Genomic DNA, 72,089 nt, shown 5'->3' with positions numbered 1-72,089 from the left:
AAGCAAAGAAACATAATGCTCATTACTAAACTGCAGCTCGCAACCGATTTCTCACTATTAATTATTCATATCAGCGTCAGCGATCCAATACTCAGGTGAGAGCGGCTGCTGGTGATAGAACATGTAATTTTGAGGCCTAATGGCAGCGCGGCGGCCTGAGCGAGGGATTAGAAAGGAAGGATAAATCACTAATGGATGCTGAGGACGCGCGGCGGCTCAAATCCGTCTTGCTTTGTGTTTATTTCACCACAGCGCTCGGAGGGAAACGCTACTGCGTGACCTTTCATCGTCGGCATCCTCAGATAGAAAAATCACACTTTACAGGCCAAATAATTCCCTGATTTGTCTAAAAACACACACACACACACCCGCGCGCGCGTCTGATTCGTACAAATAGTGTTTTTCCAGCATTGCAGCACCATCACTTACTTCTGATCCGATTAGCTCCATTTGCTTTTCCTCCTCATTTTCTGTGAAATTCATCTTCAGGCTCTCGCACTTCGCTCTAACACAAATTTATGAACTCACACGATTTTTAAATCTTTTGTATAAACACATTTTTGTCAGATAACTGTAGCCCCGAGGCTTTATTTTAATGCTTCCACACAATGATCTAAACACACAAACACAGGATGGAGCGACTAATGCACTTTTCTGATTCCATTTACTGCTTCCTAATCAGGAATCTTGGAGGATTCAATGGTTTTCATTGGTGGTATCTGTTCTTTGAAATCTTATATATTCATATTGTTTTTAGGTCTAGACCTTCTCTTTTGTTCTTGCGTGACATTTATGCACTTTAGTGGTTCCCAAAATTAGAATGTAATGAGGCTTTAACAACTTAACTAAATTGTTCTGTCATTTTTCTATTTAATTCATGAATGTGTTTTTTTTTCATTTATTTAAAATAAATGGTTTTAATCATTTTAATTCATATTTTATTAGTTAAGTTAGTGCATTTAATAAAATGTGTTATTTTATTTTATTTTTATAGATCTAATGTATTCCAATCCAATTTATTTATACAGCACATATTTTAAATAGGAGTTAACCGAAGTGCTGCACGTGAAATTCTGAAACTATTGATAAATAAATTTTCTAATAATTTTTTTTTTAAAAAAAAAAAGTTTTTTAAGAAGAATTGGTTAGAATTGGTTAAACTTCAGGTTTCAGGTTTTGTTTAAGTTGATAAACCGTTCACGTGAACACAATGATTATTTAATAGAATGCTAACCTGACGCTAAAAAAACTAATTACACGGTTTAAAATAGATTGTAGTAAAAAGAAAAATGAAAATGCAAAATGTTTCTCAGTTGTTGGTCGTTTTTGACATAAGGTGCCGGACCTCGCATAAAGAAAACCAATTAGGTCATAGAATATGCACACATCTTGCATGCTCTGTGGTCTCCCGCAATTTGGGCTACCAAAGTAAAGGTCAGCCACGTTAGTCAGATTGCACTCCACAAATTTTAAAAAGGCTCGCTGGTCACGCTGAACGTACCCGCTGCAACATAATTAGCCTTCAATTCCCTGTCGTTCTCAGAAGCCCCGCCTTCCCCCTCCCCGGAAAAAAAACGCCTTTCACCTCTGTTCCTTCTGCTGCGGCGGCGCCCCCTTCTTTCCCCTCTCATTGTTGCTGCCCTAAACTCAGCGCAGATACATAAATTAGTCATCAACATTAGCATTAGCCGGCGCGTGGCACCCGGTGCCAACTGCTCTCGGAACGGCCATGAAAGGTCATGTTTTGATGACTGAATGCCACACAGGCACCTTGGCTCCCCGGAGGAGGGCTCCCCAGGTGCACGTGAAAGGTTAAAAACTACCTACACCGCCTGTCTGCGGACGAGGAAATAATTAGGGGGGGTTTTTAGGGAGCGGCAGATGACAGAGTGTTACCTAATGGTGGTATCTGGGGAAGAGTCAGCCGGCCTGTCATTCTCCTGACAGGACAAATGAGCATAATGGTGGCGCCTCCTGTTTTCCTCCTGGTGGGGGTGAAGTGGCAGCGCCTGAGCAGAATAACATGAGGACGTTAACCTTTTACAGAAATCTGTTAACACGTGTACGAGGCCTGTTAAAGTCACACTTGACGCCTCGCTGCTGAGAGGTGGGACGGGGTCGCGTCATCTGAGCTCAAAGAGTAACTAAACCCCAAATCCTCTTATTTGGGTATTAAGTAGTGCTGTTGATTGATCTTAGTCCAACTTTTTAATATTTTAGTACAAAATATCAGAGTTACTGGACTCGAAGGGTTGAACGCCGGCTATTACATTTTAATTTTGCTGTTGGCTGAAACAGATTATTTGGATTATCATGCTTCAGCAACTTTCACTGTTGGCCCCGCCCCTCCTATAAAAGGTGGGAGGAGGGAAGAGGGTTTCCTCCAATCACAGCCCTCAATGAGCGTTGATTGACGGCCTCAATGAGGAACTCCAATGCTCCGTGCGTTCTGTTGGTGGTGTTTTTGACTCAGATTCTGCTCTAATCAGAGGGTTCATCAAGCTATGTGTCTACCAGAGGTGAAAGTAATGGTACGTATATTCCTAAATGAGTCATTTTAATTGGACTGAAGTACATTTTAAAAGAAGTAAAGTCATTAATTACATTTCTGCACCCAACTGTTACTGAATACTTTATTATTTGTTGTTTTTAAATGATCAACTGACATTGTGAAATTACAAAAAAAAATCAAATGCATGACATCATAGCCGACCAATCAGATTAAATGTAATGCACAGCGCCCAAATAGCGTTGAATGGAGGTTGTTTTAGCACTTTTTTTGGTTCGGGATGGGGTTTCTACCTAGTATGTTGTTACCCACATGGCACATTTGGTATGGCACTGTTATAGAGTTCATGAAGTTACAGCTATACTTAGCGTCTGAGAATTTTTTACAATTTTAATTAAATTCATTGGTGTTACGTTACTTTATTTTAAAATAAATTGTACATTTTGACACACCTTTTATTTTATACTGATGTCTTTATGCAAGATTTGATCTCTTGGTTTTTAAGTTTATACATGAGATGTTTACGTATGTAAGGGAACCGTGGCACGATTTATTACTAAAGATAAGGGGGGGGGGGGTTGGGGTAATTGAGCTTTTTACTTGTACTTGATTATTATATGAATGACTTACTTGTACTTGAGTACAATTTCAATCAAGTAACAGTAATTCTACTTGAGTAGGATACACAGTAACAGTACTCTTTACACATCTGTGTACGTACAGACACATACTGTATAGTGTGTATTCCCGTCTGTTGCTGTGTGTGCGTGAATGTGGATGTACTTCTCGCTGCTGTGTGCATGTCTTCCTGGTTTTTGTGTGAGAGGCTCATGACGGGAGAAGAGCAGGGACTGTTTGTGACTAATATAGCGTGTGTGTGCTTATGCTTGTGGGCTGTGTATTGTGTGTAGTAGAGCAGGCAATGGTCTGTCACTGACCGGCTGAGTGGGCGTGTCTTACTTGGAGTCAGGAGTAACGCCCATAATCAAGGCATTTTTAGGCCGGGCTAATTTGTGAGTCAAATGTTACGACGGTTGGTGGTACGTAATCAATGGCGCATTCCGATATATAAATGGGGCCCATTATACCATATGTGTCACGGGGGCACAGGGGTGCCCCATTTTTCAAATGACTACTCCTCCGTTAGTTCTTCTTAGATTGGAATGCAGTTTGGTAAGAATACTCATCAATGAATATGATGAGAGACTCGGAGCCCCTTTTTTTAAAATGGCCCCCGGGGGCCCACCCCCATTTCCGGTAATTTCCAAATTTATGGGAACATAGTTGTGTGATATATTGTTTCAAAGGTAGATTATGAATATGCCTCGCACAATTCAATTAGGGGCCCGAGGGGTCCTTCTTTTTTGTGCAATTTCCATTAAAGTTGTTTTCTCATTTGTTTGTGAGTTAAATATTGCGACAGTGGGTGGTACCGAATCATTGACACATACCAATATATGAATGGTGCCCATCACTCCTTATGTGCCCCGGGGGGCCCATTTTTCAAATCACGACTCCTCCGTTAATGTTTGTTGAATCGGGTTGTAATTTGACATGGATTCTCTATGAGCAGATGTCAAAAGCCTTTTGGACACCTTTTTGAAAGGGGGCCAACCCCCTTTTCCTGTAATTTCTAAATTTATCTGAACATAGTCATGTGATATATCGTTTCAAAGGCAATTAAACGTAGATTACGATTTCACACAATTTGATTTATTTTACTCGCTGGAATCGAGTCCTTTTCGGGAACGTGGTACGTGCAGACGTTCCACGGGCCCGGCCGTAGTTCATCAGAAGCTGTTTAAAAAAATTCCCCCCTCGTGGCTTATCAGCAGAAAGCAGGGTTTTAGTTACTCTTTAAATACAACAAAGTAATGTCATCCAACAAACTGTTTCCCACTTAAACTCAAACAAAGTTATGGACGCTATTAAAAAAATGTCACTCACACATAATATCATAAATACCCTTCAGAATAAAAGCACTGGACTTTTATTTCACATTTGCCCATTCAACTGTTGAGACAATGCTGTAATGTGCATGCGTCAAACTCAAGGCCCCGGGGCCAAATCTGGCCCTTTAGAGCAGTGTTTCTAAAATGGGGTACCCAATGGCACTACAGGGGTTAATTAAGAGGGAAGGAGGGAGTTCGAAATTAATAAATAAAGTGCCCTTTCAGGAAAGTTGAAACTATAGAAAAAAAATGAAACATTTTGTAAATTACCAACTAATTCAGCTGTAGATATCTCAGTTCCTTCAAATACATTGTTTTTATTAAAATCCACAATATTTGCAGAGCTCAGTTTTCCCGTTCTTATATCACATGACGACAGTCATTTTTAATTTCAAATTGTTGAAAGAAATCAAAATTTTTCCACAATCTGGAAAATCTTACTCAATTATTTTCTGAAATGTTCCCCAAATTCCCAAAAATCAGGGAAATTTAATTGACGATCCAGCAGGCACTGATTTACTCACACACTTTATCATTTATACGTGGAAGTGCAAACCAGAGCACATTAATGTTGAATTTGCTCATTTTACCATAAAAAAATTCAAAGAACAAGGGTTAATTTTGACAGAAAATTTCAACTCAGTTTTAGTCAAAATTTAGTCAAAAAATGTAGTCTTGGTCGACTAACTCTGTATTTTATTAATTCGTCAAAGTCCAGTTGTTGTCATTTAAATAAAATAGACAACAAAAACTATGGCGAAGATTTTAAGTCAACAAAGTAACACTGCAAAGAAACGTTGAACGTTTGACGGCAAATTTGATTTATGACGACATTTACACAACAGAGGAATGTAAAATGTGTTTTTTAAGTGCACTTTTTAGAATTAAAGATACTACACATTGATCCATTTTTAAATCCTTTTTAGACCATAATTGATTCACTTTTTAATTTCCGTGACTGGATGAAGACGTTCAAATTGATTTGTGGGGAAAAAAAACCAAAAAAAAAAAACCTATATCTGTGCATTGCTGGTTACGATCCTCTTGATGGAGTCGCCTCCAGCTGCTGAAGCGCGATGGGCCTCAAAGGTGCAGTTTGCATCATCTGCTGTCTTCCTGCGCTCGTCCTGTGTGCTAACAAAGTGCGTATTAGCATAACAAACCTGTACAAATAACACGTTCGCGGAGACGCACACGGACTCAGCTGACAGCGCCTCCAACATCTGTTTATGAGCACTTTGCCTAATGATATCATCCGATATCATTAACTGTGGCAGTGTGCAGCGCAGCAGCAGGTGCAGCTGTTTATTCACACACACACGCACACACACGCACACACTGAAAGACATTTTACTCCAACAGCGGGACCAGCCCGTCCCTCCCTTCCTCCCCACAAATCGCCAAACCTCTCATTAGGACAATTTTCCTGCACAAAAAAAGCGGCCCCTGTGATTTCAATCCGTATATCACCTGTAATTGTAGTTTTTAGCAACTGTCTGATTCCATACATTTGGCGGGAGTAAACTGCGACTGTGGACGCGACGCCCCTTGCCATGTTCACCAGCTGCAGAGGCTGTTTTTAGACGCACTCACTTTTGCTGTAGCGAATCTCGTCGTTTAAGTGCATGGAGGCAGAGCTTGGCCCGCTGCTTTGTTTTCTCGACTCTCCTTGCTCTTTTCAGGCAGCTGAAATTACAGAAAATTATTGAAATTATTATTGCTGGCAGCGGTGGTGACACTGCTTTTACCGTGTGACCGGAAGGCCATGTTTGGTGCTCTTAGCAGGTTCTCCGGAGCCCGATTTGATCGCTTTCCCATGCAATTAGTCAGATGGTGGACTCCAATGTTGTGTGACAGTAGCTATGTGTTGTGTTAGCCTTGTACGCAAGGTGGTTAAAGTATTTATAGATCCAAAACAAACAATGCAAACGGAAAAACATTGTCTGGCTCTCTTATTCTCAGAGAAAAGGGAAAAAAAATAATTCATGGTTTTGGTGGATACTTGGTCTTATTTTCTCACTTTCTCACTAATATTTATCTATTTATTGTATAGATTGATCTGATAAATCCTATTATTTTCCTTTTCTTATTTATTGTCTAGAGTCTTCCATGTCTGTCTGTTTACCTCAACTAAACACTTCAACGCACATTCACTCCTGATTTTTACATGTAGGTGAGCATATGTTACATTTCATTTAAATATTCCCACTTGAAAAAATTCTCTCTATGATAATTGTCTAAAAAATCTCAGGACAGTTAAGTTAGCTCGTAGCCACCAGTCCCACATATTTGGTTAGCTTAACACGTAGCCACCACTCCCACATGTTTAGGTAGCTTAGCATACAGCGACCAGTCCCACATGTTTGGTTAGCTTAGCACGTAGTGACCAGTCCTACATGTTTGATTAGCTTAGCATGTAGCAACCAGTCCCAAATGTTTGAATAGCTTAAGCCGTAGTGACCAGTCCCACATGTTTGGTTACCTTAACACATAGCTGTCAGTCTCACATGTTTGGCTAGCTTAGCATGTAGCGACAAGTCCGACATGTTTGGTTAGCTTAGCATGTAGCGACCAGTCCCACATGTTTGGTTAGCTTAATATGTAGTGACCAGTCCCACATGTTTGGTTTGCTTAACCCGTAGTGACCAGTTCCACATGTTTGGTTAGCTTAACATGTAGTGACCAGTCCCACATGTTTGGTTAGCTTACCACGTAACTACCAGTTCCGCACGTGTGACTAGCTTAGCATGTAACAACCAGTCCGACATATTTGGTTAGCTTAACACGTAGCTACCAGTCCCATATGTTTGGCGTGCATACCATGTAGCGACCAGTCCGACATGTTTGGCTAGCGTAGCAAGTAGTGACCAGTCCCACATGTTTGGTTAGCTTAACCCGTAGTGACCAGTCCCACATGTTTTATGAGCTTAACACATAGTGACCAGTCCCACATGTTTGGTTAGCTTAACCCGTAGTGACCAGTCCCACATGTTTGGTTAGCTTAACATGTAGTGACCAGTCCCACATGTTTAGTGAGCTTAACACATAGTGACCAGTCCCACATGTTTGGTTAGCTTAACATGTAGAGATCAGTCCCACATGTTTGGTTAGCTTACCACGTAGCTACCAGTTCCACATGTGTGGCTAGTTTAACATGTAGCAACCAGTCCGACATGTTTGGTTAGCTTAACACGTAGCGACCAGTCCCATATGTTTAGTTAGCTTAACATGTAGCGACCAGTCCCACATGTTTGATTAGGTTAACATGTACCCTGACTCAGCGGTCAAGGGAGTAAGGGGCGGGGCTAAAATACAACCCATTTACTAACATCCTCTTTCTTTACTGCCACATTTGGACACATTGACGATATTCAGCACTAATTACTAGTTTTAAGACACTTGTGAAGTCGGGCCTTGGAATTTCTTGATTGCAAAAAACCAACATAAATTATTGAATTTACTTTCTGAAAGAGAAAAAAAAAACATGTTTCAAATGTTGTGCTAACTGTTGTCAAGTAATCTGGCAATATGACGGACATACCATCTGAAATGGAAACAGCATGAACTAAACTCTCATCGACATGTTTTGGGTCAATACCGACATTTTTTTTGCTGTAAAATGTGTAACAAAAACAGAAGCCATGTCTAATCTGATGATTTATAATCTTGCGTTCCACAACAGACAAATATTTGTCACGATTTCAAGAAGTTTGATAGCCCGTAATAACATCTGATTATGGATTACGGGAACGAAACAAATGACACAGCTCGAGTGACGCTCCTCCTTCTACTCTTTTAGGTTTTTCAACATTTTTTTGAAAAAGGTGAAAAGATAAAGGGGTGGGGTTAAGTTAGCAGTTCATTCTATTTGTTCACATGTTGCCATATGAAAAATTGAACGTATATATGATAAATATCTGATAAATAAAATGTACTTCTTCCAGTCATAGTAACTACACAAAAATATACGTATGTGCAGGAAAAAGATGCCAAGATGCCAAAATTCATATTCTGACTTTTATTATATTTTATAACATTCACATGTATTCAGTTTTATCATATACAGTCAGACTTTCATATATACATTCAACCTTTTATTATATATATTCAAACTTTTATTTTAGATTAAATCATTCATATATACAGTATATTCAGACTTATTGCATAGATTCAGACTTTTTTTATATATATTGCAACTTTCATATATTCAAACTTTAATATTTTCAAACTTTCATATATATATATGTTTATATATATATTCAACCTGATATATAATTGTAAACTTTCATAGTGTATATACGTACATTGAACCTTTTATGTATCTTCAAACTCATATTCAGACTTGTATTATATAAATTCAAACTTATATATATATATACACATTCAACCTTTTATTGTTATAGATATTCAAACTTTCATATATACATTCTTCCTTTTATTATTACATATATTAAAACTTTGTATATTCAAACTGTCATATACTGTATACATTCTACCTTTTAATATGATACAGTATATATTCAAACTTTCATATGTAAATTCAGACTTTTATTATATAAATTCAAACTTTCATATATAACTTTTTATTATTATATATTCAAACTTCCCCCTCATCTTTAATAAAGTAGTTCTGAAACTTTTATTTATGCTTGAAGGTTTTCGTTTTGTGTGATGTTTTAAAAACAAATCGGTTACAGTATTTGCAATTTTTTAGTCTTAAATCTTTTAATTTATTTGAATAATTGTTTTTGTTTACTTTTCATCACATATATATTCCAATTTATCCAACTTTTAAAGACAGAAAAGCTCCGACAGCTTCTCCATCAGTTGTTGGCAAGTCGAGGACAAGTTCGTATTTGCGGGCAAAGACCTCGATGCCGAACCTGGGAGGACACACACACACACTCACACACACACGACACATCAGATATAACCGAGTGTGAGTAAACACATGTGCACAACAAACACACACTCCTCCTCCTCCTCCCAGCTGTTCTTTAAATGTTGATTACAGAAGACACCGGGGGAGTCTCTTTCTCCTTCCTCACTAGGACGGGCTGACCCGAGGTGCTGGATGACCCGGGGTCGGAGTCCACAGAGGGCTCCAGCTTCAGCCTCGGGCCTCTTGGCTGCACTCCTTCCCTTCCTTTTCTCTCCTCTGCACACGTCTCCGTTTCGGAGACATGAAGAGAGACAGAATCGGCCCCGGGACAGCAAGAGCCGTGGAGCACAGCGCTGCGGAGAAGAAGAAACCCGAGCTGTGAAACTGCTCCTCTGTCGATACGCTTCGCTAACCGAAGTGAAACCGAGAGGAGAGAGATTAGAGGGGCTGTGATTTTGATCCGAGCCGAGTGCTTTTGGAGGAGTGTTTGCGTGTTTGTCCAGCAGGAGGATAAAAGTCCAAACTGCACATTTACAAACACTGATCACTAGTTCAGAATGAGGCTGAGAAGAAATGTTCACTATTTATTCACACATTTCTCCGCAGAATCAACCCTGTTAGACACTTGAATTGGTTTTAGTCAGGAGCTGGGTTTCCATTACAGAATGTTGGAAAATAAAACCGACAAAGTATAACTGCACTTGGAACGCGTTATCAGTGAACTTTGTTGGCAGGAGCCTCATAACTCCAGTGAAATCTAATACCGTGAGAAGGACACTCAGACACTCCTTATAACACTCTGTATTCCTTTGTTGTTTCACGTCTAATGTGGCAGTAATAATTTTAAGAAAGAGTCTATTTGTACGGTTGCCGTACGGACAACCCCCGGTACTTTTGGTACGGTTACCGACGTACACGTACGTAGCGTTTTAGGGTTAGGATTAGGTTTAGGGTTAGGTTATAAACCAATATCACAACAATTTTTAGAATTAAGGTTAGGTTTAGGGTAAGGTTTTGTCTTGCGACCTAAACTGGCCAATGACTGACCTATCGCATGACGTAAACCGGCCAAATAGGGGCGTTGCGTACAGATAGAATGTCGGTCTATTGCTACAGCAACCGTACGAATAACCACTGCCTAATTTGAAAGTATAATGCTTAGAAATGTCCTGATCTTCTTCTTCTGTTTACACGTACCACGCCATGTTTTCTCAGAGAGCAGTGGTCATGTGACCAGGTTCGTCACTTTCTGTGACGTGTGTTTGCGGAAAAAGTGGTTTTCCATAGCACTTTTGCGACTCAATTCAATGTCGAAACGTCTGAAAACCTTCTCATGAGAGCGTAAAAACTTTTTAGCGATATTTGAGTGTTTGCTTTTTTCGAAATTCAGGTGTTTCCATTACCAGTCATCATTGCGCTATTTAGATTTTGAGCATTTCCAAGGGTAATGAAAACATAGCGAGTGACTTAAAAAGTTAAGCAACACTTCAGTTTCAACATGCAACAACTAATTAAAAGAATAGTCAGCAGATGGGTTTCCATTACAGATTTTTGCAAAAGAAAAGCGATATTTTGAAATGTCAACAAAGTATACAGTAATTGCGCTTTGAACGTGTTTCCATTGAACGTTTCTTTGGGCAGTAGCCTTGTAACTCCCATGAAATCTCATCCTACGAGACAATTCCTGTGTTGTTTCATGTCAAATGTGGCAGTAATAATTTTTAAGTATAATGCTAAGTAATATCGCGGTCTCCTCTTCTGTTTACACGTCATGTTTTCTCGGAGAGCAATGGTCATGTGACCAGGTACGTCACGTTCTTTGACGTGTGTTTGCGGAAAAAGTGTTTCCATAGCGTTTTTGCGACACATTTCAATATCGAAATGTCTGAAATACCTCTTCATGAAAGCGTAAAAACCTTTTTGCGATAATTGAGTGTTTTTCGAAATTCAGGTGTTTCCATTACCATTTTCTATTGCACCATTTCGATTTTGCGCGATTCCAAGGGTAACGGAAATGCAGCTATTGTCTTTTGACTAAAATTCTCGTCAAAATTTCCTTAATTTTTAGTGTAGTTTCACTCAATTAAGAATTTAGTCGAGGAACTTAGAGTTTACGCACTGCTTCCATAGATCACACCCAACAACGCAATATGCAGAACACTAGCTTCACATTACACTTTCAGCACAACAAAAACCATGGTTGACTCTGCTGACTCCTCCCACTGTCTCTCCCTTACTCCCTCTCCCCTGTTCCTTTCCCCCTCCCCAAGGTGTAATGCTGCCCCTCTCTTTTTATATCGTTTTTCTTACCCTTCCTGAAGACTATTTTTTTATTTATAAAATACTTTATATGTATTTCATTCCATGTTTATCAACCTGATATGGTATACATAAATAGTTTTGATTGCATACTAGGGTAAAAAGATAACTTGGGCAAATGTTTTTTTAAATTTTGATACATTTTTTATCATTGTTTCTGAGATCCACCAAGCCAGTGAAAAAAAAATAAAAATAAAACACATTAAGAACAGAAAATAGATCAATTCATCGTGTTAATTGTGTAATTGTGTCAATAGTGCCTTGTATTAAACTAACTTATCTTTATATAGCACTTTTCAGGTAAAGCTTTCCAAAGGCAGCTATACATTAGAAAATGAAAGATATAAAGTTTAGGTCAGAGATTAAAACAGTTTAAAAAAACAGAAACATAAGTACAAGTTAGAATTTGCTAAAAATCAGGGAAGGCTTTCAGATAAAAGTAGATTTTAAGAAGTTATTTATTAGACTTTATTACCCAAAGTAAAATATATGAATGTTTCCAGCAAAAACAAAAATAACCCAAATGCTATATTAAATGTAAAAATCCCTTGTAAAAAAATCAAACCTTGAGGTGGATCCCGTAAATATACATTGATTTACCAAATACTTTGCAAGGCTTCCTATTTTGGTCATTGGAACATAATTAAACTAGGTGCACCCTATTGAATACCTTCCAAAAAAAACGACAAAAATGTCACTTGATCACATGTATTTTTCTAAAGATGTAGTCCAGTTATTGTCACTTAAAAAAATATGACATAGATGAACGCTGTTTTGAACATTTCTTACATAAGTTTACCCTCATCTCTGATTCATCCAAAGAACATTTCAGTTCGATTGATTCGGACGGTTTAATAAAACCAGGAATTTCAATGACTGCGCGTTGAGGGGAAAAGGCGTTAACACCTGAGGATATGTTTGTCAGGATGGGTTTTCACATTCCTCCAGCGCAGCAGAGTTGTTGTTTGGCTGTCCCTTCTCCAACCAGTAAATTACACATTTAGGATTTATTAAGACAAGAAACAGTTTTCAAACAGTAACCCTGCAGAGGCTCCGTTGAGACTTGCTCATTACTCCATAGCCTGAGGGCAAGTTCGCCGCCATGACTGCACCCCTCCTTTTTGTTTCATTCCCCTCAGTCTGCAATGCCATGCCTGATGTCGTGATGTCACAGCGGTTTGTTCAAAGCCGCTGCGATGATTTGAGCTCCCAGCAGGTGCCGCCCTGATGTCTGTTCAATTATTAAAGCCGGGGCCGCGTGGATGCATTACAGCCGCCGCGCCCATTAGATAAAAAGACGACGGCTTTTTGACACGGCACATATTTCCTCTGCGCCTCACAAAGAGTGCCGCAGCCCTTTCTTGTTTCTTTTTGTTTTATTCATCACCGTTTTCCTGCATCACCCCCCCCCCTCTTTCCACCTCTTTTTGGTATGCACAGATATTAAAGTACCATTTGTTCCCTTTCAGCGACGTAGGCACAAGAGTGATCATGATCTTTTTGATTCCCCCCGTCACGCCGAGGTCACGTCTGCTCCTTGTAGCAGCCTTTTCAACTCTCCCCCCCCCCCCCCTCCCCTCCCACCGTCACCCCAATCTTAACCATGAAAACTGCAGTTGAGTTGATAAATAAATCATGTGGTGGACACAAAGTCAAACCTCTTTACGGTCGCAGTCAGATGCTCAGATGTTTGCACTTTGATGGCGCCGTATTACCCAATCAACGCCCGAGCAGATCAGACATCAACGCCACGGATAAACTCTTTATCTTAGGTTTTTTTTTTTTTTTTCTTTATGCCTCATCTTAAGTTTATTCTTTTCAACTTAAAGTCTGAAAAGAGACTTAAAAAAAAAAGTGACACGGTTTGTAAATCAAAACTACAGCATGGTGTTATTGATGTGTGAGGAAGACCAAAACATCCTGATGTTCGTCGCCACATTTGGGGGTCTTTCTGCGCGATGTTTGTTTTTCCGTTGTCAAAGATGAATAACAGAGAGAAAGAGGCAAGAAGGCGTAAAGGACGCACACAAGCGCATAAAAAGTAATATTTAGACAGAGAATGGTAAAGACAATTAAAGCTGCAAGCAGCGATGAATGGGGATTTTGTCATTCACATGTCCACTTCACTCAAAATATCAATTTTTTTCACGAGTCCTAATATGCAGTATTTTAACGTGTTTAGGCCCTCCAAAATGTGATGATTTTGTCATAAATAAAATAATAATAATAAAAATGAAGTGCATTACACTAGGGTCCTACTAATAAATGCAATAAAGGTTTTGTTGTAAAACAATGTTTTTAATCAATGCTAATTTAATCAAATAATGACTGTATTTAATCGTAATCTACTTTTAATTAGGTAAAAACACAAAAAAATTTATCAGATTTACATGTTTTTAACTGAGATTTCTTTCACCAATATTGTCTGCTTATTGTTTTCTCTCGATCTTTTTTTGTTCCCAATATGTTTCTATATTTCCATATCATCTTGTGTATTTTCATTTCTATCAATGCTTTAGCAAGGATTTGCAAGTGACTTTTTCATTATTTGTTTGCAGACGGACAAAAAATTTTGATGATTTTAGTCATATCTTTTGACTAAAATGCAACTTAGTTTCAGTTTAAATGTAGTCATCAGGACTATTTTAGTTCTAGTCTAGTTTTAATTAACTTAATGACATTAAGGTTTTGGTCGACTAAAATTGTTGCAGATATAATCGATTTCGTCCCATGTGACAAAATTATAGTTTATTAGTTGAAGAAAATATCAATATATATGTTTGATATAGTTTTAGTTCATTTTTCATTTCGTTAACGTATATTTCTATAATTTCTCATGAAACGAAAACTATGACGAATTTTTTTTATATACAACATTAGCACTGGTGGTCTCTGGTGTGTATTTACAAACATTTTTACCATCCCATATCAGATCAATACATAATAAGAGTAATTGAAGCGTTAGAAATGGCATAAACTAATGCTGTATAATCTATTAAAATCTAGACTATAACTGAAATAGTAAATTAAAAATAAAAATAATTTGTTACTGGGTAGGCTAAGCAGTTCATAAGGCTACCAGTGACCTAGTGCTGGTTACCAGGTAGGCTAAAGAAAAGTATTGATCTGGTAATTATTCCTATACTTTATGCTAATTTATGAATCTCAGTCATCAGCGTTAGTTAGATTTGACCTGTTGTACGTGTGTGTGTGTGTGTGTGTGTGTATATTTAGCTTTGGGGCCAATGTTAAACTTGCCACATCCACATCACATAACCTCTTCCTCTTTCTCCTCTTCCTCAGTGTTGTTACTCTATGCGCCAACCAATCGTAATTGCACCCCGCACTTGTTTCTTCCCATCGATGTTGCGCGCTTTGGGCCACCAAATTCCTTGTGTGTTAATTAGGCACGCAAGCACGGTGGATCCACTCCTGACAGGTGCTGCTGGCCTGCCGAGGTCACACACACACACACACACACACACACACACACACACACACACGGAGAGAAAGAGAAACATTCATGCTTGTAGCATTAAAAATAAATGGAGAGAGGAGAATAACGAGAAGCAATTTCTAGCTTCCATCTGTTATTACATAAGCACTGCCAACACGATGCGTCTCTGGAAGGACGGCGAAGGAGAGGAAGAGGGAGTGCTGGGAACAAAACCCAAAGCACAGACGTAACTGCACAATTCCTCAGGGGGCGCCGGCCGGGAGGAAACCATTGATCGAAAGACTTTCCCTTTCCAAAACAGTTTGAGCAAATAACCTGTTGTTCCTGCGTCGAAATGTGACCAAAAAAAAAAAAAAAAGTGACGCCGCCAGGCAAAATGAAAAGCTCCGGGGAGTTAGGGACTTCAGAAGCATTCAAAAGAGAGTTTTCTCTTTTACAAAAGTTTGATATTCTGGTGGTTTGTTGAAAAGTTGCATGAGTTCAGTTGGCTTGAATTTCAACGCAATTACAGGCTCGCTAACGCAATTCATTTAAAGGTTGACAGGCCGGATTTCAGACAGTGGCTCAGCGGTAGAGTGGGTTGTCCAATAACCGAAGGGTTGGGGGTTTGAATCCCTCTCAATTCAAGTCATTGTTGTTGTGTCTTTGGGCAAGGCACTTTACCCACATTGCCTAGTATGAATGGGTATGAATTGTGCATGAATGTTGGTGGTGGTCAGAGGGGCCTGAGGCGCAAAATGGCAGCCACGCTTCTGTCAGTATGGCCCAGGGCAACTGTAGCTACATTGTAGCTTACCACCACCGGTATGACTGATGTGAGTGAATAATGGTTTCTGTACGTGCTTTGAGTCTCTTTGAAAAAAGCGCTGTATAAATCCAAGCCATTATTATTATTATTATTATTATTATTATTATTATTATTATTATTATTATTATTATTATTATTATTATCTGATGTTTTACAATGGTTGATAAAGGGTGGTAAATCAGTTGCTTCCCTAAATCCTTTAGTTTCATCACCTGCTGAGCGGAACTCACTAATTTGCAGCAATAATTAGTGCACGTGCAGAAATGGTGCAGACCCCCCTTATTTAAATGAGCGTTTTGTACTTATTGTGTTGAACATGGAGGATGAACATGAGTGTATGGAAGTGAAAAAAAAATGTGAAGAAGCAGAAATGGAGGTGTTAGTAAAGGAAACGAATTAAAAAAAAAGAAGGATGAATTACAGCAGATAAGTAGATATTATTTATTCATCCCGCAGTGGAGAAATGTGCGTGGATGTGACTGTGAGTGACAGATGGGTGCACGCGCGCTGTTGATTGCGTGCATGTGTGTGAGACAGTGATGGACGCATGTCCAACTTTTTTTTTTTTCTCTCTCTCTCACACGCGCGCGCGTGCACACACACAACTGGAGCATTTTTTCCATCTCCACTGTGTTTTTTGTCCTAATATACTGCAGCGATGATCTCTGCATGTGTGCTAGCACCCTGCTTATCAGTCGTACTATTTTCTGCTACTAAAACTGTCACCGCAAACAGTTCCAGATATCATGAGTCGCATTGCTCCCCCTGCGTACATTTATTTGCATTTCCTCCTCCCATATTTTTGCTCCCCCTGAGAGATCTGCCTACTATGCAAATTCATTAGGGAAATGCGCTAAATGGATTGAAGGCGCCTTGGGAAGCGCAGCAGTGGCACACTCCTGATTCCCTGGGCTTTGTACTCCTTATTAGCGCGTGGAGTGCCGTTTGCACACTTTTTTTATACCACTAAACCCTTCGTGAATCTAGTACGGAAAAATTCCCCGATATGAACAAAAGCATTTTTATGGATCCAACGACTACATGGAAACGGTCATCATCCTATTTATAGTAGATAGTATATACTGCCTATGTCCCTTATTGTTACTTGTGTCAGATCAAAATAGTCTTTAACCATCTATTCAGCTTGATTTTAGCCAATAGTTGCATTGCTTACTGTAGAACTTCTTGAGTGCTTCTTGACTATTCTTAGCTCTCATTAGGATTCTAAAGTTTTATTTCTCTGTTTTAAATCCCTACGCTCATATTTACAGTAACAAAAAGTTTCATAAGGTCAACAAGAACCACTTGTAACCGTCTATTCTATGGCTTCCTACGACGTGTGAGATTCTCTTCTTTACGTCTTTGCAAGTGCACAATCACTTCTCACAAAGAATGGATTTGGCAATTTTTTTTAATTAAAAAAAGACTTTGTTTCCTCTGCCAGGCATGAGAGAGTGAACCACAGCTACTTCTGTGCCTATGCTGCTTGCTTTATTATCGAGGTGAACCATTGCGGTAGAATTCTTAATGCCAAATTTCCAAATAAACACACGGAATGCTGGAAACTACATTGTGTATTTCTAAGAAAACTAAGGCTATTGGCAGCAATTTTATGTATTTTTGAAGTCTTTTGAGGTTTTTGATCGTCGTTTTTTTTCTGTAGCTTTAAATGTCATTTTTTTTTGTGTGAGGATTTGTGGGTTCCCTTCTTAACTTTGACGGGAAAGATTGTCTCCGGCTGTGCTATCTTAACATTTTCCCATCAGCTCGTTCCAGCTGGATGTGTCCTGTGAAAATAATCCAGCGACAGTAAAGACACACCGTTTCTCATCTAACACAAACATTCCCTGAGCTGAGGAACAATGGGGACGAGGAGTGACGAGCGCCTCGGAGGGACTGGGATCGGGATCTCTTTCCGCCGATAGCAGGAATGTGTCGTGAGGTGGCGTTTGTTTCCTGACGGTGAGCGACGGTGCTCGTCTTTTGTTTCTGCGGATGGAAAGACACCAGGAGGGTTCACGGACGTCTCGCATGTTTGTGGATTCTTTCCCAGGATAGAGGGAGGGAATCTGGGAGCATCCCAGCTGTCAGAGCACATACAAGTCCAACATGGATCTGTGCAGTTTTTCAACACTTAAGCAGCGTGAAAATGCTTGTACAGTGTCCAAACTTTTCCACATATGGAAAAGTACCAGGAGGAGATACTAAATATTTAGATTTGGGATGCACAATGATTATTCCCCGATTATGACACATATTTCAGTTTTCATATTAGGTCTAATAAGTTTAACTAATTTACATTGACATGAGCCAGCATCGCTATGTGCTAAGCTAACCAGACATGTAGAAGTGGTTGCTACGTGTTAAGCTAACTAAACATGTAGGACTGGCTGCTACGTGCTAAGTTAATCAAACATGTGGAACTGGTTGCTACATGCTAAGCTAACCAAACATGTAGGACTAATTGCTACATGCTAAGCTAACCAAACATGTAGGACTAAGTGCTACATGCTAAGCTAACCAAACATGTAGGACTGGCTGCTTTGTGCTAAGCTAACCAAACATGTATGACTGGCTACTTTATGCTAAGCTAACCAAACATGTCGGAATGGGTGCTTTGTGCTAAGCTAACCAAACATATAGGACTAGTTGCTACGTGCTAAGCTAACCAAACATGTAGGACTGGCTGCTACGTGCTTAGCTAACCAAACATGTAAGACTAGTTGCTACATGCTAAGCTAACCAAACATGTAGGACTGGCTGCTTTGTGCTTAGCTACCCAAACATGTAGGACTGGCTGCTACATGCTAAGCTAACCAAACATGTAGAACTGGTTGCTCCGTGCTAAGGTAACCAAACATGTAGGACTGGTTGCTGCGTGCTAAGCTAACCAAACATGTAGGACTGGCTTCTACATGCTAAGCTAACCAAACATGTAGAACTGGTTGATACGTGCTAAGCTAACCAAACATGTAGAACTGGTTGCTACGTGCTATGCTAAACAAACATGTAGAACTGGTTGCCACGCTCGAAGCTAAATAGATATTTAGGACTGGTTTTTTCATCAGTCCTACAGTTATCCTCAGAAAGTCAATTACAATTATGTTCTCAATTGCTGAAGTTCAATTACAATTAATCACAATTACTGAGCCTGAAATAAATAACCTAATAAAAGTTAACCTTCCTCTTGTGCTAGCTTTCTGTTAGCATCTCGTAGGGTCATAAGGGTCAGCTGTAAAATACACTAAAAACAAATATTTTTCATCCAAATTCTTTCCTATCTATTGGTTACCTTGTTAGGCTTCCTAATCAATGAAAATATATGTTTTAATATTTTTGATGTGGGCATCTGAGCCTTTTTTGTGTCAGTGTACCCCTTGATTTCTTTTTTTTTTATGCTAAAATGTGGGAAAGCCTGATATGAAATATATTTTAATAGTTTTTTAACTACATATGTGTAGAACTGTACATAGAACTGTAAAATGACAATTATAATTATGCCATGATTAAATATCAATTATGTGAAAATGTGAATATTCTTCATCTGATGATGCACTGATGGAAATAAAAGTCAACAATATAAAATTGTGTTTTATTAGGCCCACATTTTTGTGAAGTTTGGTTATTTTTGCAGCCATAATCAGTTTTTTTTCTTTCTGATGTCGTAGCCGCTCTCTAAATCGCTCGTGATAATTGTTTGTTCAATTATTTTTCTTGGATGCAGCACCTGCACTACACGGAGTTAGCAATTAGGCTGAGCTGACGCCTGCTTAAAGAGCAGGGAGGGATAAATAAATACCTTTTAGCACTCAAGGTAACAAGCAAAGGGTGACAGTGAGAAAGCTCGCAGGGAGCAATTTCCTATTTATTTGTCTTCTGATCTGACCTTCGTCTTGACAAGGTTCCTGTGCTTATTACCGTATCCGTCCTACGCTCTAATCACGGCTGCGTTACAAATGTTCACTGGGCTGGAAGTGCCAGATGTGGGCGAAGGATAACGGAGGCTAACAGAGGCGGTGCGCGGCGTACGACTTTCTGAAATGGGTTTTAAGAGGTCGGGAGATTTCACGCATGACTGCTTCACGTGTTTGCAGAAATCACAAAGTGTGTTTTCTAACTTCCCCCGGCCACTTTAATGAGTTTTGAAGCACAGAGGTGTGATCCTCCTTCATGGCGGAGAGAGAAAACGGAGCTGCGATAAGTCCAGGCTGAAGAAAACGCACATTTCACAATACGTGTTAATAAATGTTGGAGCTAAACCTGACAGCGTTGGAGATTTACAGTATCATCTACATTATAATGAATCCCTGAAGAGAGCTCCACCTCTGAGCACGTGAGCTGAACACACACGTCTCCTCCTAACCTCCTATTAACAGATAATAACCGAGTGTGTGTGGCTGTTTATTTTAAGCACATGTCATTGCCAACCATGGCTGTGTTTTCTTGTTACACATTAGAACTGTAAAAGATGCCACTGAAACTTATGTAAACCCAAGTGCGAGAAAAAGAAACGTCAACAGAACTGCCCCGTCTTCTTTAAAAAAACAAACAAGTTGCTGGATAATTGTGCAAAAAATGAACGTTATCTCCAATTTTGGCCATTTCAGAAAAAACATTCAACACTTAAACATAAATATATTTGTATATTATGTTTATTACTCATACTGTACCTGTTCTTCTAAATTAAGTCGTTCACATTCATGTCAAGTTGGTGGAACACGATCTTCCTTTTTGAGTTACTTTAATAGTTTTTTGAGTAAATGGAACAATATTTGTTTATAAGTAAGCATAACTCAAAAACACAACTTCAGTACAATTTAATATAATTTAGTAATGACATGCTAAGAATAATAGTTATTTCTGTTGTTTCAAATTGGGATTATTTAAAAATAAACTACATTCATAGAACACTTTAATTGAACTGTTATCAAAAAGTACAACTAGCCACTCATCCAACCTTTTAAGTTCTGGAAAATTTTCACTTTTAAGTTCATTTGAGTTCTGTTAACTTATGCGAGTTTACAGTGCTGTTTCCTGTTTTAATTCATTTTAAATTACGTCTTTTGTTCATTAACAAATCCAGCTGGAAAATGGTTGTAAATAACAGTGGGAAAGAAAATAAATATATGAGCAAAATCTAAATTTAAGCCTGTAATACTCGCATCAACAATTTTCTTTCTTCAAATATTGCGTTGCAATTTACATGTTATATGTTGCAGCAAAATATTGGCTTCCTAAATTCCACCTGGATATTAGTCGCATGCCCGAATATTAATATTAATGTTTGGATACATATTGCTGCTGTTATGTTTTCACTTGCAATTATGACATTTTCTGTCCAGGATTTTGGATCCCGTGGTTTTTTTTCCCCCTTGGGATCCTAAGAATTTGATGACTCACTTCCTTTCTGGCTCGAACAGGTAACCATTCACATCCATTCCCTCACAATCGCGAGCGCGTGTTTAGTTTATCACATTGATGTGAACACAACGTTTACATCAATGTACCCTTAAAGAGTACAGATACTCTTTTAAGGGCCCTATTCTCCGGTCTGGACTTAAGCTCTTTTTTCTCCGCCCACCGCGCGTAAATCCACCAAAAGCGCGTAGTCTCTGAATGAAGGCGGTCTGAAGCAAAGGAGGCGGACTGGGCCATGATGTCATGTCGGAACATGGAGTTTTCCTAACGCTTGTAAATGTCAATAAAATCTGTGAAAATGATAAACGCGCACTTTTAATTTCAAACGCGTTTTTTGATAAACAATGGAACAGGTTGATTTGATCAGATCATTGATCAGATTATTGCAGTGTGAGGATCGGCCGAGCTCCTCTGTCCGTGCCACAGTTAAAACGTCTGGCAGGGAACAAGGCGAACACGAACAACGATAGAGAGGAGGAGGACAACACTGACTAAAGATGAGAATACACAAAAAAGGACGGTTCAGAACAACTCAAGAATGTTTGACCAGAGAGACATGTAAACCCATGTAAATTTGCGATGGTAAAACAGGGGACGGGACCCGGATAAGCAAACTGCTTCTCTCGTCTCCTTTTTCGGCATGTACAAAAAGAAAAAAAAAATGTGAAAAAAAAAAAAGTGAATGTAACCATGTCGGAAATAAACTGAATAAATAAAAAAAAAATTAAAAAAAATCTCAGACATGATCAGCGCATCATCATCTACTCTCATCAATACGGTACCTTGGCTTCCTACACAATACGCAGTTTTAAATATAAATAGTTTAATGCCTTATGGAGCTGATGTGAGCGAGTACGAACTGAAGCAGAGCCTAATTTAAATATGTGTGGGAACAGTTTCTGGTCCATCTTCTTATGCGCATTTCACCAACCTCCGCATATGGCAGCTTCACTTATTATTTACTCTGTAGTGGATCAAACTGTGGCTTCACGTTGGACATAGTATGAAAAAAGTTGGACATCGCTGTGACCAACGTGGACAGAAGTCTGATGTCTGTCACAGTTTCACTTATCGAGCAGCAGCAGCCGAGGCGCAACTTGGGTGCGCACATCAGGTTGGGGTCAATTATAATTGTAATCACGTAATTGATAATTAATTACAATAATGTCGTAATTATAATAGTAATTGTAATTTTGAAAATATGTTGCTGTTGTAATTGGAATTGAGTTTATATAATTGGCACTGTAATTGCCATGAAAAATCTATAAAAATTGTCAATTATAATTTAACGCAAAACATACCAAGCTTTCCCGCATTTTACCATTTTATTGAGGAGTATAGTAACAGAAAAAAGGCTCAGATGTCCATGCCAAAAATATGAAAACCTATATTTTCATTGATAATTGTTTTTAGTGTATTTTACAGCTGATTTAGGAGTCATTAGCATTAGATGCTAACAGGAACCTAACACAAGAGGAATGTTAACTTTTATTAAGTTATTTATTTCAGGCTAAGTAATAGTAATTGAACTTTTGTGATTGAGAAAGTAGTTGTAATTGACTTTCTGAGGATAAAAAAATAATTATTTAATTGTTATTGGAAAAAATGCTGGTCACTGTAATCATAATTGAACATGGGAACTGGAAAACATATTTGTAACCCCAACCCTGGGTCATTTCCTAAAAGTTGATTGAGTTTGACATGCCTGACATAAACAATCCAGGTTTCCGCCTCTTTTATTGGTTCTACTTAAGCCAATTTCCGACATTTTGGAACCAAAGCAGAGTTATAAAAGTCTTATTGAGACTCTTGGTCACAGTCTAACTGTGGTTTCCTGCGGGTATGAACCTGAATATTCACAACTTGTTTTACAACGTGTGTTTTACGGCTCGCGCTGCTTTCCAACGACTGTCAGCTATATCGCGGCGGCCATGCGTTCCTCTGCACGCTCGCAGCCCCTCCATGTTTTATTCACAGACACATTAAAACACACAGCCTGGAGTGAGAGCCTGGCTGAATAGCGGCGGCGTCCCAACAGCTGAAAGTGTCGGTCACAGTAATAACTTTGACTTTCTTTGCAGTGCAGCTGCCTAAATGAGAGGGATTAGGTAAACTCTGCTCAGAGGAAGAGCAGGCCGTGGATTAGAGCGCCGAGCGTGGACATGGAGAGCATTCAAGCACGAGGCTCGCCTCTTTCCGAGAGACACGAGAAATCAGCGGGGTGTGGCGTTCAGCAGGGACCTGCTGAAACAAATAAAATGACAAGTATGACACTGTGCGAGAAACACGGGAAAGTGTGTGGAGGAAGGGAACAGGAACGCCGGTGGACACGGTAGTGGTCACAAATTATTTATCCACCCTTTTAAACATACCTGTCAAGTTTTGGATTTGTAAATATGGGACATTTTCTGGCGTCCGCTACGATTCCGTCCCCCCACCCTTATATTTCAACACAGGTGTGCAAGAAATCTAAAATACGCACTTGTCAAACACTTGGTACAATTAGGCGATAATAATCTGGTAGGCCCAACTTTGTTGACATTGAAATTAGGGATGTCTTGATGCAACTTTTTCATTTCCAATATGATACCGATATTGCAGCCTTGCGTATCGGCCGATATTGATCCGATATCAGCATGAATCATACATACTTTTATTACTTTTTTCTTTAATAAAGAACTAATAACTACTTATTTTGTAGTGTGGAATGTTAGAAAATGCTCGATCCAGTGATGTTACTCAAACAGAGAACTATAGTCAGTACAAGTAGGTATGAGGAAAAACTGACCCATTTATTAGTAACCAATTGGTTACATGATTTTTAACATAATAACTGCAGTATTCTACAATTGAATAAAAGAAATAAAAAAAAAAAAAAAAGAAAGAATTAGAAATTCAGAAAATTGAATTCGATATTTGTTTTTAAGCCGATATCGGACCAATATCCGATATCGGCTCGGGACACCCCTAATTGAAATGCTGTGAACATTCCTTCTCGGGCTGGACGTAATAAATACTGGTGATGAAAACACCTGAATTTCGAAAAAAAAAAAAAAAAAAAAAAAAAAACACTCAAATATTGCTAATACATGCTGTTCTGACAAGTAAAAGCAGCGACTCCTAAAATGAGTATTTTGACACAAAATAAGCTATCGCATATATACTGTGTGTGTATATATATATATATATATATATATATATATATATGAATATATACTGTATCTTCAGTCTCGATATATTGCCCAGCCCTATTTCCTACATTATAATACAAATGAAAACAAAATAGCTATATGAAGCACATACTTACAGTTCATATACAAGTCAACACGTTGCATATTTACTGTTAATTTTACGTTGCTCGTCTTTAAGTTAAACGCTTGTGCTTGGCTGATTTTTCATGCTGATTTACGTCGTTTCCTCCTCCGTGGTAGATGCTAAAATCTCAGTTACTAATCTAACAGAACGTGTAACTGTGTCCCATCCTGCTGCTCTTTAGGAAGGTAAACTCTCTAACATTGTACAAGGTATTTACACGAGTTCTTTGGGGGTTTTTTTTGCCGGAACGTCTTCTTACATTCATCCATGTCTCTTCTTAGTTGTGTCCGGGTTTGTTCCTGCTGTCGGCGCTAATCTAATCTAATCTCATTTAAACTGCCACCCAGGCCACTGCGGGTTGGAGTTCTCGCGAGGCGAGTGACTGTGTTTTATTACATTAAAATACGGGATATTTACGGGATAATACTAATACAGGAAGATGGCGGGAAAGAGGGGGAAAATGCGTGAGTTTCCCGCCCAAAACAGGAGACTTGCGGGCACAGTCTTAACTCTATCCCGGGGGGGAAGCACAGATTCGAACTCGGACGAACCAGACCTTTCCACTGACACCTTGTTTGGCCCAATCCAAGCATTTTTTGGTTATATAATAACCGTTGAATAGCAATGGTGGCCATCTTGAAAAATGGCCGCCATATTGAATTTTTGACTGGCCAATGTCTTTTTTCCAAAATAGTGGCACTTAGAGAGTATCTGTGGCAAATTTCATGCTTTTATACCAAAGTGAAAGATTTTCTTTCACTAATCTGCTGCACTACCATTGAAGAAATGATATTAATCTTTGAATAATAACATTAAGTAGCAAAGTTGTGTAGAATAAGTTCATAAGGTACATCTTTCTGTCCTGTACAATGATATTCTTAATCTTAATCTTAAACTTGGTACAGTAATGTCAAGTCTAGCTTTAAATGTGTGTTTTTCTGTATAGAAATCCTCACAGTGACGTTTTTTTTGGCCGTATTTTGAGTCAAACGTCCAACCATGCGACGCTAATCGGAGGTGAATGTGTGCACATCCTGTCCTGCTCTGTCAGGTCTCTAAATCCTCGCAGAGGGAGAAGGAACAGGTGGCGAAACCGTGTGAGAAACACGGGGAAGAAAAACAACAGACACCTGCTCCTGAAACCCAACCTGGTTCCTCCATCACATTCCAGCAGAGTTCAGTCTCCCACACTGCATTAGGCCTTGCACGGCTCCCATCGCTTCTCCACGGCCGCCGTCGGGGCCGATGTGACGGCAGACGGCAGGTTTCAGGCTCTGTGTAGTCTTTTTTTTTTTTTTTTCTTTTCTTTTTTGGTTCGCTGTTAAACTCTGCGATCAGAACGGTGTTGTTGTGTTTATTAGCAGAGAACAGATGTTTCACTGCGCTCGGCTGATTGGAAACGACAAGCAGGTCGCCCCGGTGTGACTTTATGGTTGTTTAATGCAGTGTTTCTCAAAAGGGGGTACGTGTAACCCTAGGGGTACGCAATGGCACTACAGGGGGCACTTGAAAGAGAGAAAGAAAGTGGAAAATTAACAAATAAAGTGTCAGTCGTGGTCCCACACCGTGAGATGACCTGAAATGAGCCACTATTCAGGAGCCACTAAATCAGGGTTTTTCAACCTTGAGGTCGGGGCTCCTTGTGGGGTTGCCTGGAGTTTAAATTGGGTCGCCTGAATTTTCTGAAAAATCTAAATAGAATTTTGAAATAACTAACATACAAGCAAAAAACAATTAAAACGACACGCAATCTTAAACAACTGTATTTCTCTACTTTCATTTTGTGAAATATACAGTAAATATAAAAATACAAGGTTGGGAACCTCTGCACTAAATAGTGTTTCTTTACACTTATTTACAAAATGGGATTCTTTAAAATCTGTTATCACTAGTTAATTCCATCATTATGTTTTATAGTTGTTTTTAAATAGTTTTCTAAGCAAAATGTTATATTCCAAAGGGGGTACTTTAATTCAGAAATAGGACAAAAGGGGTACTTGAGCCAAAAAAGTTTGAGAATTACTGCTTTAATGTGTGTCGACATTGGATATTTAGTCGTGAAAGAGCTGATTTTCTTCTTTCTGGAGAGGAATGTGTACAGTAACTGATCCAATAGCTTGAACTCACAGTATATGACCAAGAAATAAGAAACAAAAAGAATTATTTTCTGTTCAGATTGAAGTAGGACCTTTAGTGGTTACAGATTATGTGAAATTTTAGAAATATATGATACTGAGTGACAATAAATCATGTTTTAAATACAAAAATCTGTAGTCCACCCAAAAAAAAAAAAAAAACCTAGAGATTTACATCAAATATAAAGCCAATTCTCATTAGGGAAGGCTAAAAACCTTAATTTACGGACATTGTAGCAAATATTTCCTTTTCTGGATTGCGTGTTTTGCTTAGCATGTAGCCACGCAAGCTGAGCAGCATCCATCTGTAAAGGGGCGTGGCTATAGTATCAGGTTGACTAATTGTTCAAACCGTCTTATCAGATCATTAAAGCATTGAATAAAATGTGTAGTTATTGGCTGACATGTTTAAAATCTTTAGTTTTAAGGGCTTGCACATTTTAAATAATGTGGCGGGGTTGGAGTCAGTTCTAATTCAATTAAATTTTGACATAATGAAAACAAAGTTGATGATTTCGGTGCAGTGGTTCCCAAACAGAGGTACGTGTACCCCTCGGGGTACAGGAGCACATTGCAGCAGGTCCTCATAAAGATTTAACAATTCATTTTAAAATAATCGGGAAACCTTCCTAGTTCCTTTTTCAGACTATTTTTTGGTCAAATTTACCACAAACTAACAGTGTACTTGATGATTATTGTAATTGAACTTGAGTAATTGAGAACGTAATTGGAAATTACTTTCAGGGGGGGAAATGATTATTTTAGTTGTAATTGGAAAAAAAAAACGCAGGTTACTGTAATCATAATTGAGTTGTAATTGAACATGAATAACCGAAGACATAATTGTATTTGAAAAATGTATTTGACCCCAGATTTTAGCTCCTTGGTGTCAATATTTACCAAAAAAAAAAAAAGCTCAGGAGCCAAACATCAGCCCTGGCCCTGTGTATATCTTTCTAATCCCATCGTGTGTTTTTGTGTTCTGCTGGTGGGATCAACCTGACGGATCCGTCTCAGTGTCTCCTCGTGGCTGCGGGGTGACCTCGTGTCAGCTCTGTCGCCAAAGCGACCGTGACATCATGTGACTAAAGCTGTGTTTGTCGTCTGCAGTCGGGGCGAGGCGGCCGGCGCTCCGACGAGCGTAATCGGACCGACAGGTGACACATCTGAGGGAAGCAGGAGATGATGGGGGAGCCTGCTGGAGTCATGTGACCTGCTACTCAACCGCCTCCTCAGACCGCGGTAAGTGGACGAAGAGCTCGACTGACAGACGGGAAACTGAACGTGGCCGCCGCGATTGATATACAATATAAAGTTATGTTGCCATTTTCTTAATGCTGCCATTCTATATGTGTAAAGAGTACTGATATGCTGCTCAAGTAGAAGTACTGTTACTTGCTTGATAAGTACCAGGATTGGGGTCAATTACATTTTTCAGTTACAATTACATTTTCAATTACCCATGTTCAATTACAATTAAATACAATCACAGTGACCAGCATTTTTTTTTTCCAATTACAATTAAATTACAATTATTTAGTATCCTCAGAAAGTCAATTACTATTACGCTCTTAACTACTAAAGTTCAATTACAATTAATCACAATTATGGATCCTGAAATAAATAACCTAATAAAAGCTAACCATCTGTTATGATATAATGGCAGGGTCAATTACAATTTGTCAGTTGCAATTACATTTTCAATTACCCATGTTCAAATACGATTAGTGAACAGGATTTTTTTTCCAATTGCAAGTGAATTACAATTATTTTTTATCCTCTGTAAGTCAATTACAAATATGCTCTCAACTACTTAAGTTCAATTACAATTAATCACAATTACAGAGCCTGAAATAAAAAACATAATAAAAAGTAAAGTTTTTTTTTTTGTGTTCTATAATGCTAACAGATCCTAAGTCAGCTGTAAAATACAGTAAAACCTAATATCTATCATCTCATTTCTTTCCTATCTATTGGCTACCTTCTTAGGCTTCCTAATCAATGAAAATATAGGTTTTAATATTTTCAAATAGTAAAATGTGGGAAAGCTTGATATGGAGCATATTTTAATAATTAACGACATACAGTATGTGTAGAACTGTACATAAAGCTGTAATATGGTTCCCCAGTTTTGTGTTAAATTATAATTGACAATTTGAATAGAATTTTCATGGCAATAGCAATTGCAAAGTCAATTAGCTAAACTCAATAATAATTTCATTACAGTTTCGACAGCAACTTATTTCAAAAATTAAAATTACAATGAAAATTACACCATAATTGCAATTAATTGTCAATTAAGAGATTACAATAACAAATAAGTTTTAAATAATTAAATAGTACTCAAAGTAAAAGTTACGAGTTACTTTCACGGTAATAAATCTTGCCACGGTTCAAATTGCACCCAATACAAACAGTATGTATTGTGTGTGTTTTGTGTAATAGTGAGAAAATGCTACAGTGATTCTAGTTGAAAATATTTTTTTTTTAATCTCATCCACGTCACCTCCAGGGCTCCATACCTTAGAAATGTGCAAAATCTAAATAGTGCAATAAAAGCTGGTAATGGAAACAACAAAAAAACATTCAAATATCACTAAAAGGTTTTAAACGCTTTCATGAGGAGGAATTTCAGACGTTTCGATATCGAAATGTCTCAAAAGCGCCATGGAAACACTTTTTTTTTTTCGCAAACACACGTCACAGAACATGACGTACGTGGTCACATGGCCACTGTACTTTCGAATGTAAACAGAAGAGGAAACCAGGACATTTCTTAGCATTATACTTTAGAATGATTACTGCCACATTAGATGTAAAACAACAAAGGAATACGGAGTGTTATAAGCCGGTTCTGAGCGTCCGTCTTTCTACAGCAAAGTCTCGCAGGATGAGATTTCACGGGAGTTACGACTTGCCCAAAACAACGTTCATTGGAAACGCAATTCTCAAAGCGCAATTCTCAAAGCGCAATTATCAAAGCGCAATTCTCAAAGCGCAATTATCAAAGCGCAATTATCAAAGCGCAATTATACTTTGTCGACATATAAAAATATTGCTTTTATTTTGCAAAAATCAGTCATGGAAACCCAGCTATTGACCTTTTGCACTGACTAACAGTGTCAGATTGACATGCAAATAAATCATTTAAGTATACAGCATTTATTAGTTTGTGATCAGATGATTTTTATGAACCACATGAACCTGAAAACGTGTCCTTTGTGCAGAAAAAAAGTGAGAAATGTTATGTATTTGTAAGTGAAACAATCCAGCCGTGGCTTTGAGGTCAATACTCGTGTGTTTAATGAATGTAGAGACTCGTACATCAGCGTGGTTTCTTTGTTACATTTGAGCTTGGTATGATAATTTTCTCTGGTTTGGAGCCAACTGTTGGACAACTCTGACCTCAGACCAAACTCTGTGATAGCGATCAATGAACATCACGTTTCCTCCATTCAGTGCGTCCTAATTATGACCGCTTCCCCTCTCACGGCTCTCTGAACTCTGCCTGCGGAGCAAAGCGCACCGTTTTGAAGCGCACATTTGTGTTTCTTGCTTGACAAAACTTCAGAAAACTTTTTGGCGAGCTCTCTGTCATCTGTGGGGCCAATTAGCAAACATTTTTTTTTTATTATTTTTTCCCAGAAAACAGTGAAAGTGAGACAAACGGTGGATCATTAGCTGGAAATAAATGGGGGGAAAAAACGCGGCGCCCTCGCATATTCAAAGAGCAACGGTTTGTTTTGTGCTGTCAAATCCCTCCGCTGTTTATTAAACATGCGTCTTCCACTGAACCAATTCCCAAATTTTAGCTCGGGATGGCCGAATGAAGCAAAAGGCCCGCAGGCCAAAGAGGCTCAGTCGGACCCTCGGGAGGAGGATCCTATTTGTCAGATCCCTCCGTCGTCACTTCTCATTGCCTTTAATGCGCTCCACTTTTTTCCCGCATGAACGTCTTCTGTTTGGCTTCTGTCATTGAAAACAGATATAAGTAGGCGCTCTGAGTCCTCTCTCACACACACACGGACAGAGCGATAGGCTCTCCTGGGCGGAGATCTTCCCCCTCTCTGTCTTTATCTGCTGGTAAACGCTGACAGACCAGTGAACCCTGCTGCCGGACTGTGACAGGCTGAGCTGTTTGCAGAGTGCCGGGGTGAGAAAAAGAGGGAAACAAAGGGGCCTCTGGTGTAGCGCTTAGCCATCATGGCTGCTCGGCTCGCAGCAACAAAAAAAAAAGACCGGCCCGGGTCGGCCGCCTCACCGACCATTAGGGAAATGGCTGAAGGGTTTCTCGTGTTTGAAACAGCGGAGTTAATGAGAGGATTGTCAGCGTTTCAGAGCTGATGAGTGTGACGAGCGAAGGCCCAGCACGAGTCCTCAAAACAAGAACGCTCAGATGAGTTCCCGTGCTGTTGTCTTTGGCCTAGTTTGGGCTGCACTTGGAGAAGAAAAGTGTTTGTTTTTGAACACAAAGAAGCCAAAAAGTCAAACTAACTGTTTCTGAGCTCTGTATTTTCTCCTGTTGGGACATTCTTGCTGTTGACATTTCTTGTGATGCCTTCGGGCATTTTTTTAATTTATTTTCATCAGTTGGTGAATATCAGACCCTTGTTATAGGACAGTGGTTCTCAAACTTTTTTGGCTGAAGTACCCCCTTTATCTTATTTCTGAACACAAGTACCCCCTTTGTCTGTGTACAACATTTTGCTTAGAAAACTATTTAAAAACAACTATAGAGCATAATGATGGAATGATTGAGTGATAACACACATTTTAAAGAATCTCATTTTGTAAATAAGTGGAAAGAAACAGTATTTAGTGCAGTGGTTCCCAACCTTTTTTGGATCATGGCCACATTTTGAAACGGAGCAATTTTCTCTGTTACAAGACTTGCACAGACCACAAACAAATGACTGGATGGTTTGATTTCAAATTTTGTGTGCCGGTGGACACTCAAGTTACCTCATATGTGATCAAAAAAACTGCAGAAGTGGATTTTTCATAATACGTCCTCTTTAACTCAAGATAACCAAAAATGTTGGACTGGTCACGACATAGCTACCAAGGTACAACCAACAAAAGTGGGACTTGTCACTGCATGCTAAGCTAACTAAACATTTGGGACTGGTGTTTACATGCTAAGCTAAACAAATATGTGGACTCATGGTTACTACATGCTAAGATAACCCAAATATATGTGACTAATTGCTACATGTTAGGGTAAGATCACCAAAAATCTTAGACTGGTCACTACATAGCTACTAAGATACAACCAACAAAAGAGGGACTTGTCGCTGCGTGCTAAGCTAATCAAAACATTTGGGACTGGTGACTACATGGTAAGCTAACCGAAACATGTAAGACTGATCACCATGTGTTCAGCTAACAAAACTCGTGGGCATGTTGGCTACATGCTAAGCTAATCAAACATGTGTGACTTGGTCTTTGATATTGAAGTTCCTTCCCAGCGCATTTGCCGTCTGTAATACTTCAACACAAACATTGATCTTTGTTTCTTCCTCTTTCACCTGGAAAGGTCCACAACATGTTTGGATACGGTATAAAATGGCTACTTCAGGAGGAGATGTTTTTCATCTTTCCTTGGTTCATGTGCCTTGATGTATGATTTGATTCATGACTGTACATTTAGTGATTTGACTTTGGCAGGAACATATCTGTTCTTTATATTTTTATCAACATTGGACAGAAAGACACCCTTGTCATACTAATCGTTTTATATTGTTTTACGAGAACATTTTACCCATTGACATGATTGCATGGAAATCAAAGTCTGTACTTCAGTAGTTTTTACACAATATACTGTAAACTCAGGATATCTATATTCAGTTGAGCAAAAACTGTGACTGTATATGAAGTGGAGAGTGTCTTTCCTTTGTCAGGGGTTAAATCATGAGAATGTGGAGGGATCCTTTCTGTAATCCAACTGCAGCTTGTTTCTGCACTCTGAGTATCAGCAGGACGAGCTGAACCAACAAAGGCTGAGCAGCACATCCACCATGAAAAGCCTCTCTTTTTTCACTTTTAACCTTACCAGCTGCAGATGCGCCACAACCGCTCACCTCTCCGTGTTTGATATGCTTCCCCTGCATCTTCATTTCCCCTCTCGGCTTCCTGTGGGAACTGCGTTTGTCGAGCGATGCTGGTCACATCTGAGCGAGCCGCCAACGTGTCGCTCCGTGAAGCCGCAGCAGCGCAGAGGTGAGGACAGACAATGAGGTGCGGCGCGGGATGGGTCCCGACCCGGCAGGCTTTTGACAGTGACGGCGTCTTCCGTGGAGGATATCGCTCTGACGCGTCTGCAGAAACAATGGAGGATTGCAGCCACAAATGTAACCCAGTAAATGAAACTGGAGCTCTGAAAAGAGATGAAAACGTGTCACACACCTCTGTATTGTTGCAGTACAACCCCAAAGGGACCGTACTGTGGAAATTGGATTTCACCTCGCTGAGGAAAAGAGTAAAAGTGTCCTTGGTGTTTATTCCTGACAACAGGCTGCTGATCCATCCGTCTCTGAGAACAATTCAAGATGTGAACCAGATGTTTAACTAGGCTAAAAATCATTTAAACAAAAGAGAAACACAGTAAGACAACCTGGGCTAGAAAAGGTGCAATTCTATCAGCATCTTTTCTCACTTCCTACTTAAATCTTATTATATCTTATTGTGTCACCTGAAAGAAAGGAATATGAAACGGCTGCTGAAAAGGCTCTGATTTATACTGCACTAGTTGTATTTAGTTAGATACATTCACTCAAGTGCGTTTGAGACAAATAATGTACTTTTTGCTGAACTTTATTATCTGGTATTATAGATGCCGTAGCTTACGTAGCAGTTTTGTTAAATGTTGTAATATTACTGCTTCGAGAAGATTGTCATGTTGGACGAGACGTTCGTGTTATATACGTGTGCTAACGTCAGAGCGCGCCACTTAAAATGTACTGTTAATTAATTGCAAACAAGCTCCTGTGTGAATAAGTTACTTTGATGTTTATCAGCCAGCACACAGTTTGTCTCTGCAAAAAGTACATTTATATATATTTTTTTTTTTATTTCCTTCTTGATTTCTCGGGAGTTTTCATCATACAATCAAAGTTTGCCCTTGTCCCACTCATGCCTGCAATTGCATTGTGTTCTGGAGCCTCCTTGTCCAAGTCCCCTGTGACGTGGGCAGCTTTGGACCCTGCAAGCTGCTTTATGGGCTGTGTAAACCCTGCCCTTCACGACCCCGGAGCATTTTAAAAGTACGAGACCCCAAATGGATACTCTCCACATCCCTGATGCACATAGTCTAGTACTGGAGATCACACTGTCTGAGACCTCGACCAAGACAAGACCAAGATTTTTGAGAGGTGAGACCAAGACAAGACCTAGACAGAGACATGACTTTTGAGAAGCAAGACTAAGTCAACACCTAGACCGAGACAAAACTTATGAGAGGAGAGACTAAGTCAAGACCTAGACCAAGACAAGACTTTTGAGAAGCCCGACTGAGTCAAGACCTGGACCGAGACAAGACTTTTGAGAGGGGACACTTAATCAAGGTCTTGACCGAGACAAAACCTAGACCTAGACAAGACATTTGAGAGGCGAGACTGAGTCAAGACCGAGACCTAGACAAGACATTTGAGAGGCGAGACGGAGTCAAGAACTATACTGAGTCGAGACCGAGACCGAGACAAGACTTTTGAGAGGCGAAACTGAGTCAAGAACAATACCAGGACAAGCCAATATCCAGGACAAAACCAAAGACCATAAAAATCAATTTTAAAAACCTTGAAAAGTGTTGAACAGTTAAAGACGTTTCACTGACTAAAACAAAGTTTCTGCAACTTTTTCAAAGCACAACATTCAAAAATCTCAAATCTTGACAACTTCGTTCAAAAATAAATCATTTTTATGTATTTAAAAGCCACTGATGAGTCCAGAATTACTGTAAATATGAAAATAAGATGTTTATTTGTCAGGTGAATGAGGCCTAAAATAAGAGTACAAAGGTATTTTCTGAATAGAAATCAAAGGACTGATGTCCCGCTGTTTGCAGGTGTGTGATGGGAAAAAAGATCCAACAAGGCAGAACAATCAGTGAAAATGTTTGAAGTCAAATACAACATGAATTAATCAGGACCAGTTTAAGTGTTTCTCCTTATCACGTTACTGAAGTTGAAGAATAGCAGTTCAGTGCTGGACTCCACTGGTCTTGACGTAAAATCCAGAGTCCATTCAGTTAAAGACCGAGACGAGATTGAGTAAAACGAGACAAGGTATCTGGAGTACTACAACACTAGCACATCCCCAAGGCAAAACCAGAACAGTTTCTAAGTTCCAGGGGAACATGGGGTCAGTTGGTACACACTTAATGTGACTCTCGACTCAACTAATCTAAATCATTCAGTTATTTCTGTTAAAACAAGTTAATACAGTTTCAAATTCATTTGAACTTTTTCCTTTTCAATTTTTTGATTTTGAACTTAACTTTTCCCGAAGTAAAGACAGAGTCAGTACTTTAACTTTTACCAGACTACCATCAAACACAAGTAACTGTGCTGTTACTGAATTGAAGGGTGTGTGTGTGCGTGCGTGAACATGCAGTTCACTGATTAAACTGGAGTTGAGTCGGTCGCGTGTGGAGGAAGCAGCTCTCTCTCTGTCCTCTCCTTTCTTCCTTTATTTCTTCTCCCTCCCTCCCTCCCTTTCCATCTGAGGGAATTCACTTCACTTTAATTGTTTGACAGTCTCTTCCTGCCTTTATGCGGCGGCCGCTGAAGGTGCCGAGGATTTTTCCTCCTTTTTTGAGGCATTAATAACACTCTGCTCCACTGATTCCCCGGGGCACAACCTCATTATGGCTTATAGGCAGAAAAAATAAACTGTCTGTACCGCCTGGCGGTGTGTTTTTTTTTTTTTTTTTTTTTTTTTTTTTTGTCTTTCCTCTCTCTGAGAAATGAGAAGCTGGTGTAAAGTGGCTGCTTGTAAAACAGCCTTCTTGTTGCTAACTAAAACACATGTCGGGGCTGTTATCTGTTTCAGCTGGCTGCTGTTGGACACAGCCAGCACTAGGTGGCAGCACTGGGGGCATTTAAAGGCACATTCAGGAGCTAAACCTGCTAATAATTATTAGTGAAGATGCAGGAAGCATCCTCACTATTGGTATCCATTTTTTTCTTCAGTCACAGAATTTTGGAGCGTTAGAACTCTGACAGCATTTGACCGATTTTGACAATTTAGGATGTCAAAACGTGTCAAAAAATCAGTCAAGGGGTGATTGTAACTTTGATCAATTTTGTGGACTTAATTTTCTTCTTCAAAAATGTCCTCGTTCATTTTGATTAAGAATTTCAGCATTTTAAGATTGAACGGCGTCGGCTTTGAACTTCAGCTGTTCAGCCATTCGTCAACGGAGTTCAACTCTTAAAATATTGAGCTGTCTGTGGTCTCTCGACTGCAATCTTCAACTTTTCTCTGTCTTCAACTCTTTTTGACCAACAGCCCTTCAGCTGCCGTGACTGTTCGGCTCCGATCCCATTTTGAGAGTGCAGAGCTCATTGAGTTAGAGTGAAGCTGGGCAAAAAAACCTAAAATTATTTGAAAAAAAATTGTCATAACTTCCAAAATGTTCCTTCCAGAGTGTGAACTTTTGAGAAAGAACCTACCACTACTGTCTTAAGTGCTCACATTACCACATTTTTAGTGATAGTTTAATTGGTTTTTGAAAAAATCAAGCCCAAAGTGAACTTAATCTCACAGATCTGCAGACTCTTTTGCATTGGAGATATGTCAGGCTGCTCCTTAAACATGTTATGCTTGGCTAATACTAATGTTAGCTATTGCAAATGTTAATGCTTTTCAACTCATGCGCAACGTAGACTACGTCACTTCTTTCACTCGCAATCTTTACAACATAGCTCCTGATATTTGTATGTAAACCGACCATACAACGTGTGTTAAATATTTTGATAGTAATACACATAAATATGTGACTGTTTTGTGGTGTTTTTAATAGTTTTTTTTTTTTTTTTTTTTTTTAAAGGCAAAAAGGAAAAACCACCCCAAGACGATACATAAAAAAAAAACGGATCAAAACACAATACGCAACGTTGAAAATCAAAAAACAAACAGAAAATCAAATCAAAACCATAACAACTCGGAATTAGCCTTTTAAATACTATACGAACTGCCGTAAAATAGGCAGACCAGATGTAGATGCATTTCACACATGCTCCCGAGAATGTATTGAGAACTGACACTAATGCTAGCTAATGTTAAAGCTAGGTTAATGCTAATGCTGGGCTAATGCTAATGCAGTGTTCAATGACATTGGCCGGCACCTGCATCCTCACTGGCATTTTCTTCAGGAAATGCAAATGTTCTAGTTACTGTTACATTTTGTCTGCTAAAAAAACCCGTTGGCAAGAACACATTTGTAGCTTTCTTTGGATTTACTTTCTCCTTTGTTTTGATAAAGAAAAAAGTTGAGATTGTTGGATGTTATTAGAGCAAACGAGATTCAGTGTTACAGCAGTAATGAATCAAAGTGAGGATAAACTACCACTTGTTGGAGCATTAGGTCATCTGAGGGCAGAAAAAAAAGAGCATCCATCCTCACGACTCCTTCGCTTTCTCTTAACTGGAAGCCAGCCAGTTGTCTGTGGCTCGACTCGGCCGTCTGAGGGGCGAAAGGTCTCACACAGGGTCAAGCCCTTATTGACAGAAAAGCTCTGAATGTGCCGCCTCCACGCTGGAAAGGCCGCCACGTGACAACGGCTTTGAATCTCACCATCGAGACGTCACGGGTTCGCAGAGAGGTGGCTGACTCGTGTCGACCTCCTGCTTTGAAACTTCGACGAAACAGAGATTTTCTTAAAACATGCAAACGACTACAGAAATTTAGGGTTTGAAGTGTTTCCTTTTGAGGTTCAAGTAAGAAGTTATATATTTTTTTTTTTTTTTTTTTTTTAAAGTAAAAAAAATAGGGTGGTTTAGCATAAAAGCATTGAATATTGAATTGTTGGAAATGTGTTCAAAGAGGCAGGAGAATGAGAATTTGGGCCACCGCATCCCACATTTTCTTATAATAAATTCTTACAAAAAAATCAACAAATACACCTCGAACCTTGTTTCAATTTGCGCTCATCGACTATGTAAAAAAATGACAACACACTCCGTGTTTACATCACTAATCTTACTTTACGAGGGTTTTGTAATAAATTGTGTGCGCACACGTTAAAGTTTAAATTTTAATAAGTTTGCTCTACTCGTTGACACTTTTTTTTTTGTCAGATGAACCCATATTTAAACAGGAAGTGCTTTGAGACTGTTCAAAAGATCCTCCTCCCCCTTCCTGTCACACATCCAATCAGTATGAAGAGGTTATCTAATTGATTGTGTTGATGCAAAGTCTATTTTGCTCATTTGATCATCAGGTTGTATAATTTAGCTGTTTTGGTGTCCATGCAGTTTGTCTTTGGCCGTACGCTTTCTCTTACATCAACTTTGTTTTCATTGAAACAAATTTCATTAATGCACACCCTTTTTTTTTTTTTCCCAAAAGCTTCACTTTGTTAACATCCATTCAGTGAAATGATAGGTTTGGTTTGTTGGAGAGGAGAGAGTTATTGAGTGCCGCGCTGTAATCGAAGCCAGGTTCACGTCGATGAATGTGGGTTATTTCATTCAAAAGACAATTTCTGGTGATGCTTTACATAATCCTTAGAATATACAAGGAGGAGGGCTGCTGCTGGGAGGAATGTGAATTAATGGGAAGGCTAATGGACATGTTGATGGCGTTTGGGTAACCTAATAAGAATTGATTGGTGGCTGTGAGAACATTTTCCCTCCTCAGACCTCCCCGTGCTTTACATGTGTAATGAACCTGCCTGAGCATTGATCAAAAACAAAAATTGGACGGTTAAATCTGCTTAAAGCGCCCGTCTGCACGGGCTTTGTCCTGGCAGAAGGCTGGCCAGCACTTACCGAGCTGCTATATGTCTCTTAAACCACTAAATTGCCTTCTGGCCTCACAGCCTTTCTCCACCAGTCCAAAGTTTTTCCCACAAATATTTAATCCTCGCCGTGACTGACAATGTTGTCAGACCTCCGGACGAGTTTTCACCCCACTATTACAAGCGCTTCTCCGTCCGTGGCACTTTGGATTATTCAAGATTATGTTGTAATCCCTTTTTAATCCTCATTGCATTAAGATTTCAGTCAAAATACGGCAACAGTAAAGAAGCAGCGAGGTCTTAAGCAGGCGTCATGATTGGGCAGCTGCCTTCATTTCCACCCTGTTTTCTCCGTATGTATTCCTTACGTCGTCAATAAGCCCCGCAACGCATTCCTGTTTGCTTTTCAGCAGCCATAATGATTCATTCCAATCATCTTTGGGGCAGAAAACACATATTTACCAGGAGCGTGGCAAAGACAAACTGAGGCTTTTCCCCAAGACGGACTTTTCCAAACAAATACTCAGCCCTTTCTCCACACAACCTTTTTCCACTTGCACTGCGTCCAGGCACGTATAACAACGCCCCTTCTTGCCTTGTTGGGCCTAAATGTCTAGAAACTAGTCAGGTTGGCGGATTTCAATCCAACAAATGGAGCATCCTTAAACACGTTGATGCCAAGCTAAATGTGCTGAGAATGCTTTACTATTTTAGGAAAGATTATATAGAAACATAAAGTTCTGACATCCCTACAAATATAGTATCTTGAATAAATGGATGATTTTGGTTTTATATCAGTTTTTTTTGATCAGCACTTCTCAACTGTTTAGACTTCTGGACCCAGAAATATCTCCAAGGACCATTTTGAATCTCTGAAATTCATTTTGTGGAAAGATTTGAGCAGATGGAACCAGAACATCACTATGGGCAACGTTAAATTGAGAAGTTCACTATTGTGCTTTTCTTTGCTTGTTTACTTTTTCTTTTTTTTTTTATTGGTTTTTAACCAATACCCCAACCCTAACCCTGCGCCTGTTTTTTTTAAATTCAGTATCTAAAAATGTGGATTTTGACATCACATTTTGATTTAGTTTTAGTCATAGTCTTTAGACTACAATGCAGTGCAATTTAATTAACATGACTGTTTCAGTTATAGTATAGTTGTAGTCAACTAAATGATATTAAATCAACTAAATCTGTCCAATGTGATGCAATTATAGTTTTGTTTTTATTACTCGGCAAAATATAAAGTTTAGCTATAGTTTTTGTTAACATGTATTTTTAAATTTGCCATAATCTAGTTACTGTTACTTTTTTTTTTTTTTTTAAATGTAGTTGACGAAAATTATGACAAAAAATATTGAGTTCACACTCGCTGTGTTTCCATTACCCTTGGAATTACGCAAAATCTAAATAGCGCAATAAAAACTAGTGATAGAAATGCCTGAATTGCGGAAAAAAATTTCACACTTTCATGAGGAGGTATTTCAGACGTTTCGATATTGAAACGTGTCGTAAAAGCGCTATGGAAACACTTTTTCCGCAACGTGACGTACCTGGTCACATGACCACTGCTCTTCAACAAAACATGACGCAGTACGTGTAAAAAAGAAGAGGAGACCGGGACATTTCTTAGCGTTATACTTAAATATTATTACTGCCACATCAGACGCGAAACAACGAAGGAATACGGAGTGTGAAATTTCACGGGAGTTGCTAGACTCCTCCCCCAAACAACGCTTAATGGAAACACGTTCAAAGTGCAATTATACTTTGTCGACATTTAAAAATATTGCTTTTATTTGTAATGGAAACCCGGCTACCATTGTCAATCAATCAAACAAAAATGTATTTGTATTGCACTTTGTGTTCCATTTTTTGAAATAAGGAAGTGTTTTACATTAACAATCATGTTAAACATATTTGTCTTGATGGACATGGACTTAATCTGCTCCGTCGTCTTCATAGTTTGTAAATTAGATGGTGGAAAATGTCTGAGCCTCACCGCACATCACTGCTCTCCACCCCTTGCCTTTTCCGTCCCGTATCCTTTCTGACATGTTTGTAGCGATACAAAATGGCTGCAGGCTGGAGATGAAGAGTCTGATCAGGTCTGAGGGAGGTTTTTCACCACCATCGTGGTCTTTAATGTGATCACTGATGCTCCTCAAACACAAACGCTCACGGCTTTTGCCTCCTGGAGCCCCTCTCTGCCTCTCTCCGTCTCTGATCTGGAAGATAAGTCGGAAGTCGACGACTCGGCTGCTTGAAGAAACGCTCGGAGGTGAGCGGGGAAGCGGGTGCTCGTCCACTTAAAACTTCATAAGATCTGAAAGTGGGGCTTCAAACTGGCAGCGAGTGGTGGAGGAAGACGAGCCGGTGATGCTGAGTGGAGATGATCTCCGTGCTGAAGGCGCTCGTGTTGGTGCATTAGCCTTCAGAGTTCAGCAGCAGGAGAAACCACGTCCCCTGCTTTGTTTGTTTGTGATATGGATTTTCATCCAACAAATAATTATCCACGTCTCAAAAGACTGTTTAAAAAGTACTTTAAACCTGAATATCAACTTTTTACAAAATGCTGAAAGGTTGGTATGCTTTTCTTAAAGGAATATGCTCTAGCACAGTGGTTCTCAATCTTTGCAGCCCGCGACCGCCAAAATAAAGGTTCCAGTGATCGGGGACCCCCACTGTAACAGTCATGTGGCGACAGGGCCATTTTTAGGGGGAATAAAGGGGGAAGCTTTTTGGGGTCCATCCAAAAAGTCAGCAAAATGATGGTTCATTGTTCTATGAATTTTTGATAACGACGTATATTCATTCATCTGAACAATATCCACTGTTATCCAGGAAGTTTATTATTTTATGGGACATAGTATATAGTCATCTTAAATGGAGAAATGTAGCAAATAATGATGAAAATAGGTTAAAATATGGCATGTTTGTTGTAGTTGCAGAAAAAGTGTAAAAATAAGCAAAAATTAGTTCACATTGTTGATTCTTAAAGGCATGTGGCAACGCTCTCCTAGTGTATTGCGACCCCAATTGGGATCCCGACCCCAAGTTTGAGAACCCCTTCTTTAGCAAACCAAATATCACTGAAGTTGTTGCTCAAAGTATGATGCAATGGGGAATGTGTGAGAATTTCTGAAGCAAACTGTCTGTATTTTATACTACAGTATATATAATATATAATATCTAATATCCATCCATTTTCTGACCCACTTGCTCTTTTTTGGGATCGCGAGGGTCTGCTGGTGCAGCTTTTTTCACGCGCTATGCGAGGGTATACCGTGGACTGGGCGTCAGTCCATCGAAGGGCATTATATGAAATATATTATAATAAAAGCACTTATGGAAAATAAAAAAACACCATTACCAACTGGACTCAAGTGAGTACACCATTTGTCCGACTACATCATTTTGCTCAGAATACTATAGAGCATAATGATGGAATGAACGAGTGATAATGCACAATTTAAAGAATCTCATTTTGCAAATAAGTGGAAAGAAACTATTTAGTGTTTCCTGAATAGATATATTTCTATAGTTTTTATCACTTTCGGTCATCTCCCTCCTGATGTGGGACCAAGACTCATCATTTCTATCATCATTCTGTGTGTCTTTGTGTCATTTTGTGTATTTTGTTGTTGTTCGTCTGTTCTTTTTATTATTCAGTATATTTTTTTCTCCTATTTTGTGTGTTTTTGTTGTTGTTTTGTGAGTTGCTGGTAGTATCTATAGTGTAATTATAATTTTTAACTAAAAATAAACATAAAATTCCATATTTTTAAGGCTTTCATTTGTTCATTTTCCTCTCTCTCTCTCAAGTACCCCCTGTAGTGCCATTGCGTACCCCCATTTGAGAAACACTGTTTTAGAGTAATTTGTGTTGCAAACTGTACAAAAGATAAAGCAAACCCAGCTTCATCTGTTGAAATAAAAGATGTAACTAATGTTCCATTAGTAGAAATGGGATTGTCCTTATCTTTCTCAACCAGCCCCGAATGCATTTCTCCTGATTTTGAGAATTGTAATGATTAAATCAGTCAGACGTACATAACAACATGAGCCAGCATCGCTTCTGTTTTCTTAGTCTCAGCGGAGGAAAATCGATCCCCACCCCGAACTGTTCGCCTCATGGGTGGTCAACACCCTGAAGAGTGTTTTTCAATCAGTCAAAAGTGAAACTGGCTGCCATGCGCTGAGTGAAATACAGATGTGTGGATGTGAGATCACAGCAGCCGCCCACACTGCCCTAAAGTTTGTCTCTGTGGTGGCCTTTTGACTTTGTGAAGCAGACAGATTGGACGTCCGTGTGCGTGAAAGTAGGTTACATTTTGCTTTTAGGACATGCAGCTCACCCTTTGACCCCTGGCTTGGATCCTGCTCGGAGAAATGAGAAACGCTCGCTCCCGCTGGTGTCAGAGTGCAGCCGCAGCCCGGAGACGCCATCACAAAGTGGCAATACTCAAACCGCTGCCTGTCCTATATCTCTCCCCCTCCCAAAACCCTCAAGTCCTGTTTCTCTGCGGACTTGTTCCTGAACACTGTCATCGCTGACGTCGCGGTCGCTTTCTTTTGAGTCAAAACCCTGCGATGCCTCAGGTCCGTCCGGATCTCGTTGATGAGAAGCACGGCGGCGTTTGTTGCTCAAAAACACACGAGCTAGCCCGGGAAAAGCCAATGAGATGACATGAAGACAGTAACGTGTGGGGAGATTCACGACGTTTTCAGAATCAGATTTGCTAATATATGAACACAACAAAGTCGCTTTGTCAACAGTTTCGTTGTTTTTTTCAATTTTTTTACTTAAATTAAGAGCATTTACCACTCAAATTTCAGTTGTGGCTAAAAATGCCACTTGTGACTCAAATGTCTTTTAGTTATGACTCAAATGTCAATTACGACTCAAATGTGTCAGTTATGCCTCAATCATGTCCGCTAAGACTGACAAGTCAGTTACAACTCAAATGTCAGTTACGACTCAAAAGTCAGTTTTGACTCAAATGTTGTAAGTTACGACTGAAATGTCAGTAAGTTACAACTCAAATGTCTTAAGTTACGACTCAAATGTCAGTTTTGACTCAAATGCTGTAAGTTACGACTCAAAAGTCAGTTTTGACTCAAATGTTGTAAGTTACGACTCAAATGTCAGTTTTGACTCAAATGTTGTAGGTTACAACTCAAATGTCATAAGTTTTGACTCAAACGTCTGCAAGTTACAACCCAAATGTCAGTAACGACTCAAATGTTCTTAAGTTACGTCTCAAAAGTCAGTTACGACTCAAAAATCTGTAAGTTACGACTCAAAAATATGTAAGTTGCGACTCAAAAATCTGTAAGTTACGACTCAAAAGTCAGTTACGACTCAAAAATCTGTAAGTTACGACTCAAAAATCTGTAATCTACGACTCAAATGTCAGTAATGACTCAAATGTCTGTAAGTTACAACTCAAATGTCAGTTCCGACTTAAAAGTCAGTTACGACTTGAATGTCCGTAAGTTACGACTTGAATGTCCGTAAGTTACGACTCAAATGTCAGTAATGACTCAAATGTCAGTAATGACTCAAATGTCCATAAGTTACGACTCAAATGTCCGAAAGTTACTACTCAAATGTCAGTTACGACTCAAAAGTCCGTAAGTTATTACTTAAATGTCACTATAGACTCAAGCTCGTCAGTTATGACTCAAAAGTCAGTTACGACTCAAATGTACGTAAGTTATAACTCAAATGTCCGTAAGTAAAGACTCAAATGTCTGTAAGTTAAGACTCAAATGTCAGTAAAGATTCAAATGTCAGTAAGTTACGACTCAAATGTCCTTAAGTAAAGACTCAAATGTCCCTAAGTAAAGACTCAAATGTCAGTAAAGACTCAAATGTCAGTAAAGATTCAAATGTCAGTAAGTTACGACTCAAATGTCCTTAAGTAAAGACTCAAATGTCAGTAAAGACTCAAATGTCAGTTAAGACTCAAATGTTAGTAAGTTACGACTCAAATGTTCATAAGTTACGACTCAAATGTTCGTAAGTAAAGACTCAAATGTCTGTAAGTTATGACTCAAAAATCAGTAAAGACTCAAATGTCAGTAAGTTACGACTCAAATGTCCTTAAGTAAAGACTCAAATGTCCCTAAGTAAAGATTCAAATGTCAGTAAAGACTCAAATGTCAGTAAAGACTCAAATGTTAGTAAGTAAAGACTGAAATGTCTGGAAGTTATGACTCAAAAGTCAGTTACAACTCAAATATCAGCTATAACTGAAATGCACTGTAAAGTAAAACGAGATACTACAAAAAAGTGCGTTTTGGCGACATGATTTTGATTGAATTGTTCGTTTCATTACAAATGTCTGTAAACGTGTCGGCAATCTTCTCTTTACTGTCTTGAGCAACAATAACATTGAAATGAAGCTCCGCCCTGACTGTTTGTCCACTTCAGCAGTTTTGCTTTTCATGAGACTCAGGACCAAAATATATTGTTCACGCTTGTAGTCTACATATACTGTACCTGTTGTTTTCTTTCTTTGTTTTGTTGCAATAGATCCATAGGGGCACATTTGATGCTAAGTAGTTCAGACCAGTACAATTAACCCGAAATGAATGAAAAATCCAACTGTTTCCTTTGTTTTAATGAAAAAAAGTAAAAGTGTAAAGACTTTTTTTTCTAAAAGAGAAGAAGAGTTTCTGTTAAAAAATCATCTTCTTTCTGACTGTCTGGAAGTTTCATATCTTCCTTATGTTGTTTTTATCTGACCTTTTAGCATCACAGTTACATAAAATTTATACTTCTACTGCTGTGAGCTAATGTTTTGCAAAACTCAGGGAGAAAACCATGGAAAGGTGAGATTTTAGTCAATAACAGTTAGTCAGACTGCAGCATGTTTTGCCTTCAGGCTGTAGTATGGAAATGTTAACTTTATTTATGTGTCATTTATTATTTTTATTTATTTAATGCAACTATCTACTTCTGCTGCTGACAGAAACAAATTTCCTCAGTTTTTTGACAATAAAGGTCTATCTTGTCTTTAATTTTTCCCATTAGTTTTATTTATAAGCCGTTCTGTAGAAGGTTTAATTTTCTCCTGCTTTCAAAAGTTACCTGTATATTATCTTGAATTCAATAAATTCTAAAAGCTATAGAGGTTTAAAAAAAAACAAAAAAAAAAAAAAAAAAACAGCACTCATGAATCTTCAAAATAAAAGCTTTTTTTTTCAGGCTTCGGGTTCTTACCAGCAATATTAAATCTCTTGATGGAGTAGATCGTATAACAGTTCTAGAAAATATTGATTGATAAAATGAACGTTTCTGGTCTTTTTTTATTAGTTTACCTTACACCAACTTATGATCCAACCTTTAAAGTTATTTATTAATTTTGGAAATATTGTTCAATATCAAAAGCAGGGTTACATTTTTTTTTTTTTTTAAGTCACAATTAAATACAAGTTGTGTGTTTTTGAATCACTATTTTTGGTCATTCATTGGTCCATAGAACGCTGAGGTGGAAATGATACAATATCATTGGTTGAGCTGACAATCGAAGTTAGTGCAGAAACATGATTATAATTGATACATTTCATTTATAATGAATGTTTCAAAGCACTCTAAGACACTTTACAATTCAAAAATGGAAATAGAAAAAGAACAAATTACAGAAAATAGTAATAAAAATAATAACTAAGGCATCACAACATTAGGAGCATACGTATTTTTAATAAGTAGTTTTAGTGAATTGTCAATCGATAACAATCTATACCTAAATATCTATCGATCTACATTCTATCCTTATTAATAATTTTTGGAATACCATTTTGCACCACTCGTTCTAGTATAATCTGTTTTGTTTGAAAAAAGGGAAAAAAAGCAATAATTCCAAAACGTAAGTCACAGGATTATATTAACCACGTAATAAACTATTTCCAAGTGTGAAACGATACGAATATCAGTGAATATCTTTTCATAAGTATTAAAATGACTATATATATATATATATATATATATATATTCAAGCATGATAGGAATGGATGTGGTAAAGAAAATAGTGATTGCTGGAATTCTGCAGAGAAAGTAAACTTATGTAACCTCCCAGATAGTGGTTTCTTGAATCCTGTGATGTTCCCACATGTGAGATGCCAAAAAAGCAGAAACATTTCATCAACGGTTGTATACAAAGCGCCCTTGGATGTTTTCAGGAGGTCAGCTCTGTCTTTAAAAACAATGTGGTGGGAAAAGTCCCTTTGTTGGAGGGAAAAACGTCTCCCAGGATGAGTGTTTACATATGCTCAGCTGGAAGGTCGGACCACTCCTTACCGCCAACCTGCACCGCCGCAAAAATAAACAGGAAGACCGCAGGCACTTGGACAACGGCCGCCAGCATCATTCAAAGAAGGACGTGTATTTTACACAGCGCTGATGCTTTAGTGAAACTCCACACTAAGGAATATTCAGGAACGTTTGGGATGCACTTTAAACATGTCACAAAGTAGCTTCGTGTTAGATAGCCAGAGTTCTCATGAGGAATTTTTCACAGCATAGGGGGATTGCATAACTCTGAGTTATCTAAATCTAAAGTTGGGTTTTTTTGTTGTTGTTTTTTATCTTTATTCCAGCCTTACTTTAAAGACAAAAGTTATTTGTTGAATTGATGAAGGTGATGATGAATGTAGTTGTAGAATTACTAATACTTAGTATATAAATATATATAATAGGTCCTCCACTAATATATTCACAGACACTGTATAGGCAAAAAATAACATTTGAATCAAAAGACTGATCCCAACTTAAAATGAGGTATTATGTGGGACCTGCAGCAATATTGGAACACACGGAGGATTTGCGCGCGCACACGCGAGGATGCACACAGTAGAGCTTTAATCATGCTGAAAAAAGACGTCGCTACATGGTAAACTTGCCAAACATGGGACTGGTAGCTACATGTTAAGCTAACCAAACATATCGGACTGAATGCTACATGCTAAGCGAGCCACACATGTGGAACTGGTAGCTACGTGGTAAGCTAATCAAACATGTGGGACTGATCACTATATGTTAAGCTAACCAAACATGTGAGACTGGTCGCTACATGCTAAGCTAACCAAACATGTGGGACTGATCACTACATGTTAAGCTAACCAAACATGTGGAACTGGTCACTACAGGTTAAGCTAACCAAACATGGGACTGGTCGATACATGCTAAGCTAACCAAACATGTCGGACTGGTCGCGACATGCTAAGCTAGCCAAACGTGGGACTGATAGCTACGAATAAAGCCGATGTCTCTTAAAGCCCAAACACACTTCAACCAGACAGTATTCACATCCTTGCGTGTACAAGGTCTATGTCATCATCTGTAGCCATGGCAACGTGCAAATATTTCTTTGACAATTTCATCACAGCATTTCAGTTGTTCATCGTTCATCACTCGTGGCGTGCAAGCAAACACACTGCATGCACTCACACAAACACACTGCATGCACTCGCACAAACACTCTGCACGCACTCGCACAAACACTCTGCATGCGCGCACACACTGCACGCACAAACACTCTGTATGCGCGCACACACTGCACGCACAAACACTCTGCACGCACTCGCACAAACACTGCACGCGCATACACACACACTTGTAGCTCGCACACAAACACTCTGCACGCACTTGCACAAACACTGCACGCACTCGCACAAACACTGTACGCACTCACACAAACACTCTGCGCGCACACACAAACACTACGTGCACACGCAAAGTCACTCATGGTGCGCACACACTTGTGGCGGGCACACACAAAGCTCTGCAGGTGAAGCAAACGGCTCTGCATCACAGTCAGTGACAAATTGTACGACGCGACGAATTGATAAGGAAATTTATTGACAACGCTTTTAATAGTCGATTTTTAGTGATTTTATGGATTTGTTGTTGCAGCCTTACTTGGTTTATCTTCTCCAAAAACATTTTCTTGTGTCATTCTTTAAAAAAAATATAAAAAAATGAATTCTGAGTTTGAGTAATGGTCCTTTATTTGGAGAAAAAAAGTGTTTATTTGCTGGTGGTTTTTTTTAAGGGGAAAAGAAGCCCAAATGGTGAGTTCCCTGATTGATGTGTTTGTGCGCTGACATGACAGTGTGGGAATAGTTACATCAACTCTGTGCGTCAAAAAAGAGTAGAAAGCTGGACGTTTAATTTATTTTATTTATGTAAAAATGTTCCAAACTTTTAAAGCTATTTACATCAACCGCCGACTGAAACGCTATCGCTGTGAAGAAGCTCTGATTGACGGAGAGTGTTTATCTCGTTAGACGGAGACAATGGTAGGAAATTGCCTCCAAAGCTGACGTTTTTTAGACGCTTCAAGCTGAGTGACTGCTTCTCTCTTTTTTTTCTTCTTCTCCTTCTTCTTCTCCATTTAAAAAGTCGAACTGCGCTACAAAAGAGGAAAAGAAAAAAAAAAAAAAAAAAAAAAAAAAACAGTCCAGATCTGCTCAGCTACACTTAAAACGCTGAGACGAAACACATGAAAAGCAATCTTTTAAAGCTATCTTTATCCCTCTGCAGTTTGAAGCGCCGAAATTAAAGTTGCATATGGATGCCATCGAGATGCGAGCCACTCGGGGAGATTAACGACAACGCCCAGCATCTGCAAATTCCTCAGACATGTGTGTGTCCTGCACGTGAACGCGTGCAGCTGACAGGCCGACATGTTCACGCACACTCACACACAGATCAGGCCCAGATAATCTGAAATTGCCTCTTTTCATGAGGTCTCTAAATCCAGACCGGGTTTCCTCAGACCGTCATGGTTACTGACACTTGGAATTAATCCATAGCATCAATTTCAAACAACATAATCGCTGTGATAAATAACTTATCAGTGTTTGATAGATTAAGATAGAACATCCATGTATAAATCTGTGGCAGGGGTGAAGTGTGAAGGTTTTATGTTTGTCATCTTCATCCAACTCAGTCTTACCCAATCCAACAAAGAACACTCAGTTTTCAAGTGTGTTCATCACATGCACCCTTTTACTCTAAAAGGTTTGTTTAAAAAATACTCAAATCCAATCGAGATAATTATGTCGTCTTAATAATTTCATTTTTTTCCCCACATTTTTATCCCACAGTTGCAGCTGTGATACGTCGTGGTATCACAACGTTTGGAACATTCCGGTCAATCCTGTTTCTTTCGGGACTTTTTCTACTTTTTGATATTATTTAGATTTTTCCGCACTAATGTTTCCAGTCATTTTGTTATTGAGGCAGATTCCACTTCATAGTCAACCTGCTACATCAGAGGACACCACTGTTGCCATGGCTACGTACGACCATTTGTTTGACAATATCCGAGTCCGAGACCAGGTCTGAGTAAGTCTTCCCTACTTTGACCACACGGGGTTCCGGATGAGGATACAGGTCATGGCCTCGTACCCTCATCCCCACCCCAGACCAACCCAAGTGGGAGGAGCCAGGAGGAGAGAGGAGTTTTAAGTTTAGCCTTAAAGGTGGAGAGAGTAGCAGCCTCTCATACTGAGACTGGGGCTGTGTTCGTAATGTCATACTAATGTACTACTCATACTAAATCTGACATCAAAATGAGTATAGTATGAAAAGATTAAGTACATGAGAAATTCCCTGATATATACTATATCAGGACATTTTTTAGGTGTGCACAGTGGGCGCACTAGTCATACTCAACCACCCCATGATGCATTGTGAGTGTAACGTGAAATCATCCTGGGACTGGCTTCAAGTCAACTAAAAGTCAAATATCCCCTTTTCAAAATAAAAGCATCTCTTCTTGCCATCCACTTTTGTTCACAGGGCTCTTGTTTTGAAGTTAACCAGAAGTTTTGTCAGTTACACAATGGAGGGTCTCCCAAAACTTCTGAAATGAAAGCGTGAAATGTATCTCCACTGGTTTTATGGATCAAATGAGCACATCTTGATGTTCTACTTGGTCACTTTCTTGCTTAAAATGTTTTCAGAACTTTCAAAGGCGGAGAATCAACAGAGATATTTAGCCTCGGTGTGTTTCAGGTGTTCGTCATTGTAGGTTCCAAATGCATCTTGGGAAACTTGGATGTATACTTCAGAGGGAACGGTCCTAATCATACTTGTAGTACATAGTAGACAGTATTTACTCAATGAGTTTGTAGTGTGGAGTGAAGCTGGTTCTATAAGCGAGGAGCCTGATAGCTGAACGCTCTAGGTACATTCAGTAAAGAATGTTCCGCCTGGACGATAGGGCACTAACAGGTCTTTCAGATATACTGGAGCTTGATTAAGGTTTCAAAAGAAATTTCACAAGAAACCAATGAAGGGAAGCCATTTCTGGAGAAATCTGGTCTCTTGTTTTCTGAAAAGCTTTGACACGTTTTATACAAGAAGTCTGTGTTTTGTGAGGCCTCATTCACTTTATCTTCTTCATGAAGTGCTTTGTTTCTTTTACTTTTCAGGAATGGAAGAATACCTTAAATTAATCTCCTTCCTTTATTTATCCTGAAACTTAGCTCTCACATGTGATTGAGGAGAAGGAACATTTGTGTTGAACACTCACTAGAAAACGTACATTGAATATGATGGCGTACTCCTCTTTTTAACTTGTGCGGTGTTTTTCTTTTTCCCTTTCACTCGAGGAGTGAGATTATCAGATGAAATCTGAACCGTGCGCTCCTTAATGCCAATCATAACGTCTAACATCTGCTCTTCTTCTCGCCGTGATCTGTGCTTCTGAACACACGTGGCTCCTTAAAACATGACAGCTGTCAGAAAGCCAGAACGATACCAAAGACAGCAGGTCACGACTTTAAGGAGAAGTAGGAAAATTTACTATCATTGCCTGCTTTATTTTATTTTAGTATGGTAGTTTTTATGTGTATAAGATATACTTCTACGGATTTTGGTTAATGGAAAAAACAAAAAGGTGTACTTGTGTTTGTTTTGCTGTACGTGAAAAAAAGCTTACAAAAAACCTTACTTTTGAATTTATTTTTGTTAAAATGCTGTCAATCATAGAAGCACATGCAAGTATTCTGATTTGAAATTTTCTCTATTTTCAGGCACAGCACTACATATTTCATCCTTCAATATCAGGAAGTTTTTTTGATCTCCTGATATGTTTTGACTGTCAACTGCCAGTCTTCCTCCGATGCATCTGCTGATCGCCCTGATGTGTCCAATGCTTGGACACAGTTGTGACCATCACCAGCCCCCCCTAAGCACAGGTAAGCAAAGGTTTTTAGAGTGATTTACTGTATATATATATATATATATGTGTGTGTGTGTGTGTGTTAGTGAAGGGAAGAAACAAGGGAGAGGGAGTTAGAGGGGGCATTAAAAGTAATTGTTTAAATTCAAGCTTTTTTTGCTGTGTTAAAAGTGTAGAGATTAAAGAGGGTGAAACACTACACTGCTCATGTACAATGAAGGTTAATGTGAACAGAGGTGGTGAGGGAGTGCTGACACGTGAGAGCCACGTATCTTTAAAGGGGCAGTATTACGAAAAAATCGCTTTATAATGGTTTTGCTACAGTGATATGCATTCCTTTAGCCTCACAGTTGAAAAAGTTCTGTTTCCTCCCTCCCGCCCTTGCTATTCCATGTAAAAAGTCAGCTCCAAATGGGCGAGTTGGATTGTTCTCACATAATGATGTCATATTGTGGAAACTCCTGCTCCTGACAATCCTGGCTCCTCCTACCCTATAAGAATGTGAGCTCCTCCCTCTCAAACTACCGCACAGGTAGCGAAAGCCGGTTGATTATACAGTTAATATCACAGTTACTACCTTTACTTTCAGATAAACCGAAGAGCGCTCACAATCAGTTCCATTTTTAGTAGCCGTTACATCACCTTGTATCTCCTATATGGGATGTTCTGAAGTGTTTGTACCCATTGCGATGCAGCCGTCAAACAAAAAATGGACTTTCACCTTAAATGGAGTATTTCTGTGGTCAGTAGAGGTAAGGAGGAAGACTGTTAATGTATTTTGTTGGTAGAAAGCACAGAGGTGTGTTGCCGTGTGCTGCTGCTGCTGTTGTCTTTAGATACAGGAAGAAGAAGCAGGAAATTACGCGTAATTGCGTCATGACGTTGTCCATACGTCCAGGCGTTATCCGTGTGTCACATTTTAGATCGGGATATTACAAATTCTATGTATACAGGAGTAACTCTCTCTGCTCACGCATGTTAAGGGGTTATTCCTAATGTTTCAGAAACCCGAATATTGACCTTAACCCGGATAATGACTGCATGTACTGTAAATGTAGTCATTGATTTGCTGCTGCTGTGATAAACGTAGCGTGTGCGTTTACGCCTAGTCAAGCCAATGCATGAAGGCCCAAAAAACGGCCTGTTTTTAGGAGCTCTCTGAAAGCGGATAGGGCTAAAACTCAAAAAAACAGGCGAGTTTGGGGAAAAAAACCTCAAATACTATGTTGTTGGAGATGGGTGAAAAATAGAATAATACTGGACTTTTAAGTTGTTTCCCAACAAAGGCTTTTCTGAAGCCTCATCTTTTTAATGGAATTTAATATGCTGGTATTCTTGTTAAATGTATAAAATATACTCTAAAATATTGTGATTATTTACAGTTATTGATAAAACAATCTAGATATTTGGATATCAATGTATGTATTTGTTTTCCGAACTCGGATTGGTTGCACATCATCTCTCTCGTGACTTAAATGCATTAGTTTCCCCCACATTCTGGCCTTAAATTTACAAAGATTAGAACAGGACATTCCGGCTGACACCAGGAAAAATATTTCACAATATTTACAGCAGGCTGATGTGCAGGGAGAGGCCTCACAAAACACACCTCGGCTGTAATCTAAACTGTGTACACAGCGCTGGAGGTTCAGCTGGAGCACGTCACAAACGTCATCGATGCCGAAATCCCTCACAGGAGCGCAAAGTAAATACAACCAAGGTAACAATCTAGGTTGTGTACGATACGCGCGATCCAATCTTCACATTTTTCTCTTTCATGAAGTGCTTATTTAAATATTTATATTTCTTTTTGGTGTAAATATAACAGAAAGTTTCACAGTTCTGGCATTGTTTGGAGGAGCAAGCAGCCAGCGTGCGTTAAAAATGAGCAACGGTGACAGGTGCAGATGCACAAACGAAGAGTTTGGAGGGTCTGAAGGTAAACAATAACGAACCGACCCGATTCAGTCACAGTCGGAAGGTTTCACACACACAGTGGACCTCTCTGATCAATGCCTACTGCTAACCAAGAAGTCTTTGCATTGATACTATACAGCATTGTTTCTCAAATGGGGGTATGAAATGGCACTACAGGGGGTACTTGAAAGAGAGGGAGTGGAAAATTGACAAATAGTCAGTCTTGGTCTCACCTCAGGCGTGAGATGACCAGAAATGATAAAAACTATAGACGAAAAATATAATCAGGAGCCACTAAATCGGTGTTTTTCAACCTTGGGCTGCACATTTCTGAAAAATTAAAACAGATTTTTTGCATTCTTTAAAAAAAAAAAAAAAAAAAAAACAGCACACAATCTTAAACAACTGTGGGTCTATGAGTCAAAGAGTACTCAATATTCACAGAAAACCCAAAACACCCCTGAAAAATAGTGCAATGAAGATAAAATAAACAATACAATAATAGAAGCTATACATAAATAGAAATATAAATAAATAAAAAATAATCTAAAAAGAATGAAGGACAAGGATATATACTATATATATACTGTATATATATATATATACATATTTACAGACAGTGCAACACCCTAGATCAGTGGTTCCCAAGCTTTCTTGTCTTGTGTACCCCTTGGGCCTTTTTGTAATACCTGTGAGTACCCACTCACTCATACGTGTTCATGATTCTCCAAAAGTAGAACATAACACAACTGAATATTTAGCGCAAGTCATTTTATTTCATCTTCATAAATTGAACAATTTATATTATAGTAAACATTTGTATTATTGATACTAATATATTATAATTATATTGTTAATAAAGAAAAATAATAGGAAAATAGGAAAAAAATAATGACAAATTAAAAAAAAATAATATGAATGAATAAATAAATACAAAACAAATCGTTAACCTGCCTGTGTTATATATAGCTTTTATGACATTTACCACTAAAGGAGCTTCTTTGAATATGTCCCCTTATACAGGCATTTCATATTTTTTACTATCTTGGAAATAAATTCTTGATTTTTCCACGTACCCCCTGCAATGTGCTCTGGTGCCCCTCTGGTGCCCCTGGTTGGGAAACACTGCCCTAGACTGTTCACTTTGTGAAATACAATATATCTAGACAAACATGATCAAAAACTCATCCTAGAAAAGAATGTCTTTGGGGTCACCAGAAATTCTTTATCAAAATATTGTCTTGATCCAAAAAAGGTTGGAAACCACTGCACTAAATACAGCTTGATTCCACTTATTTACAAAATTAGATTCTTTAAAATGTGTGTTATCACTCATTCCTTCCATCATTATGATCTATAGTTAGTTTTTTAATAGTTTTCTAAGCAAAATGCTCTAGTTGGACAAAAGGAGGGTATTTTGAATTCAGAAATAATAATAATAATGTAAACCATAAAGGGAGTGATGTGCAGACTTGGAGCAGTGTGGAGGAGCAGGCGTTGGTAGAGTGAACCTCTAATTGGCTGATGAGCATCTTCTTCAGCCTATAGATTGTTTTTATTTTTATTTTGTTATTCATCATTCATTCATTTTACTATTATTTCTATAATTGATGTCTGAAATTCCATGATAAGCTTCTTCTTCCTAATAAGGTGTGGACCATTCAAAGATCTGAGGCCAATCTGAGCTGTTTCCTCCCTCCCTGTGAATTTGATACTTTGACATTATTCTAACATGAGCGTGGAGATCAATAGGAGTGTTTTGATCTCTGCTCGGAGCTTCATTAAAGACTGGCGGTTTCCTCTTCTTCTTGTCGTGGACATCAGAGGCCTTAAAACTCGTCTTCTGCTCATGATGGTAAACAGGCGCTGATTGGCTTTAGCAGGGGATGAGCGAGGTATCAAAGCCAGTTAATTTGCCTGGTTAGGAAAAGCTGTCAGCGGCGCAAAAAAAAACAAAAAAAAAACAGGACTACGTCGGCTTAAATACAACATGAGGAGAGCCGTGACGGACCGGCCTTCTCATTCTCCTTTCTTTACTTCTTTCACCGAATTGTCAAAAAACATGAAAAGCCATCAGGACATGAAGAAAGAAACCCTTTAACGCTGTGATTTAAAAACCGTGAACCCCGAATAGCATTAGAAGTGCCAAAGTCTGTAGAGAGACTCAGTGGTCATTTTTCTCTCCAACGATTGAATGGAATATTCTTTTCTCAAGATTCTTGATAGTAGGCTGTAGGATGTCACAGGACAATTCAATATGTTTCTATGGTAACTCCAGAGGTAACCTGGCAAGAGCCAGATTGCTGTGTAGTCCTCTCTCTAACTCGAGTTCTCCAGATCGATCTGGGTCTAGCGAATCCTTTCGGAACCAGAGAGGGACATGAACAGAATGCTTGAAGCTGATTGGGCGAAGCGCCTGTCCACCATGATTTGTTTTAACCAATCAAAAAATCAAAAAATGATGATATCGTCTTTCTTTTGGGATAGTAATGCTGCAGTCATTATGTCGTTGAGTGACTTTTGCCGTTTTTGCAACATGAGTATGAGAGTTAAGGGCACGTTAACCATTCTCTTGCGTCGACATCTTTCTGTTTTGATTTGGAGCTATGCTAATAGCGGTAGCCCAGCGAGTTCTTCTCCCTGTTTTGCTTCGGCGCTTCTGCCTTTGTCACACCCAGATATCCCGCCCTAAAGCACAACACTACCTCATGATTGGTTCGATTCGGTAACGGGTAAAGGCGGGACCAGTACAAGATGGATTCTGGCGTTTGTGAGGTTTTTATCACTTTCGGTCACTATTTGTTAATTTTCCTCCTTCTCTCTCTCTCTCTTTATCCCCATTTGAGAAACACTGGGTTAGACTGGTAGCATTCACCAAGGTCTCTGCTATGTTTTTACTACCGCTTTTACTGACGTTCAATTACAATTAAATAATAATAAATAAATTGCCTATTAAAAGTTAACCGTCCTCCTGTTTTAGCTTTTTGTTAGCATCTCTAATGATAACGGGTCCTAAATCAGCTGTAAAAGACACTAAGAACAAATATATATCATCTAATTTATTTCCTATCTATTGATTACCTTGTTAGGCTTCCTAATCAATGAAAATATAGGTTTTACTATTTTTGGTGTGGGCGTCTGAGCCTTTTTTGTGTCTGTATATTCCTCAGTTTAATTTATTTAATTTTTTTTATGGTAAAATGTGGTAAAGCTTGATATGAAACATATTGTAATAACTGGTAACTACATGTGTTTAGAACTGCACATAGAACTGTAACATGGTTCCCCAGTTTTGCGTAAAGTATAATTGACCATTTTTATAGATTTTTCATGGCACTTACAATTACAAAGTCAATTATCTGAACTAAATTACCATTCAATTACAATTACACCATATTTTTAAAATTAGAATTATAACGACACCATAATTACAATTATAATTATAATAACACCAATCCTGCTTAGTGCTATGTTAATAAAGTAGAATTTAATTGAATCTCTGTTTTTAGAAACAAGTCTTTCTTTATTCTACATAATAAAAACAACAACCGTCCCTATTGACAGTTAATGTAACATATAATGATTATGTAAACAATAATGTACTGTACATAGGGCACATCATTTGATAAATTACACTGCTGGGCTGAACCTATCCCTGTATGCTCTTATTGATAAAGATTTATGAACAGTGATTGATCTGCAGCCTCCTGTTGTTTGGTATCTAGGGTTCTTTGGACGTTGAAGGTTGAGGTTTATTAGAGTTTAATGGGATTCTAAATATAAGCAGTGCTGGTAAACATGGAGTAAAACCCGTGAAGAAGCTTGACGTACAGAGGTGTAATCTCAGCTATTGATTGATCAGCGCTCGGGTGTCTCACTGTCAAGCATCATTGACAATCTCTCGTGTTACGGTGCAGCAAACTTGTATCTGTTTACGTGAGTGTAAATGTGCCAGGAATTCTTCGCTCGTCTGACCTGTCTGTTCTGGGAACGGATTGTACGCTGGTTAGCCGAGGCTCGGTAGGAAGGTTAGTCAAAAAAACAAGATGTACCGGATAAACGTCTTCCTGTGGCTTGGATTAGAGCAGATTAAAGAGGCAGTATAATGAAAAATTGACTTTATAATGGTTTTGCTACAGTGATATACATTCCTTTAGCCTCATTCAGAGTGCCAAAGTTGAAAAAGTTGTTTCCTCCCTCCCTCCTTTTTGTAAAAAGTGAGCTTCAAACGGCGGAGTTGGATTTTTCTCGTGGAAACTCCTCCTCCTGACGATCCGGACTCCTCCTACACTACAAAAATGTGAGGTCCTTGCTCAACATCCCACAAGGTGGTTCAAACCAGTGACCCTCCGGTTACGCGCCCTCTCCTATAAAGCTGATATCTGGAGTTTCTGAGAAGTCTATGTTTATGTATGATTCTTTTGAATTGCGAAAAAATACCTAACTAGTCTTTTACTATGGTCTAATGCCGGTGGTCATTCATATACATTAATATATATAAGTCCGGCCTTCGTCCTATAGACTCTATACAAATGCAAGAAAGCGCTGACTTCACCTAGCCAATGGGCTTCGACTTCCTGGAGCGGGCCACTGTCAGTCAAAGTAAATGGAGCGCCCTGAAACTCCAGTTACTCATTCTACGTATAAAGCTTCTACTAAAAAAAGAAAAGAAAAATCCGGTTACAAAATTCGTGGATAAACGTCTTCGTGACCGCAACAGAATTTATCTCGGAGCTGCTTTTCAAAGGTGGCCGGACTTGCTGGTTTTAAGAGGATTCTGAACGGACCAGAATTTGGCGACATTTCTCATGAACAGGTAATAAACATGTTTTAATCAAAAGTTATGGCACTCTAACAATAAATGTGTAGTTTTTGTAGTTACAGTATGCAACTTTATGTTTCGCAATGCATGTGCACAAACTTTAGAGGCGTAGCTTCTGGTTGATTGGCAGAGGCAGGGGAGGAAGTAGAGCTTTTGAGGGCGGGACATCGAGACGTTCTCTCAGAAACTCCAGATAGCAGCTTTAACCACTAAGCCACATTGCCCTTTATTCACAGTTAATATCTTTACATTCAGTATGTAGATAATCCGAAGCGCAGCACGAGCGCTCACCATCAGTTTCATTTTTAGTAGCCGTTACACCACCTCGTATTGCCTTTGACATGATCTGACGTGTTTGTGACCCAATGCAACATAGCGGTAACACAAAACAATGGACTATCGTCTTAATTGGTCTATTCCTGTGGTTAGAAGAGGTGAGGATGACAAGGAAGTGACTCAGCAGTTTAACACTCCAGTGAGTGTTTGAAACCGCTGACTCAGGTGACAGACCTAAGGCTAAAACTCCATAAAACGGGCAAGTTTTGGGAAATAAACCTCAAATACTATGTGGAGATGGGTGAAAAATAGCATAAACTGACCATTAAAATAGATCTATAATGGGCTGAATGTTTCTTTAGATTAGATCTATATTGGATTATTTTAGATTAGATTATATAAATTTGATTTGTTTTTAAAGATCAAACTAGATGTGATTAGAAGAATAAATAGATTGTAATTGTCTAGTCAATTGGATTATATGAAATTATATCTATATCTGGTTGGATTTAAATTTATCGAGATTAAAGTAGTACAAATTAGATCTAGTATTTTATTAGATCTAGATATGATTCAGTTATATCCATGTTTTCTAGATTAGATAAGAATACATTTGGAGTATCTTAGATCTAGAAAAAATAGAGTAAAACTCTGGAGTTAATTTGATTGGGTTGAATCTAGTTTAGATTAGATCTGTAGTTAATTATCTAGAGTTGAAGTCATTTAGATTAGATCAACCAGTCTAGCTATGGTAATCCCGATTTATCAGATTCAGGTTTGATGAAATTAGATTATGGAATTCTTGATGTTATATCATAGATTTAGATTTAGATTGTTATCTAAACATACATGATTCGATTAGAATAGAAAGCAACTTCCCTTGACAAGCCTTAGATTAGATTATGTTAGAGTAGATTATGAGATTAGATTAGATTAGAGTTAAATATCTTAAAATAATTAGTTTTTACGACATTAACCCAGATTAATTAATTCCATTGAGTCAGACTGAACTACTGTATATTTAACTGTAGTTGAAGTGTTTGAAAGGATCTTTTAATAACATTGATTAAGCAGAATAATAATGAATGATAATAATTGTAATTTTAATTGTAATTGAAAAAAATGCTGGTCAGTGTCATCGGAATTGAGTTGTAATTGAACATGGATAATTGAAGATGCGCCCTCGCTGTGTTGATGCTACACTCCTCGTGCACTGTTTTCCCATCAGGCTTGTGCACGTGGCACATACGCATTTTCTCAAAGCCAACACGCAGACACCCCGGAGCGAGCGTGTGCTGTTAGGTGACGAGTCAACACCCCACAGCTGCCCCTTCCTTCTGTACCCAAATAACCACAGCGAGCGACCGCACACCCTCCTCCGCCCTCCAGGCCGTCGCTCTCGCTGTGTGTTATTGATTGTGACGTGCGCTCGCAGTGCACCTTCCCAGTCGCCTGTCACCCAGATGAATCCTGGCAGGTTTGAATCCGTGTCGTCTGTCGCCCTCGCCTGCAGAAAGTCGACCCTTTTTCCTCCCTTTTTTTACCGTTTTTGCCGTCGCTACAAGGTGGGCTCAGCTGCCAGCATCGGTTACCGTCCCTTTGAGGACCCTCAGGTCTGTCACACGCTTTAACGCAGAAGTCTCGACCTGGCCCTTTGGGAAATAACAAGTATTAGAAACTGTGTTATGAGAGCATTACTGTATCCCTATTTTTATTATCATTCTATTGTAGAATAATAATTATTACTATTTTGCTCCTAATGTATTCCCATATACTTTATATATATTTATATATTCATATTTAGACCAGTGATTCTCAAACTTTTGTGGCTCAAGTCCCCCATTTTTCCTATTTCTGAATCCTAGTACCCAGGGGCGTAGAACCACATTTAGGGCCCTTGTTGGGCTCCCACTGTAAGTTATGTACACTTTTTTTTTTTTTTTTTAACAATAACCTAATGTTTCCATATCCATATATGCTTGTATTTTATAAATCAGTAAAAGACAAGATAAAAACACAGAAAATACTCCAAAAATGCACAAAACTACTACAAAAATGAACAAAATGACAACAGAAATACACAAAATTACCCCGATTAATGTACAAAATTACAGAAAATGTCAACAAAAGTACACAAAAAGACAAGAAAAACACACAAAAAATGACTCGACAAGCTCGCAGTACTGACAAGCAAGCAAACAACAAAATACTTAAAAAAAAAAAACCGCAAAATGACACACACAAGTACACAATATGACTCCAACAAACATATATTTTACAGGAAAAATACACAAAAGCACTACAAAAATGCACAAAATGCTTCACAACAAGCTAGACAACAACAAATATACACAGAATGAAAAACACACAAAATGAATAGCAAAATGTTTTGTTCTTTCCTGTAATAATGCTCAGAATGCCCATTATTCTAAATGCTAACATGAATGTTGATCATGTGACCCTTTGATCAAATAAAACAATATTTGTTTTTAGTGCAAAACTGTGCTTAACAACCATCTTATTTTTAACTCATTCCAATATAAATACTCTAATAATGTTTAAAATACATTTTCGTACCCCCCCCCCCAGTCCAACGCCACTGCTTGTACCCCCTTTGTCTGACCGATTTTAACCAGAAATTTACTTTTGTAAATAAGTGGAAATAAACAGTATTTAGTGAAGTAGTTCTCAAAATTTCCAGCGATCCCAAAGTCATTTTTTTCCGTAATTAGTTTTTGATCATGTTTTAGTTTAACTACATTTATATTCCACAAAGTGAAACTATAGAAATGCAGTTGTGTAAGCTTGTGTGTTGTTTTGATTTTTTTTTAAAAAAAGAAGAAAAATTCTACAAATTTCAAGAATCTATTATTTTTCAGAAATTTCAGACGACCCCATTTAAACTCCAGGCGACCCCACATAAGGTCCCGATCGCAAGATTGAAAAACACTGATTTAGTGGCTGCTGAATAGATTTATTTCTATAGTTTTCGTCATTTCTGGTCATCTCACGCCTGGGGGGGGCCAAGATTGACACTTTATTTGTTAATTTTCCACTCCCTCTCTCTCATGTACCCCCTATAGTGCTATTGCGTACCCCCATTTGAGAAACACTGATTTAGGCTATACTCTCCTACTTACTACTTTCATTATTTAATTTCACCTTATACTTTACTTTCTGTACTTACTTATTTACTACCCTGTTATGGTGTGCCGATTGTAAAGTTACGCATAATTTAAAAAAAAACTGCAACTTTTTGCAACATTTAGCAACAAACTACATTTAAAAAATACTGTATGAGTGAATATTTTTTTGTTACTTTTGATCACTTGTGATGTTTCTTTTCTTGTAAAAATATCATGTCAATGTTAAATCTAAATGTAAAGGTTAAATATTAAATAAAAAATGTTAAATCTAAATGGTAAATGTAAATGTTAAATCTTAACCTACTAGTAAATCTAAATCTAAATGTTAAATCTAAATGTCACGAGTGAAGCTAAATATGTAGCTATTATGCAAATTCACTGGAAGTACTAACATTAAAGCTCGTGAATTAGAATATTAGCTCGATATTTAGTTTCATTCGTGACATTTAGCTTTACATTTAGATTGTATGATTTAGATTTAACATTTAGATTTACCATTTATATTGTAGTATTTGGATTTAGATTTAACATTCATATTTAACAGGTATATTATATTATTTAGATTTAACATTTATATTGTATTATTTATATTTTGATTTAAAATGTATATTTAACATTTATATTGTATTATTTAGATTTTAATATTTGCATTGTAATATTTAAGTTTAACATTTAGATTTACCATTTATATTGTATTGTTTGGTTTTTGATTTAACATTCATATATGACATTTTTATTGTATTACTTAGATGTAACATTTGTATTGTATTATTTAGATTTTAACATTTATATTGTATTATTCAGATTTCATATTTATACTTAAAATTTATATTGCATTATTTAGATTTAACATTTGTATTTAATATTACCATTTAACATGGCATTAGATTTTTACGAGAGAAAAAAAATATCACAAATGTGTAGTATTGCTGTAAATCTGGTCAAAAGTAACAAAAAAAATTCACATACGTTTTTTAAACGTGTTTTTTTGCTAAATGTTGCTGTTTATTGTAGCATGCGCAACTTTACAGTCGGCACCCCACATACCCTGTTGTTCTTCAGTGTTCTAGTAAATAAATAAGTTACCGAAACGTTCAGGAATCTCATGACATTCTTTATCTATTCAGGGCTTTGACAACTTTTACACGTTTTGAATGAATCTTCTTTTTCTGCAACTTTTTAAATTCAACCTTTTCAATTTTTTAATATTTTAAAAGTTCTGAACAGTTTTTGTTACTTTTCATCGATAAGCATATTTGTGTAAAATATGAAAAGTGGAGGAGAGTAAAAAACAAGAGTTTTAAGAAAACAAAACCTCATGTTTTTAGACTTAAAGTATTAAACTATGTGCATTAAATGGATAATATGATATTAGACGAATAACTGTGACTGAAAAATTCCAGCAAATGTAAGGCATGTTGTCAAATTCCATTTTTGCTCTGCAAATGTACCATTAGCCAAAGACTAGACTTTTATTCTTTAAATAATTGATATTTAAAGTGTTTCTAAACCAACACATACTGGATTAATAATAGTTTATCACTTTTAAGTAAGTGGCGGCCATGATGGGTCAAACCCAAACTGGTCATTTCCTCAGTTTCTCCAATTTCACTAAACAAATCATTGAGGAAAAAAAATTTCCACAAATTTCCGTTTCCACAATTAAGGTATTCATAATAGATATTATTATACTTTGATGAATGTCAATATTTGTCTCACTTTATTTAGTTGATTTCCTTTTAATTGAATTGATTGGATTTTGATGGGACTGAATATTTTACACCGAGTGACACAATATTGAAAATAAAAAAATATAATTATACCCAAACTAACAACGAAGACACAGATAAAGTGATATACGAGTACAAATTTGAATGATTTGCGCTCAGGCATAAACAATAATTTGAATTTAACTGACATGTTACGTAACGCCCGTATTTAAAAGCTGCATTTTTCCGTTTTATGACGCACTCCTCCTTTATTCTAATGGTTTTCGGCCCTCCAGTGTAACAAGCCAGTGCTGTGTGTGTGTGTGTGTGAGGGCTCTGATTTAACGCCGACAAGCACAACAAACCATTTCGACTCCACATTATCGTCGCACAACTAACCGTTGCCGACTCACACAGCCTGTTTAACAGCAGCTTCGCCCATAACTGCCTGCAGCAGCTCACACAGGTAATGACTGTGAGAGTGTGAAATCACCTGATGCTGCTCACAGGGCTGTGTGTGCAGCACACACACACACACACACACACACAGAGAGAGAGAGAGACGGGAGTGAGGGGGGGTGTTGGAGAATGCCAAATATGCTGACAAAGTAAAAAAAACGGTTAAAAATAGTCTGATAAATGTAAACACTTAATTATTTCTACCAGTGTTAATTTTGATTCAGTTTTAGTCACACTTTTTTTTTTTGTTTTTTACTAAAATACATTACAGGACTATAGTCTAGTTTTAGTCAACTAAATCAGTGTTTCTCAAATGGGGGTACGTGCCCCCCTAGCAGTGCGCGATGGCACTACAGGGGGTACTTGAGAGAGAGAGAGAGAGCGAGAGAGAGAGAGTGGAAAATTAACAAATGAAAGCATTACAAATATGGGGTTTTCTGTTTATTTTTAGTTGAAATGATAATTACACTGAATATTACCAGCAACTCACAAAACGACACAACAAAAAACACACAAAATAAAAAGGGAAAAATATACCGACTTGTAAGAAGAACCGACAAACAACAACAAAACACACACAAAAAAACACACACACTAAGAGAGAAAGATACGTACCATTAGCGGCAACGCACAAAAGTTCACACGATCACTACAAAATACGCACGAATAACAGAAAATCACATGAAATGACGTAAGAAACAGACAAAAACACACACACGGAGAGAGAATAATTTGAATAACACCAACGACACACAAAGACGACAGCAAAAACACACACAATAAGGGAAAAATATACTGAATAATAAAAAGAAACGACAAACAACAACAAACCTAAATGATTATATAGATGATCTTGATTAGCTGCTCACCCCAACTCGCTTCTTGAAGACTTTGTCCCAGTCCAACAAAGTATAAAATACACACTGTTTTAAGGATTAACAAAAGCTTTTATTTAAATAATTACATTAGTCTGCTGTAACGAAGTATCATAAAATATAGGGAATTAAAAAAAGGGAAAAATAATAATGTATTAGTTTCTAATAAAGAAAAATCTGACACATATGACAGATCAATTGAGGTGTTTGTCGCTATATTTTTTTGATGGACCTCAAGCTGTGAATGACTTGTCACGGTTTGCGGTGGATTCGTTTCAGCATTAGCTTTAAATCCGGTTCGCTGTTTACGTTACGAGCAACCGTGACTTTAATTTGTCAAACTTATCTCAGAGTTGGGTGTCACAGAAGTGGTCCGTTTGCTCCGAATGACGTTATTTTCCCGGGTTAAAGAAGTATCCTGTTGTTTCCGACCTCGCTGGTGTTTCCTCTTCACTATCAGTGCCTTTCTGCTCTTGTGTTTGTCACAGACTAATGACCAGCACATGTCAGGACAAGCCCAAAAACCAAACAGGTCATAAGTAATAATCATCCGTCCACTGCGTATCTCCATCCATTCATCTTGCAAAAGGAAATTACTAAAGCCAATACAGTTTTGATAGAGATCGGCCCTGTCCGCTTCTGCTGCTGCCGGATAATGCGCCGCGATAAAGGCACTCGTTTCCGGCCGCACGCCATCCGTCATCAGGGTCGCATCCCTGGTCAAGCTGTCCGCCGCTCCGATAGATGAATGCAGCGCTCAGTGATGCTCAACGCTGCGTGAACCAAGTTCAGCTGGTGAAACTCTCAGGAAAGTTTAGTTTTTGGCCGAACTTTTAAAGAAGACTTTGAAGACGTGCAAAAGAAGCTGAATTTACATCAGATAAATGTAGAAAAAGCCATTATTAGTTATATACCAAATCATAATAACAAATAAACAGTAGGGTTATTTTGTTTTACTGATTTCAAACCAAAACAGGGTCCTCGCGGTCATGAAATTCCTGGAAAAGCAATGGAATTTGAAAAAACAATTTTCCTGTCTTGAGGTGTCACGGAATGTTTTAACTGTTTTGGAAAAGTTTGGAAAAAATATAGCCTATTTTATTTTAATGTTTAAAATATGTTAAACCCCAAAGATGTTGAGCATTATCGCAAAGTGAACGTGCTACATACCGGCGGCATCATTAAGCGGGGATCACAAGATCTTGCAAATTCGCGCAAATTCAATCTCCGCCTCATTTATAAAAACCAGGAAATGCACAGGCAGAAAAAGATCTTTGCGCTTCAGAACTAAGTCATGGAAATTTGGTGAAATATTTTGGGAAAAGTTTTGATAAATCATTATGAAAAGTGTATGGGGAACCTGAATACAGAAATATCAAAAACCAGACAAGTAACTATTTTCTGTTTTAAAATTACATCTTCAGTTCGTGTGATATTTGGATATTTACGGGACTCTATGGACGAGAGCTTCATGTTTTAAGCTCACCACACAAAGGGACCCACAGACGGGGGCGGACTTTTACGTTTGATAAAAATGATCTCGTATCATGTTGTCCACCGCGCACCGACGGTAAAGAGGCGTAATTTGTGTGTTGTTAAAGAGTTATTGGAAGTCCAAATATCGCGCAACTTTGCTGAACAGTTTTATTGTCCAAATAGTGAGGAATAAATGTTAGAACTTTTTTGACACATTTTTGCAGAAACAATTACAGCTTTTTTGAAGACAGTACAACATATTTATTTTGCATGTTATAATATCTCTAGCCACTAATAGCAGCCGTCAACACACACGAAAGTTGATCACAAGAAAATGAGGATCACCAGTAGATTCATGACACCACCACTGGTTACTTTAATTACTTATAATGAGCATGTTATAATTTTTTATAACGTTTTAATTCACTAGTTCATCAGTAATGCTACTTTTTTAGTCCGAGAGTAAAAGTCTGCCCCCCTGTGTGTCTCCTCTGTGTGGTTTAAAAAAAATTGAATAAGCAAATTCACATAACGCTAGAGGTCACTGATACAGTAAAAAAAAACAAAAAAAAAACAAGCATTTTTCTATGGCCCATTATTGTAAGACATTTTTGTTTGTTCCATAATGTCTAAATTTAATATTTGATATTCAATATTTCTTTACTGCAAATTAAGGAGGGAGTTTATTGTAGTATTTTCTTGAAAAATGCAGGTGTTATTACAGCGCCTAATTTATTACAATTACAATTAGTATGCGTATATGTGTGTTATATGGTAAAGTATCGTCTATGGAGCGTTTTCTATGGGATTTGACAAGGGGAGGTGGGGGGCACTCTTCTCACTCTCTAAATGATGAACAATATTTTCTTAACCATTCAAGACATTTAATTTTAAACTTATTTATACCTCTCTCCGCATCTCTGAAGTTAAAAATCGCATGCATTCTTAATTGTGAATTAAGGCAGAGAAGAAGGAGATGGAGGAGGGGGCGTAGTATTCCTCTTCTCCACATTTTGACAAACATGACCTCCCCTCGTTGGGGCGGAGGGATTACAGGAACAAAAGGTGCCTGAGTCGCAGTACCACAGCTTAAGGCGACAGATTAGAATATCTCCTCTCTCTCGGGTGAGATAAGAGAGTCCCGATTGTCGGAAACGGTGCGAAGCATAATGACCTGGTGATCTTCCTTCACCATGTGTGAAGTAGAGCTTGGTAAATCTTCAAAACAGTCAGGCAGATTTTCACCGCAGTCTTCTTTCTTATTGTCTTTTCCCTCCTGGAGTCTCCCTGAGCTGTTTGGGTTCCTTATTATCCCTGATAATTACAAATATGTCAGACTGCATGATGTTTTCTGACTTTAAGGGGGACGGTGATGTATCTCACCCTCTCCTGCTCTCAATTAGCCATCGGTGCTGCAGGTTAATGGAACTTTTGATTGGGGGAAACTCCAGTTTCCTGCACGGACGGCGTTCCTGTACCAAGTCGGTGTTCAGGGTCGACCTTGGCCTTATCGGCGGTTTCAGATAGACCGGTTAGCCTCTCGCACTGGTGTGTGTGTGTGTGTGTGTGTGTGTGTGTGTGTGTGTTCCAGCTGAACACACCAAACTCAAAGCCTAATGCTCATCCTTCTTTGGGTTTACAGTGACATTCTTTACTTCACAGACAAAGCTGCACAGCTGACAAAATGCTCAGAAATGTATCAAAATGCTCCCCAAAACCACCTCATTCAGAACCACTGAACCCAACACGCCAACACAATAAATCATTAATTTATTCATTTTCACATGCTACTGTTTAACTGAAAAGATAAGAAACATTAACGTCGTTTTTTCCAAACTTCCCTCAAGGTGAGGGAGTAACAATCTTGAAGATGATTCTTTGCGTAAATGTGTTTCTTTCTGTAAGACTGGAAGGGAACTCCATATCAGAGATTTTCTCACATGTTTTGTTAGCTTAGCATGTAGAAATCGGTCCAACATGTTTGGTTAGCTTAGCACGTAGTTACCAGTCCCACTTGTTTGGTTAGCTTTGATTAGTTTACCATGTAGTGGCTAGTCACGCATGTTTGGTTAGCTTAGCATGTAGCAACCAGTCCCACATGTTTGGCTAGCTTAGCACGTAGCAAATAGTCCCACAAGTTTGATTAGTTTAGAGTGTAGTGAATAGTCATTCACGTTTGGTTAGCTTAGCATGTAGTAACCAGTTCCACGTTTGATTATTTTAGCACGCAGTGACTTGACATGTATGTTTGGTTAGCTTAGCATCTAGCGTCCAGTCCATAGTGACCAGTCCCACTTGTTTGGTTAGCTTAGCATGTAGCAACCAGTCCCACGTGTTTGCATAGTTTAGCGCGTAGTGACTAATCATTCACGTTTGGCTAGCTTAGCATGTAGCAACCAGTTCCACTTTTGATTAGTATAGCATGCAGTGATTCGACATGTATGTTTGGTTAGCTTAGCATCTAGGGTCCTGTCCATAGTGACCGGTCCCACTTGTTTGGTTAGCTTAGCATGTAGCAACCAGTCCCACATGTTTGCATAGTTTAGCGTGTAGTGACTCGTCACATATGTTTGGTTAACTAAGCATGTAGCAACCAGTCCTACATGTTTGGTTAGTTAGCTTAGCATGTAGCAACCAGTCCCACATGTTTCATTAGTGTAGCACGTAGTGACTAGTCACACACGCTTGGTTAGCTTAGCATGAAGCAACCAGTCCTACATGTTTGATTAGTTTAGCACGTAGTGACTCGTCATATTTGTTTGGTTAGCTTAGCATGTAGCAACCAGTCTCCTATTATTGGTTAGCTTAGCACGTAGCAAAAATTCCCACATGTTTGGTTAGCAAGGCTCTCACACGCAATTCAATACATTCACATGAGTTAACAAAAGTCAACCATCTTCTTGTGTTAGCTTTCTGTTAGCATCTCTTATGGTAACGGGTTCTAAATCAGCTGTAAAATACACGAAAAACAAATATCTGTCTTGTTAGGCTTCCTAATCAATGAAAATATAGGTTTTAATATTTTTGGTGTGGGTGTCTGAGCCTTTTTGGTGTCAGTATACCAATCGATTTATATATTTTAAATATTAAAATGTGGGAAAGCTTGATATGAGCTCCATATGTGTAGTTAACAGTTTCCCAGTTTCGTTTTAAATTATAATTGACAATTTTATAGAATTTTCATGGCAATTACAATTACAAAGTCAATTATCTCAACTCAATTACAATTTAATACAGATTTCTAAAATTACAATTATAATTGACACCAACCTGGATCTCTAGTAATAGCAGTGAAAATGATGGGAAATGTGAAATGTTATGGAGCGTGAAGAGAACAAGGAGCGTTTGGAGGCTGAGAAGTCATTGTTTCAGAGTTTGGTGAGAAAAGCTTGGGTGTTTCTTTTTCCTCGGAGGAGGAGGTCAGACTCATGTTCACAAGGCTCCTCGGGCCAGGGACAAATTCACTATCAGAGCAGCAGAAACACCAGCCCACCGGCCATCCTCCTCTTCCTCCTCTTCCTCCTCCTCCTCCTCTTCCTCCTCCAGACGCTTCAGTTAGTTTGCAGTGATGTTGGAGGGAAGGTGACAAACACCACAAACATTCCTGTAATTTACACAAAGAGCTTAAGGTGGAATTGTAAGTCAGACGGGAGACAGAGTCGGGCTTTAGTTTTCCTAACTGACCCAAAACAACACACACACACACACACACACACACACACACACTCTCCTGAGGAAAGGGAATATATTCACCCTGACAATCTCCTTCTTCCCTGCAGCATTGCGATGCCAGAGAGTAACTGCGTGAGATACTTTAGCCAAGAAGTGGAGGATTAAGGAGGGACTGCAGGACTCTGCGGTGTCACCGAGCCTTTAACTTTGCTCTTATCACATACCAGGTCAGGGTTGGATTCCCTTCGGCCTCACATGGCAGATTTACGAGGCCCGGTACGCACAAATATCCGAGAACAAATACTCGTTGGACATGTTTTACAAAAATATCTGTATTACTTTTCAAAAGTTGCCACTTTCTTTAACTTTATGGAGAAAAAGAGACGTGATTTTGTGTAAGAGAGGAGAGACCACCGTTGTGTTGCCAGGTTGGCTTTTGTGTGTCTGGCAAACGTTTCGGGGCGTTTTAGAGCAGTGGTTCTCAATCTTTTTTGGTCCAAGTAAACCCCCCGTTGTCCGACTAGAACATTTTGCTCAGAATTCTGTGAAAAAATAATTTTAGAGCACAATGGTGAAATGAATGAGTGACAACACACGTTTTAAAGAATATATTAATTTCTGTAGTAGTTTTTATAATTTGCGGTCATCTCCCTTCTGGTGTGGGACCAAGATTGACCTTCAATTTTCAGTTAATGTTCTAATCAAGGTCATTTCTATCATCATTTTTTGTGTCATTTTGCGTACTTTTTTATTGTTTGTGTGTTCTTTTTATTATTCAGTATATTTTTTTCTCTTATTTTGTTTGTTTTTGTTGTTGCTTTTGTATGTTTTTGGTATTATTTAAATTATTCTCTCACAGTGTGTGTGTGTTTTTGGTGTCGTTTGTTGTTCATCTGTTATTTTAGCGTATTTTGTCGTGCTTGTGTTGTCGTCGTTTAGTGTGTCGCTGGTAATATTTGGTATAATTATCACTTTTATCTAAAAAAAAAATACACATATATTTTTAATCCTTTCATTTGTTAATTTTCCTCTCTCTCTCGACTACCACCTGTAGTGCCATCGCGTACTCCTAGGGGTACACGTACCCCTATTTGAAAAACGCAGTTTTAGAGGATATTGACGCTTTGACACTTTAGATTGTGGGAGAAGCAAATTAACTCTTAATAAGTGCATTTTAAACATGTTTTTCTTAAATTTGTTATAATTTCGGAGTCCTAAAAAGTGCATTTTTGAGGTGAAATTTAAAATGTGAAGGATAAATGAAACTGTAATAGATTGATGGTGAGTGTGAACTGTATATTTTCTTAGTTCAAAGATTAAACAAATGTTGGAGTGTTTAATTATATGGGTTTAGTGGCATTGAGGCAAATTAAATATTCAGTATATGAGAATGTCATCAATGTTTACTGTGTGAGATACAAAATATTAGCATTTCAGTGCCTGAAGAATGGACAATTGTGCTCAGATAATAGTGTGATTGTTCAAGAAAATACGAAAAGTCCATGCAGACATGTTAAAATGTGATATATGGTTTATTCTAGTAGGGTTTTTTCATCCAAAGCAGTAAACTTCTACATTTTATAGAGGTTTGTCCCTTTATCTGTCAAACACTTTTTCCCGTGCCGCAGACGTTGACAAAACAGGGCCAAAGTTTTCCTGTCACGGCCCGATTTGAATAATTCATCGAATGCAAACAAAGGGAATAAAACATGGAGGCTGGTCAGACACGAGTGTGAACAAACAGCATGGCAGAGCGTTAAGGAAAGACTACAAAGCT

This window comes from Gouania willdenowi, chromosome 2 (assembly GCF_900634775.1).
Source record: "Gouania willdenowi chromosome 2, fGouWil2.1, whole genome shotgun sequence".
Lineage (NCBI taxonomy): Eukaryota > Metazoa > Chordata > Actinopteri > Blenniiformes > Gobiesocidae > Gouania > Gouania willdenowi.
Note: the sequence above shows the minus strand (reverse complement) of the source record.